The sequence below is a fragment of the Camellia sinensis genome, chromosome 14 (genome assembly GCF_055761805.1).
Source record: "Camellia sinensis isolate YWXY chromosome 14, ASM5576180v1, whole genome shotgun sequence".
In the NCBI taxonomy this organism is placed as follows: domain Eukaryota; kingdom Viridiplantae; phylum Streptophyta; class Magnoliopsida; order Ericales; family Theaceae; genus Camellia; species Camellia sinensis.
In genome coordinates this window covers 135,487,029-135,559,117 of record NC_138974.1, presented here as the reverse complement: position 1 = coordinate 135,559,117, position 72,089 = coordinate 135,487,029, and the positions used below count along the sequence as shown (strand labels likewise).

General features: G+C 35.1%; 4 protein-coding genes and 3 long non-coding RNA genes across 10 annotated transcripts; 3 read left to right on the top strand and 4 right to left on the bottom strand.

The window, feature by feature from the left end:
* Positions 1–4,561: 4,561 nt before the first annotated feature.
* On the bottom strand, positions 4,562–5,130 carry LOC145806698 (uncharacterized). The gene is made up of 3 exons (XR_014350143.1): positions 4,994–5,130; positions 4,854–4,913; positions 4,562–4,761 (listed from the first exon to the last, which is right to left on the bottom strand). It is a non-coding gene; the product is annotated as an uncharacterized LOC145806698 (long non-coding RNA).
* A 9,353-nt stretch (positions 5,131–14,483) lies between these two features.
* On the bottom strand, positions 14,484–24,041 carry BXL2 (beta-xylosidase 2). Of its 2 annotated transcripts, XM_028235563.2 has the most exons (6): positions 23,511–24,041; positions 20,152–20,433; positions 18,728–18,897; positions 17,500–17,954; positions 16,641–17,054; positions 14,484–15,374 (listed from the first exon to the last, which is right to left on the bottom strand). In XM_028235563.2, exons 1-6 carry the CDS (start codon positions 23,907–23,909, stop codon positions 14,764–14,766), a joined length of 2,331 nt encoding a protein of 776 aa, XP_028091364.2. In that variant the 5' UTR covers positions 23,910–24,041; the 3' UTR covers positions 14,484–14,763. The 2 variants fall into 2 exon arrangements, with proteins under 2 accessions (XP_028091364.2, XP_028091365.2); XM_028235564.2 differs by lacking the exon at positions 16,641–17,054 and having other exon boundaries at positions 23,511–23,973.
* A 6,743-nt stretch (positions 24,042–30,784) lies between these two features.
* LOC114291720 (3-oxoacyl-[acyl-carrier-protein] reductase, chloroplastic-like) lies at positions 30,785–32,876 on the bottom strand. Of its 3 annotated transcripts, none has more exons than XM_082906754.1 (8): positions 32,351–32,873; positions 32,205–32,246; positions 32,070–32,122; positions 31,912–31,944; positions 31,421–31,555; positions 31,190–31,242; positions 31,070–31,093; positions 30,785–30,990 (listed from the first exon to the last, which is right to left on the bottom strand). In XM_082906754.1, the coding sequence occupies exons 3-8, from the start codon at positions 32,097–32,099 to the stop codon at positions 30,975–30,977; spliced, it is 291 nt and encodes a 96-aa protein (XP_082762880.1). In that variant the 5' UTR covers positions 32,100–32,122; positions 32,205–32,246; positions 32,351–32,873; the 3' UTR covers positions 30,785–30,974. The 3 variants fall into 3 exon arrangements, with proteins under 3 accessions (XP_082762880.1, XP_082762882.1, XP_082762881.1); XM_082906756.1 differs by having other exon boundaries at positions 31,439–31,555; XM_082906755.1 differs by lacking the exon at positions 31,190–31,242 and having other exon boundaries at positions 31,439–31,555; positions 32,351–32,876.
* Positions 32,877–32,911: 35 nt separating this feature from the next.
* Positions 32,912–36,886, bottom strand: LOC145807892 (uncharacterized). Its single transcript, XR_014351286.1, has 4 exons — positions 36,803–36,886; positions 36,606–36,659; positions 33,437–33,971; positions 32,912–33,284 (listed from the first exon to the last, which is right to left on the bottom strand). It is a non-coding gene; the product is annotated as an uncharacterized LOC145807892 (long non-coding RNA).
* A 1,689-nt stretch (positions 36,887–38,575) lies between these two features.
* Positions 38,576–39,447, top strand: LOC114313430 (uncharacterized). Its single transcript, XM_028259816.2, has 2 exons — positions 38,576–38,800; positions 38,932–39,447. The coding sequence occupies exons 1-2, from the start codon at positions 38,576–38,578 to the stop codon at positions 39,445–39,447; spliced, it is 741 nt and encodes a 246-aa protein (XP_028115617.2).
* Positions 39,448–40,980: 1,533 nt separating this feature from the next.
* On the top strand, positions 40,981–42,936 carry LOC145807806 (uncharacterized). The gene is made up of 2 exons (XR_014351220.1): positions 40,981–41,184; positions 42,701–42,936. It is a non-coding gene; the product is annotated as an uncharacterized LOC145807806 (long non-coding RNA).
* A 21,046-nt stretch (positions 42,937–63,982) lies between these two features.
* On the top strand, positions 63,983–64,570 carry LOC145807318 (uncharacterized). The gene has a single exon (XM_082905297.1). It carries the CDS (start codon positions 63,983–63,985, stop codon positions 64,568–64,570), a length of 588 nt encoding a protein of 195 aa, XP_082761423.1.
* Positions 64,571–72,089: the final 7,519 nt, after the last annotated feature.

Genomic DNA, 72,089 nt, shown 5'->3' with positions numbered 1-72,089 from the left:
GTCCGCTCGTCATCACGCATCCGTCCAAAATGCGGTGAATCGGTTCGGTTCGATCGGTTTTGACGGATCGGTGTATCCGCTGCTCACCCCTACATATAATAATGTTGGGTGTGGAAGGAGAAGAATATGGAGGAGAAAATGGTAAATTAAAAGTGAAAAGAAAAAGGAGGATGAGGTAATGTGTTGTGCAAGCGCATTTATTGGGGGTGAGAAAGTGACTCAGTTTTTTTTTTCTCTCTCTCGTAAGCCACAAGAATCATGCTTTTTTTCTTTTCTTTTCTTTTCTGCGGGGTTCGCTTTGCTTTTGATTTCACCCAAACAATGCATTGATTAATGGCACATGAATACGGATAGATCGCCAGTTGGGTTTCTCTTAAAGGAACTGCCAACCGAGTTATTATTCGGTAATTTTGAAACATTGTTTCATATCGTTATCACTTAATATTTATCAAATTATCTCTTAAAAAATAGTAAAAAATATTAAAATGAAATATTTTAACCAATGAATGTCAAATTCAAAAAATACGTTTATTTGCCTCAAGTGCACCAAATTAATTTTGCTGCCAACCTCCCTTTCCCGTCCCCACCCACCCTTTCTGTTTGGAGATTGGCAGTTCCTACAATCTCGTGCTTGGCTTCACATCTCGTGCCACATCACTAAATGCGCCTAGCCTGCCCTCCACGTGTCATTTTTCTATTCCACATTACTAGGACTCCTTCAAGCGTCCACGTCAGCCAATTTTTTTTTCTTCATAATACTACTACAATTATCATTTTTTTTTATATCATATTTATTTTATAATGTTTTGTATAATTGTAGCAGTAACATATAAGATGCCAAAATAAAGACAAATACTAACGAATGTGTTGTAGGATATTGTTTAATATTAGAATTAAGGTGAAAATATGTTGAAAATAAGCAAAAAAAAGTTTTAAAGTTTATTAATTTCAATAAAGGCCTATTTTGTTAATTGGGTTAAAAGTTTTTTTTTTTTTTGACTTTTTTAGATTGTATCATCTCCTATTTTTTGTGTATATATTTTTTAAAAAAAAATGCTAAAAAAATCAAAAAAATAACTTTTAACCTATTTTTTAAAATAGGTCAAAATATATATTGAATTGGTAAAAAGTGTAGAGGGTTATTGAAAAAATATTAAGTATGACAGTGACACTATCAACTAATAAAAAATCACAAATGGAATTAAAGTGGACACATCTTAATTTCCATTAATCCAACATAACTGACTCTCCTCTAAAGCAAAAGATTGGAAATTAGATGATGATATTGTTGCGTGATTTTACATCCAATATATATGTATTTATGTTTATTTCTTATTTTGTTTTATTTTTAAAAACACTTATTAATAAGATTTTAAAATAAATCTGCTATAAAAAGATAGATTATTAATTATTTTTATCACGATCGCAATTAACTCAGTACACGATTATTGGATTTTAGTATTTCACCTTGACAAAAAACAAAATAAAAAAAGGTTAAATTCACACCCTTTATTACATCTTTACAATTTTAAGATTACAAAAAATACAGTGATTTAAGAGCTCCATGCGCAGTTTTCAACTCCTTTTAGGCCTCGTTTGAGAACATGCTAATTTAGTAACTTTTTGGCTATTTAGCTAAAAAGGTAGCTAAAAAAAACTTATATGTTTGAGATGACTTTTTGGCTAATTACGAAAAGATGTGCAAAAAGTAGAGAGAAAAGAGAATCTTTGACTTTTTGGTATAGATTGTTGGTTTTTTGGCTAATTTAGTAATTTTTTGATTTTTTGGCTAAAAATGTAAGTTCCCAAACGGGGCCTTAGTGTAAGGTAAGAAAGGCAATAGCGACTAATTCAATTAAAGTGACACTCTTTTCAATTATTATTGTTTTTATATTCAAGAAATAAAAGAAGCATGTTCTCAATGACTAATGTTTTACCAATGGAAAGAAGAAATTCATCTAGTTCAAAGCTTTCATAACAATATGTTGCCAATACTTACAATTCAACAAGAGGTAGCTTGACATTATTATTATAAATTTTTTTTTTTTTTCAAAAGCTGAGACTATTCCTGGTCTTATAACTCACCAACTTATTTAACAGAAACATTTTTTTTAAATTTTTTTTGGCTGATAGCAATGTCGTGGCAATAGTTGATTGTCGTCGAGCTAGGTGAAACTTATCAATGATTTCAATACATAGGTTAGTTGGTTAGCAAAGAATGCGCTCACCAGTTTGACTTTGTTTAACTTATCATTGATTAAAGAAAAAAAAGTAAGAGCGAGTAATCCAATTAAAAGTTTACTTTTTACAATTTCTTTTTCCTTTTTTTTTTTCAAAAAATTAAAAAAAAAAAATTTGAAGAAGGTTCTAACGTTGTAGGGGTCCTACAGATTGGTAAGACATGTTTAAGTATCCATTGTTCCTAATTCAGGGAATAGACACTCCTTGAGAGGTAGGTTTTGTTCCAGCCTTATTGCAGCTCCAACCATATGTAGTCACAGCTAAGCTCTCCAGGTTGGAGAAATTAGGTCCATATCTGATGCAAAGGTGGCCCCTATATCAAGGTTGTTATTTTTGGAGGGTTGTGATCAAACAATATATTGAAGCAATTGTGAACAACCTCTTACACAAATGCATGTAACACCCCCCCCCCCCTGTATGCCATCCAATCATTTAGAATGATTATTCCAGAATTTATTTAGACGGTATTTGAATTTTAAATTCAAATAGAAATTTATAAAATGAAAAAAAAAAACTAGTTTCAATTTTTGTCACTTTTTTTTAATATATTTTTTCGTTCAATTTCAAAACAACATTAATGCTTCATAAATAACATGAGATTATGTGCCACACAACTAATCACATAATTTCATGCTATTAAACAAAACATAATCATACTGTTCTCGACAAACCTAATAATTTTTTGTCTGCCAAGGGTTGTTTTGATTCAAATTTTTTGTGGAACCCCTATATTCAAGGGTTGGTGTCCTATACCAACTCCTACTTAGTGCATTTTCACATTGAAGTGGCCTGAATACGCCAAGGACCAATATGTTGCTGCTGTCCCATGAAACTTAGAAACAGTACTGGTTAAAGACACATTTTAAAACCGGAAGAAAAAAAAAAAAAATTTATGAACCTGTCTATGCATATAAAGAACGCATGCAGTGTCTCGGCATTTATAAACTGATTTGACCAATTTTTCATTAGGCATCAGAAGTTTTGAAAATCAAAGTACTTTACCTGCAAGCATGATACATAGGCCATTATAGGCAAATATTTGATAGATCTATAATTGGTACTGTTTTCTCATACATTCTTTTGGATCTATCAACATTTGTTATCATTCTATCTTATTATTGACAATTAAGTATTCATATATTTAAGGTTGATAGATACACATTCATGAAACAGTTGTAACAACCAGTTTATAAAAAATATATATATATATTTTTGCATTAAACAATTACGGAGCTAATACTTGTGATAAGGTTGACTTTCAATACAGTGAACCTAAAGGCTAAATTTGATAATGGACCGCATTGCCTATTCAATTTAGGTCTCTTAACAAACTACATAGAAAATTGTAGCACAAGTGTTGATAAGAAAGGCAAGCTGAATTGGGTCGAGTTTTAGAGTATTTGAGTTTAGTTTACTTAAAAATTAGTCTAACTTGAACTAAGCTCATGAACTTGAATAATTGAGCTCTTGCTCCGTTCATTCCTTATTTGAGAAATTTGATTCAGCTTGAATCAATTTGATTGCATAAATCGACTAAGTTCGAATTCAAGCCGACAAAAAAATATTATAAAAATCCAAATAATTAACATGCATATTAAGAAAAAAATATATAAAAAATATTTATTTATGAATTTTATCAATCAAACATAAACAAAGAAACAAAATAAGTAATCACTACAAGAATTAACACTTTTGCCGACCAAAAAATTGGCCGCTAAAAACTCATTTTTGGTCGGTAAAAGTTATCCGCGACCAATTTTTTTGGTCGCTACTTTGGTCGCCAATTGAGGGTCGGCAAAAGTAATTCGCGACCAAAATTTTAGTTGGTCGGGAAAAGTGGGATTTGCCGACTAAATTTTTGGTCGCGAAATATATCATTACCGCGACTAATTCATTTAGTCGTTAAAACACTTTGGTCGCGAAAAGTGATATTTTTCCGACCAAATATCTTAGTCGCCAATTGACACATTTCGCGACCAAAACGTTTGGTCGTCAATTTTCACATTCAACGACCAAAAAATTTGGTCGCAAATCGTGACATTCCGCGACCAAAAAATTTTGGTCGCCAATCGTGACATTCCGCGACTAAAAATATTGGTTGCCATTTGTTACTTTTCGCGACCAAAAATTTTGGTTGCCATTTGTTACTTTTCGCGACCAAAACTTTTGGTCGGCAAAAGTGAGATTCCACGACCAAGAGCTGTTTTGGTCGACAATGCATGTATTTTTTGCGACCAAAACTCTTGGTCAGCAATTGTCATTTTTTGCGAAAAAAAATTACTGATTCAATACAATGGTAAACCCAACAACTACTGATTCAATTCTTCAGGAGAGTCAAATGAGATTAAAACAATTAGCCACAGTTCTTGCTTGCTATGCAACCACCAATGTTTCTTTCCCTAAAACACAAACAAAACTAAAAGCTAAAAATAAACTAAGCAAGAAAAAAATTAAGAGATCTCGAGAGAGTGAATTGTCAGCAGAAAACCACAACGGTGCTCTCCCTCCCTACAACTCATCCTGCAAATACAAAGCAACAAACAAGATATATCAAAGTGGATCCTTTGTGGAATTGATATTTTTAAACAACTAAAAGTAGAAAGAAATCCTACATGTGCACTCTCTTCTGTAATATCAGCATCTTTGTCAATTTCATCATCATCACCTTCAGCCTGTAAAAACCAGTTTATCAAGATTATGACACGGTTAAAATAAACAAATTATATTGTTTAGATGAATTCGTGGCACTTACATCAGAATCTACAGGATCATCCTTTGATTCCTGGCAGAAAATCAAATTGAGAAGTTGGCAACAAGACATGGAATAGCACAATCAATATTGTATTCAACCAAATAAATGCACTGATGACTCAGAGAAGCTAGTTAAACATGTTCAAATTTGACAAATGTTAATACATGTTCTGATATCCATTCTGTCTGCATTGATGCATTTCTGGCAAAATAAATACTAATGTATTGCTTGGTTCATGGATTAGGGTACAACAATTTGAAAAAGAAAATGAAAATAGAGAAAAAAATTTAGCTTATATTTCATTCTCATTTGCCTCATCTTTCCCTTTTCTGTTGCCCTTTTTAAATCCTTACCTAAATCCATGATCCAAACACATCCTAAGAGGATACTATTTCTCTATTATTTATAGTTGCCAATCTAGATTTCACAGCGGAGATATTAATAGTAGAAAAAATGTAAAAGATTTATCAAATGAGATATTAAATAACAGCAATTATGAACAAAAAATAATACTTTCTCTCTCTTCTTCTCTGCCTCATCAAATGCTGCCTTCTCAGCCTGCAAAAATCAAATATAATTGTACAGACTTGCTATTGAAACATGCTTGCAAAACACATTAAGAAAAATCAAAAGAAACACAAAAACAGCTTAAACTGTGTAAAAACAATGCTCTAAGTTGTATTTCAAAGAGCATGGAACAGCTTTTTCTATTCAAAGAGAAGATAATTGTATAAACTTATTCCCGCTTTATTTGTGTTCCCCTTCTTGTTCATTATCATCAACATCAACTACATTTTGCTCTATTTATGTATCTGCTTTTTTTTTTTACTAGTTATATATTTCTGAGACAAAAACAATAAATATATTTATGTGTTACAAATACCATATATAGAGACAAAGGAGATTGTCCTATTCTTTACTAGTTTACAAATACCTAAAATGAGTGAAACCAATTATTTATTCATTCTTTCTACTTAACTAGAACCATATCCAGTTTACCTTTCAGTTTTAAAGATAATAAAAACGGAAGAAATTAAATTGTTTCGCACACTAGCCACTGAACCTCATTCATGTGATTGATATCACTGACAGAAGACAATTGGCAACCAATGACAATGATCCAAAAGACCTGTTTTGTTATGTTGAGTTATAACATAATGCATGATTCTCCAGGGTTCCTGAGCTTAACAAAAGCTCTTAATTTAATCAATCTATTAACATCATTCAGTTTTCAAATGCTCAACTGATCCTCATCGTGAAATGCCCATGTATAGTTGACAATATTTACCAATTGGACCACCGATATACAAAGTTATTCAATAGCTTTCACTGTGAGAGTTTAAAACATACCTGCAACAACCAAAATAATAAATTCTATCCTAGATGATACACTACGCCAAAACAGGGCATTAACAGCGATTTTTTTAATGGCGGTAACGAAAACCGTCGTTAAAGGTATCATTAACGGCGGTTTTGTTACTGCCGTTAAAAAAACCGCCGTTAATGCCCACTTTTAACGGCGGTAACAAAACCGCCGCTAATGCCCAATCATTACCGACGTTAATGACGGCGGTCTTTGCCGGCGAAACTCTGGTGTGCTCCGACGAAACTCCGGTGAGCTCCGGCGAAACCATCTACAATAAAGTAAAAGTAATGTTTAAATATTTATTTAGGGAATATATTTCATGAAGAGTGGCTATGGTAGAGTGGTTAGTGTGGGTGGATGAGAGGTTGAGGGTTCAAGACTTGGGGAGTGCAAGAAGAAAGAATTATTTTTTGAAAAATTTGAACCTATTTACGACGGTAAAAAACCGCCGTTTTTGGTCATATGTTACCGCCGTTTTTGGTCGACTTTTAACGACGGTAATTTACTTTTTTACGACGGTTGTACTTTTTCCGACACGCGCATAAACGGCGGTAACAAAACCGCCGTTAAAGGCTTTAACGGCGGTTTTACAGCCTTTAACGGCGGTAAAAAACCGCCGCTAAAGCCCAATTTTGGCGTAGTGATATTATATTACCTAAACTGAGAAAGAAAGATTGTCAGCTTAATATTATTCTCACAGTAACTAATAGACCACTTGCATTCTGATTATTCCATACCCTCACCATGGGCTCCACATATCAATGTGATGAAATCATTTTTTTTTTAAAATTTGTTTTCAAGATCTTAACTAAGAAAAGAGTGTATATTCTTTTCTTTTCAACTCAATTTGGAATTTCTAAAGAATGGGATCACCTTTAAATGATATTAAAAAATGCTCTAAAATTTGAAAAATCAAAACAAGCTATCCAACCTCCAATAGAATAATAAAGATCAAAGAGAAAGACGAAGAAACATTACTACTTTAAGCTTAAACTTGTTGACTAGGCACAAATACTCTATCACTCAACTCTGAGAGTTAAAACTACACGAGTACACCTAAAAAAATAACAATCAGCTCATTGTTAGACTGGAAACATATTGAAGATCACAAGCCAGAAGGACATATAGAATGATAAATTTTCATCTAAAACCAACAGAAATAACCAAAATGGGCATTCTATATGCATCTTTATGCACACCTGTCGCTCTAACCATATGAATGAAGAATCTAGACAATTGCGCCACCCATGTTCAAATTTACAAAATACCCTACTGAAAAGAAAAACAAAACATATTGCATAAAACATGAAATCCCACCCTCATAAAACAATTCATTATAGAAGAAACCATAAAATAATTAGTATATACTTGGTTCCTGCTGATCTGACTGTCGGTCAGTTTGTGTATGTGGTGCGAAAGAGGATTAAGCTCAGTCCTGAAGAGGCTATCTTCATTTTGTTGAAGAATATTTTGCTTCCCACTGGTGAGATTTAACATCTATCTTTTAGAAATATTATTCTTCCCATCCCTGTTTTTCTTGAGTTTTCTCAACGAAAAAAAATGAAATCTGAAGTAATGTTTGAGTTGTTGCAGCGGCTATGATGTCAGCCATTTATTGTTTCTAATAAGGAAAACAACGGAATCACCAAAACCAAATTAACTCAACCTGGAAGTCCTCTATTTGATTCAAGAAAATCAAACACAAAGATATAAATTTTCTAAATCTTTTGTTTGCTATTTATTTGATTTTCCCCCAAAATCAAACTAAACTAACCCAAAATACCAAAGACAGGCTCAGTTTAGCTGAACCCATATAATGAAACACCAATATTCAAAATTTCTATAGTTTGATTGATTATTCCTGCATTTTCTTGGCACCCAAATAGAAATAACTACCAATATAAAATGAGGAAATCTTCTTACCTTCATCTTGTGGCAACTTTGACTCGGAAAATCTCAATGACCTTAAGCAACTCAGTCCAATAATCAAAAGCACAACAGTGTTTCTATGAAGAATAAGAAGAGATGAGAAGAAGAGAAGAGAAGAGAAAAATATTACCCAACAATATGGCAATGTTTCACACAGGTATTTTATCAAACACAAGAAGGGCTTTTACACCGTCTCCCTCGCCCAACCCTCTTATAGCTCCCCAACCTCTTCATTCCCTTAGGAACCCCTATCCCACCTGGTTACACTTCCCCTTCCGCCCCTTGCCACAGCCCCTCCAACCCTCTACTACCATAGATCCATTGCCTCTTTCCCTCTTATCCACAACCACAGAAATAATCCAGAATCATGACCAGCCCTTTGATTACAGCACCACATTTCCATTTCTCAAAAAGGGGAAGGAAAGAAAAAATTAAAGGTAAAGAAAAAAAAATGAAATGAATTACATTACAAAATGGACACTAATTTACACAAAACAGGATGGTTGGGAGTAACGGTATGACCTAAAACAAAAATGTTAGTGCATGGGACATATGTACCATGCTCTCTCTATTTCATAATCTGAGTTGGGCATATCAGAAATTTACAAGTAGAAGGGTAGGCAACATCCCAAGGAGCCTTGTTACAGAGAATATAGAGGTTTATTCAGTCAACCTCGTTTGCGCTCTTAGCCCACCTGTCTATCCTCTAGAGAATAAGAGAGGCCTGTCAGGTAAAGCCTGAAGGTTCGTGTTTCTATATTTTGTCAAACCCATATTATATTAACATGACAACAAAAACTGTGAAAAATTCAATTAGTAAATATTTTGATTTCTTTTCTCTGCAACCAAACAGGGGGAAATGGAAATGCTTCGAAAAACGGAAAACCTAACCTTCGTTTCTTGCTTCTATGTCCATCACTTTCTTCTTTTTCTTCAGACTCAGACTTGTTGCCTTCAAGTTTTAGAGTCTCTGAACCTTCGTCGTGAATCGCTTCTTCATCTTCTTTTTCTTCGACAGTGACAGCGTTGTTGTGGGTTCTCTAAACACGGGTCTCGAGGAAAGAATCGACTTGGTCTCAGATGAAGGCTTTGCGGTCAAGACAAGTCGACGCCGAACTCTGACTCCAGGGTGCGCCGGACAGATCGGGCGGTGGTGGTGTTGAGGTCGGAGGTTTGGAGCACATCCCAGAGCCGATTCACCAGCTTTGAATCCGAAACCATGTTTACTATTACTCGTATTCAGATACTCCGATCCGATTAAAGAACTCAACCAAGAAAAAGAAGAGAAGAAGAAAAGAGAGTGAAATTGGTGACATATGATTTAGGGTTTGAAATGGTTTGATTTAGGGTTTGAAATGGATGAGTGTGGTGGAGTAAAGAGTGACTTCTGCAAAGAGTATTTCATTTTATCATTGGGCGCAAGAGTATTTCATTTTGGCGCCTCAGCATTTCATTTTGCCCCAAATTTTTATGAGAGAGAATAATTTGATTGGTTTAAACAGAGAACAGGCGGGGGAATCTGCACCTTTGGTGACAAAATTAGTTTTTGGTCGACAAATGTAATTATTTGCGACCAAAATATTTTAGTCGGCAAACTCAATATATGGCGACTAAAATAGTTTAGTCGCTAAAAATAAGTTTTTGGCGACCAAAATTTTGGTCGTCAAAGATAAAAAATAATTTTTTATTTTTCATTTAGCGACTAAATAGTTTTAGTAGCCAAAACTTAATAGACGGCGACTAAAATATTTTTAGTCGCTAAAAATAAGTTTTTAAAGATAAAAAATAGTTTTTTATTTTCCATTTGGCGACTACATTGTTTTAGTAGCCAAAACTCAATATACGGCGACTAAAATATTTGTTGTCGCTAAAAATAAGTTTTTGGCAACCAAACTTTTGGTCGCCAATTCCACAACCCACTTATTTTTAATCTTTCACGACCAACTTATTTTTTGGTTGTCAAAATGTGACCTTCCGCGACCAAATTTGTAGTTGGTCAGCAAAAGCATATCACTTTCTGCGACTAATAATATTTGGTCGCCAAAAATAATGATTATTCGCGACTAATTAATATTTGATCGCCAAATGTCATTTTTTTGCGATCAAAATTTTTTTGGTCAGCAAAAGTGGTCGGCAATTGTGTAAATTCTTGTAGTGAATGAAATATAATTGATATATTATTTAATAAATATTTTTTTGAAGTCAAACTGATAAAATGAAAAATTATAATTATCGAATTGACTAAAATTTTTCATAGACAATATATGACTTTATAAAATGAACTGTTCAAATTATTTTAACGAGACATATAATAAGTTCACAAACCTGAACAATCCCCTCCAATTCACATAAAAGTATTGGTGGGAAGCCCAATCCTATTGTTATACCTAATATTTACTTGCCTTATGCCAAGAACCTTAGAAAAAGAAAGAAGAAAAAAAAGGACAAATGCATCAGATAAGAGTGTCTTCGCAGTTTTACGGGCAGGCTTGGAAGGTCCAGTCCATCAATTTTGAAACTACAACAAGATCCTTATTTAAAGGGAATCAGGATGATGAGATATCTTGTGACAATCTTAATGTATATGTAAAATATACCTATATTATATAAAAGAAAGATACATGCATAGTGCATGGACAGTAAGTAATGTTTAACTAATGGTAATGGGGGATTAAACATTTGACGCTCCCAATCTCTGAACATGTTGGCATCCAAGGAGGCATAAGTATAACGTGAACTTCTAAAGATTCTCTTATCAAACATAAACTAAAAGATAAAGGATCTTATCAGTATATGGGCACTATAGATTAATAATTTATTTACCAAATTTGTTTAGTTCGAATTTATTCGAATGAATCTTTTTTTAAGAAGAGACTCGTCCATGGAAAACCCTTCTCGAAAAAAGACTCATTCGAATTAAATAAATTCGGTAAATGTAACGTTGTTAGAATACTATATATAAAATCATATTTTATTTATATCTGTTATTTAGAAAGTTAAAATGTCCATCATCATGATTATAAAAATAATAAGTCAAAGTAAATAGAGACCATGTATTCATAGCATTGCTGTCGTAAAAATGTAATAATCACACCATTTTTTATTTTAAATCCTATATGCATATTATTTTTCATAGCTACATATATAATATAATTTTTATAAAATGTTGTAAATTTTTTTTTTATAAAAATGAATGTGTGTGATCTTTAACAATACTCTTATAAGCTTTATTATTAAAATTAAAAGATTGTATATACTTATGCCATACATTTTATATATAGCTTTATTTTGACGGCACAGCGATACACATGATTATTATTGTAATGTAGTTTTAACGAATCATTTGCGTTCAATTCATCTAATGTGGTAGTGGTGTGTGTGTTTTTTTTTAAAGGAGTTTTCTTAAGTGTGCAAGTGCACACCATGTGCCACTTACATAAAAAGTGTAAGTGTAAGGTGTAAGTATAAGTATAAGGTGTAAGTGTAAGGTGTAAGTGTAAGGTGTAAGGTGTAAGTGGGTTGCACATGGTGTGCAACCTCAAAAAAGGTGTAAGTGTAAGGTTTAATTTTTTACAAAAAGTGTAAGTGTAAGGTGTAAGTGTAAGGTATAAGGTGTAAGGTGTAAGTTGCACACCATAACCAAACCCTTTTTTAAATTATCATTTAGGTTTGAATGTGGTAGTGGTGCTGTAATGTTGTTGTTGCAGTGGGACTGTGATTTTTAATTTTAAACCATCTCTTGAAATTTGAAGCAATAGAGCAGGGCACGTGCCTAGTGGATGAGATTTCACGTGGGACAGTGGAGCTGAGCGACGTGCTCATCACTAAACTGCTTGCTTAGCTGGACGATGCTCTCCCTTTGGCAAGGAAGTTTGGAATTATTTTAGTCATAAAAGATAAAATAAGTTATTTTAATCACAATAAATAAAATATTACTTTTAATCTATAATCATTACACTATTCTCTCACAAAAAAAGTTAAAAAGTCAAAAAATTCTTTTCAAATTAAACTTTTTAATCCAGACTAAAATAATCAAAAAAGTCAAAAGCCAACCCTCTTCGCAAACGGAGGCTAAAATGTCCTACTCCAGCCAGCTTAATGTTGGTGGTCTTACAAAAAAAACACAACTAACTAATCAGATTGTTTGGTTTTAAATCTTTTTTATTTATTTATAAAAATTAAAAATTAATTTGCATCTTAAGTGTAAATCACAGATTTGAGTAGGGAGATTTGTGAAAAAAAACAAAAAACAAAAATAGAATTAAAAAATTAGCTTCTTTCTTATACAATTTTCTCTTCTATTTAAAAAATTGTCACTGAATCAGAACACAGCTTAAAATATGAAAATTCATCAAATTTCCTACACTCATAAATCAAATGGTTCAACCATCCTGAAAAAATCAATATTGGGTGCCATAAAATAGCTTTTTCTATGCAAATAAAATGAAAACATTGCAAAAGGTTTAGGACCTTCATACCGTTATCAGCTTTAGGACCATCAGACCAGTCAGTCCAATAAGAGAGCAGATAGATCTACGCCATCTGCTATCAAAGCTGTTTCCCATTTCTTCACTATACAAGTTGTATTTCTTTATCAAAAAAAACAATGAAGGGAATTTTTGGCAAGGATGCTTTTGATATGGATTCCAAAACATCCGAAGTGTTGCCAAATTTGTGTAAAGTGTTGTTAGTCCACCCTGTTAGAAAGAACTAACAAATTAATTAATGAAAAGTGTTAGATACAAATAATTAAAGTTTCATAATTCAGTCACAGTAATATGATAATTAATTTGGGTATTACCTGATTGAGTAGTGATAAATCAAAAGTTAACAAATAATTTATTATGTCATTGTGAATAAAATTGTAAGATTTAAATTGTGGATCTCATTCTTTCTTCTATTTGTCCAATTAGATTATTTATTTATTTATTTATTTTTTGCAAATGATTAGAGTCCGCCTATTTATCAAAAAAATTATTAGACGGTCTGAAGGCACCACATGTTCATACCCCCACCAATCACAAATATCGTGCCTCTTACTGTTCTCCAATGCCTCAACACAAAAACATAAAATCTTTTCTTCTACCAATCACAATACTATGAAGCACAACCGGATCATGCCAAATTACTTCTCCATTTAAATAACATCTCCATTTATCAACCCATAGGAAGAACATCACTTATGTGTACTGGACGATAACAAAGAGGTGTTGAATAATTAAACAAACGTTTGGTTGACAATTGGGGTTCACTGCATTTGAACATACATCAGATTTATTTATTTATTATTATTACTAATTAATCCAGTTTATCAACCACGTTAAAAAGTATTTCCTCTAGTAAAGCTTTAACTAATCATGAAAAAGGTTAACTAGAAAATGTAAATTAAAGGGCTCTTCAGAAGGGTCAGAGTTGGTGGGTGGTTCAGAGATAAGAGAGAGTGTTTTGGAGTATTTTTCGAGGGGTTAGGAATACAAAATTTTTTATTAAATAAATAATTAAATATCTTATATAAATGTGAGATTCATATCTATATAAGACATTTGATCATTTATTTAATAAAAAATTTAAAGATATAACATTTTCGTTTCTTGAGCCCATCCCAGCGAAGGCAGCCTTTGCATTAAAGTTGGTTCATTATTCATTAACAACTACTCTCTGCACCATGCTCCTGTTTGTTTAGGGGTATGGGTTTAATATTTTCTTTTTAATCAATTTTTTTTTTTTTTAAAAAAAAGAAATCCTATCTAAAACACTTATTATCACGGGGTCAGTGGTAAAAAACAAAACTATTTATTGTGTTCTAATTAATTCCCCAGTTTGTGATGAAATTCAAGCATCTCATCTTCTTCGCCAAAAAAAATTCAAGCTTCTCATGATGTGCCAAATCTTGTAGTCTTACAAGCACATAATCTGTATGTGAACGAGTTGTATCTGGTTATATGATTGAATTTGGTGTATTTCAATTTTTTTTCTAAAATGTAAGTAGATTCATTTCATGAAAACTAAACTGGAGTATATCATTATATTTGCTAGAGAGAGAGTCCCAATTTATAATTTGTCACAACACGAGATCCATTCTTGGCATCACTCTTCAACTCTTTCTTCCTTATTTCAATATATGCAATTTATAAGCAGCATACCTAAATATAAACCAAAAATAATAAGAATGGAAGTAAACAATTTTCCCCACTCTTTCCGAGAAAGTTAAATATGTATTTTTAAAAAAATTCTCTATCTTTTTATGTTTTTCAACAAAGCTATCAATTGAATAATACAAATAATATTGAGAATAAGACCGATACATAGGTGCCATTACTTGAGCAATCACTCTAAGAACATAAAAATCAATACACATAAAATACGCGAGTGAAAGGATTCTACAAAATTTGTTCATAGAAGTCCCTTTCTAAAAAATTGTCCATTGATATATTTTTTGTGTCCTGTTTTCTACTTACAGTGTTCTTAAATTAAATTATGATTTGATGACCCCTAGAGTGGCTGCTTGAAGGGAGATAGAATGTTTGACATCACCAATATGAAGACTATGTTGTCCCATTGGAATTCTTCGAATTCCAGACCTATCCACAACACTCAAACACTTACACACATGAATGTTGATATGAACTCTCTGTTGTGTCCTAGCAGCCACATTCACCTTCTCAAATGCAACCAATTGCTTGTGTGGTGCCCAATGCCCACCTCCCGGTGGTGTGGAAAAGACGAGCAGCGTGTGAGAACCGTCCTTCGATCCTGCATTCCTCACATCGACATGTACGCCGATTGAGAGCCTGTTACATTTGGCATGTGTTACTCTAATTCCCTTGCCCTCTGACATGGTTGTTGTGTTTTGGGATCTGTGGCGGCCATCTAGGGGGATTGAGATAACAGTCGGAGCGTTGGCGATGGTGTGGATGAAGTTTGAGTAGCTTAGTCCATACCCAAATGGGTAAACTACAGGACCATTGTAGAAGCGGTAAGTCCTGCCTGGATAGGATTTTGATGGGATTGATCGCATGTCCATTGTTGTCATTGGCAGCTTGGAAAGGTAGTCTTGTGGGTACCATGTCATAGGCAGCCTCCCTCCTGAAATTACCACACATGTTGGTTGTCATTATTGAAAAAATAAAATACACAAAATTCAGGTACTGAAAAATACAAAATAGGTACACAGAATGCAACCATGTAAAGTGATGAACTTGGTGAGCGACCAAGGGGGCCATGCTGATGCTGCTTAGGTTTTTCAAAATTGTTTTGTTGACGGTAAAAATTTCTACAATGTATATGGTATGATAGCAAATTATTTTACATATTAGCACCAATTCTATTTTAAAGATCATAGAGGTAAAAATATTTTTTTATATAAATTATATTTACGAATAAAACTAACTTAAAATGACAATATAATAAATTCTATACTAATTATCTAGTTCAAAAATTTTATGAAATAATTAAAATAATTCTTAAGAAATGACATATATAGATTTAATGATATTTCATATTAGTATTTTAAAATTTACTTGCATAAGAAATTATGATTTTTTAAAAAATAACTTTGATTTTCTTAAGAATTATGGGATGCACAGTCATGGGCTTTCAAACAACCAAGCAACTTCAATGAATCTCAGAAATGGACTCAATGTTCGCCGGCCCAATAGGACTCTAGAACACCTGACTTGGGTTTGTTTGGCTTCAAAAAAGCATAAAATAAAAATAAACTAACTTAATTAATAAGACAAAATATCACATTTAAAATATAATTATTTCACTTTTTTTTTTCACAAAAGTCAAAAAAGTCAAAAAAATCAAACCAAACAAACTTTAGTCCCAAGCTAAAAAAAAGTCAAAAAATCAACTAAAAAAAGTCTATTGCCAAACGACACTTAAAATTACTCACACTTAGTTTTTGCCTCCACTTGTTATGCTTTTAAATGAGGCTCCTTCCCTATATATAGCCATATGAATCCTTAATGGACTGCTAGGATCAATTTGACCCAATGGCCATTATTAAGCTTATCAAACATTTTATGATGCTCTCATTTGATCCCTATATTTTAGAATTCTCTAAAATATTCTTTCTAGTACATAATGGAGTTTTATATACTTTCTCTAGAATATTCTAAAATTTTCTGGAACATTTTATATTTTCCTATATTTCTTCAAGCTTTTCCAATGTTTCGGATTCTTCTAGGATGTTTTAGAATTTTTTAATTTTCTCTAGAACTTTTCCAAATTTTATGGATTCATGCGAAAAACTCTAGTCTCTGTTGAATCTCAACGCTCCCCTCCATATTGTCTCTTGTTGTTAACACTCTCAGAGTGCATTTACGAAATAATAAAGTAAGATATTACCTGGGTTATGGGTTCCGAACAGAACATCAGCAATGGCGGCTCCACCAGCTTGCCCCGGGTAACCAGCCCAAATGATGCCCGCAATGCGTGGGTCATTCTTGGCGAATGACACGTCAATTGGGCCCCCACTCATCAAGATCAATATGGTTGGGCCCTTGGAGGCCAATGCAACCTTGGAGACAAGCTCCTGTTGATGTCCGGGGAGTAGAAGCCCAGCTCTGTCTCTGAACTCAGCCTCAATAGACTGGTCCAGGCCCATCACTAGAACGGTGGCATCGGCTTCACGAGCAGCATCAATGGCTGCACCAAATAGGTGGTCAGTAGTACAGGCCACGTCCTTGCACCCTAGGTGGTGAATGGCATTTGCGTATTTCCTTATTCCCTGTAGAGGAGTTGTGTATCCACATGCAACACCTGGTTGATCCACCCAAAAATTGAGAATTTTTTTTTTTTTTTTTTTTCATTTCAAACTAGAATACCACAGTTATGACTTTTAATTTAAAAAATGTGACCTTCCAGTTCATTTTATATATAAAAATTTGAGGACTACCACTACATATCATGGGATGAATTTCATTGTTATTTGTTGCGTCGTACATGAATCCACATAACAAATGGTACGTATATATATAACTCTTTTCGGTGTTGATAGATCCGGGTGATGATTTGGTCCCAAGGCCTATGCCCATCAGACCAAGTTTGTATCCTGACATGACCGGACCCAAATAATATTTGGGTTGGGCCTGTGGTTTGAAGCCCATAATGCCCATCAGTCCACTCCTTATTCCTGACTAGTATGAATATCATAATCTTAAAAATTCAATACTCCATCGAAAGACAAAAGAAATGCAAGGTTTACCAGCGTAGTTGCCAACCATTGTAACAGTAACATCCGAATTAGGGCCGATAACAGCAACATTGCGGTGGCGACGAGGAGACAGAGGCAAAGCAGAAAGACCACCCCGATTTTTAAGAAGAACAATAGCTTGCCTAGCTGCCTCAAGTGCGAGCTCTTGGTGAGCAGGGGTGCACACATCCTTGGGACCTAATTTCCCATACCGGTGACCTGATGGCTCTCCATCAAACATACCCAGTCTCATTTGGATGCTAATCGTATTAACCAATGCACCATTAACATCAGACTCACTCAAAATCCCTCTCTTAATGGCATCCTCTGTGTGTGTCCCCAGGAATGGACCACAATCCAAATCCAAGCCTGCTTTTATTGCATCTGCGGCTGCTTCTTCCGGGGTTGATGTGTAGTGTTGATTGTTGTAGAAAACTCCAACGGAATCACAGTCTGACACGATGTAGCTTTGGGTCCCCACAACACCAACAGAAACAGATTATTAGCAAGAGAAATGCTATTTATCACTGCATTTACCTCATCTCTCATGTCTAGTTATACAATAAATGCCATAGGCATAGGCATAGCCCATCACATTTGGAAAATAATCATGCATGAGAAATCACATAAAATATTTGGATAATTTTTTAGGCGATATATAGCAGTCTCAATTGGTAAAGAGCATATTGAGTCTAAAATTACTTGACACTTATCAACGGCTAAGTGGCGTGTATGCCATGCCAAAATATAGCAAATAACATCTCTCATAATCAACTATTAACTCATAATTAGTGTGAATCATTTGGACACACAATTTCTGCTCCTTACAGTGTGTTGGGATATTAAATTTAAGGAAGATTCTCGTACAGAGAATAGAAAAAAGAACGAAACTTTTCTAGAGTTATTACTTCTCTTCACAAATGATTCAAAATTGTACTCACAGATTCTCATTATATGGTTGCAATTAAGAATGCAGTTGGGATGAAAGACAACCGAAAGAAGATAGTGACCATTTTTTTTTTTGATATGTTAACAGGGTGGATGTAATTATTGTAAGGTTTATGGAAACGATTAATGCATAATAGTGGGTTTTAAAGAAAAAATTAAAAAAAAAAAAAATGGTGGAAGTTGGAAACATAGCTTACTTCACAAAGCAAAGGCAATCCAATTGTGTTGGTTAATCAGATCAGACGGCTGTTGTCAATTATACAAACACAGAACAGAAATGTGAAGAGCTTACCCATTGAGGCGCCAGTTGCCACGAATGGTGTGGCGAAGGAGTTTAGGGTCGGCACAGGTGGGGATGCCATTCACCTGATTGTATGAACACATTACACTCGCTACTTTCCCTTCTAACACGCACTCTCTAAAGGGTACATCAAATGTATCTTCCATATCCTGTTTGCTTACCTGAAAAATACTATATAATTTAAAACCAAATATTGATTATACTTTTAAATTATATAAAATAACATATAGTCATAACATATCATTTAGCAAATAAAAATTTGATACTCAAAGCATTTTTGTTTTTTTGGTTTTGGGTACTTGATCCTAATAGTCATCTGGCGACAAAGCCTGTAGTGAATTTGGTGCCGACATGGCTTGCTGCGACTCACGGAATCGGAATTGCATAGATAATACTGCAAATGCAGAAGAATCTGTCTGCTCTCTCTTCCCACAATCTTCACGAGATATGCATTTGGATTGTGAATTTGTTTGAGAAAATCAAAAACTAGAAACAGCATATTCATGGCCCGTGCATAATAGCCCATTAGAGGGTGTATGCTCACCCGTGGCTGTACTGTTAAATTTATAAAATATAAATTTTGATTTTAAATTAAAAGTATATATATTGTGTGTTACTTAAATATTAAAAGTATTGTTTATTAAATTTAGGATTTAGGTTCAAGTATTGTCTATTTCATTACATAATTTTTTTTATAGAGAAAAAATTCACTTGACAAAAAGAAAGATTAGACTTTAAGACACCATTAAATTGTTCTTTAGGACCATGTCCATACAGGGCAAGTGGTGGAATTAGTCCTCTAGAATTAATCGAAGCGTGTAAATTAAGCTACACATCCGATTATAAAAAAAAAAAAAAAAAATTGTTCACTTAGGCCAAGTTTGACAAGTTGAAAAAAAGTTAAAAAGTCAAAAAGTTACTCAAAAAGTTAAAAAATTATTACTATTCACCAAAAATCAAAAACTACGGCTGCACAAACTTCCAATCTTAATTTTCCTTTACACACTAATTTATATAATTTTTTAATACACATTTTTTTATAAAAAGTCAAAAAGTTAACCCAAACATCAATATTTTTCCCTCAACTTTTTAGTCTAAAAAAAATAAAAAGTGCACTTATTTAGAACATTCCAAATAACTCCAAACAATCCCTAATGAAAAAAGTTATTTAGTAACTTTTTTTTTGTTTTTTTTAACAAAAAAAAAAAAAGAAAAAAAAGAAAAGAATGTTATGAGATATTACCATGACATTTATAGATTTTTTTATCTGATTTATAAGAGATAACCTGACAAATATTATATGTTGAATAATGTGAACATTGCCCATAGATTATCAAATAATCACACTCCAAGTTGGGACCACTAAAATCAGATGAATGGTCAGAAACTAAAGATATGAGATAGAGAGTTGTTACCCGTGCATTAAAATGGAATCGATCGATTCCGCTCCAGTTATCGAGATCGTAGGCGGTGTAGTGCTTGCAACAAGCTGCTACCTTCAACCGGTCACCGTCGTCGTTTCCCTGGAGACCCTTGACGTAGCTGGCCGCGTATTTACCGGCTAAGACAGGATCTTCACCGGGAGTTTCCTGTCCACGGCCCCACCTCGGGTCTCGAAATATGTTGACGTTTGGGCTCCAGTACGTCAAACCCGCCATCCCTCCATTGTACATTGCTCTTGCCTCATCCGACACCACCTGCGCACCACCACCCTACTTACTCACTCAACCTACTAAATTGCGCTGTTTTGCGCAAATTACAAAAAATGTATGGTTTATTTATTTTTTTATAAAAAATATAAATAAAAAAAACAAAGAAAAATTCAATTTTTGTAATTAATTTTTAACTATTTTAGCCTGTTATCAAAATGATCCATAGATTTGATTATTCACATTTTTTCTGTTTTTTTTTGTTTTGTTTTTTTATAGGAGATGATTCTCATATTAGTGAAGAAAGAAAGATGATTATATTATAGTGAGGCACTATTTGGCATAATCTATAAAAGTGTATTTTTTTTATAATCTTTTTTAGATCATATTTTTTATCTTTTTTTTTTTTTTACACATCTTTTTATAAAAATTCAAAAACTATACTTATTTAAATTATTTCAAACACTCTCTGAATGCCATATTTAAATTAGAAAGAAAAAGGTTAGGCTTCTCTGGTCCGAAATTGAACTAGAGCATTAAAGTGCTCTACAAACTCTATATATTGAATGGTTCGAGTTATCGAAATAAAACCCGTGAGTCCTATGGACCCAACAACATGTAGTACCTAAAATAGAAAAATGAGAGATTTTTATTTTATATTTTAATGGATGATCTGTAATTATGAACATACACAATTAATTTATTTTAAAAAAAATCAAAATCCGCAATTAATTTTTTTTTTTAACAAACATACACAACTGGTTATTTTTATTTCTAACCAAATCTTATCAATTTAAATAAAACATGAAATTGATAAATAAAACAGTTTTCTTTCATATTATTTCTTATAATTCATTATTTAATTTATTAAACAAATACGAGATAAATTATCCCCTATCAAATTGCTCAAATCGACCAATTGTTAGAGATATTAATATTTTTATTTATATATATTCACAAATTTTGAGCCCACCATCACTTTGTGAGTCCCCTATAAAATTTGTAAATATATTAATAAAATTAATTAGCCTCCGTTTGGAAAGTGGAGTGACTTTTTAACTTTTTTGACTTTTTAGCCTGGATTAAAAAGCTTGATTTGAGAAGAGTTTTTTGACTTTTTGACTTTTTAAACTTTTTTTGTGAAAGAAAAGTGTAATGATTATGGATTGGATGTGATATTTTGTTTATTGTGACTAAAATAACCTATTTTGTCTTTTGCGACTATTTTAACCACAAACCAACTTGCCAAACAATACCTTAGTGTACTAAATAATATTCCCCATAATATTATGTCACTTGGATTAGTAAAAGATATATAGATAGAATTTATGAAGTGAAACATACTCACAAATATAATGTGAATAATATTTAATATTGTAATTTGTATATAAAAAAACTAATTTCTTAAAAAAGTTAGAATTACATATTAAATATTTTTAAAAAAACTATATATAATTAAGAATTAGAAAAAAAAAAATACCAATATAATGAGATGCAAGTGTCACTTTGCACCTCAAGATCTTTCATTTGCCCCCACACTATAAACACATTTGTAGACCATGTGCTTATAATTTTTTCAACAATGCTAGAGACCTCTAAAAAGGCATCTCTAAACCCACCTCTAATGAGGTGGAAAAGCAAAAAAAAAAAATAAAAAAAAAATCAAGACACATGATTGGCTGTGGCAGTGGGGGACCCACTGCCACATCACTAGTGCTACCTCTAAATTAGAGGTCTAAAGCATTTTTGTAATTTTTTTTCTCAATTTCAACCTATATATAATTTTTTTATTTTAAATTATTATTATTTTTTGAGTATAGAATGTAGATAGCAATCAATGCTCTATCTGTCCCCATCAGATCTAATTTGATAAGCCTAACTGACAAAAAAATAACAACTGATTAGCTGGAAAGAAAAAGTGCAATTACAGTTCCTTTTTTTTAACCAATTAGTGACGAATAATACTAGCTACAATAAATAAATAAATGAATAAATGAAATTAAAAAAAACAATAAGAGAAAAAAAATATGTTTTTTTAATTTCAAAATATTAATCATTTATTTTGCCTCGGTTTGGAAAGTAAGTTGACTTTTTGGCTATTTTAACCTGAACTAAAAAACTTAGTTTGGAAATAATTTTTTAGCTTTTTGACTTTTTTTTTAATTTTTTTTTGTAAGAGAAGAGTGTTATGATTATGAGTTGGATGCGATGTTTTGTTTATTATGACTAAAATAGTCTATTTTGTTTTTTATGACTGAAATAGTTAAAAAAGCTTGGAAACCTTCTTCTCAAACGGTGCCTTTATTTTTTATTATCTCAAAATATTAATTTTTTTTAAGAATCAAGGATTAAAATAATATAAATTTTTTATTTTGTTATTTTTTTAAATTCATTAATAATACAAAAAATACGATTATAACAAATAATATTTCTAAAAAAATATATTATTAAATTATAATTTTAAAAAATTAACATTTTTAAAATATAATAATTATACTATAAAAAAAATTATTTGAAACGAAAAGAATACAAAATTAGTATGGTGAGGTGGGGCCACATTTATAGTAAATTCAACTCACTTTAATTTCTCTGCGCAACAATTATCTAGACAACATTATCAATGTTAGTTGCAAAATATTTCATCCACTTAATTTTTTCTCTATAAATTTTTTCACATCACGTGATAATAAAAAAATAAATTAATAATTCATACTCTTACATTTATCTCTTTTTAAATAAAAAAAATTATATGCATGTATTATACTGTACATATTCACCTACCCAATGTCGTCAGTTCAACCGATAGTAATAAAATTAATTGGAAAATATTATTATACACATTTTTTATTATATGCATTTTAAATTATGTTATTTTTTTTTTTAATTATCACTAATTTTCTTCTATTTATTATGATCTCATTTTAATTATAACTTATGAAATCTTTAATTTTATCTCATCTATTATTTAGTTATAATTTTTCTTATTTTAATTATAACTCAAAAAATATAAATTTATGAAACCAATACACACACCTTTGAGTGAGTGGTCTACCATAGTCTTTCCCAAGTTAATTTTGATATGTCCAAATTGTCCAAACTGATTCAGTGAGGTTGAGAAATCTTACCCGTCCAATTTGTTCCCACAAGGATGCATTGAAAGAAGCAGCGGTGGAGATGACTTGAGGGAAGCTAGTGGACCCAGGGAAGTCCCCACCGAACTTAGTCCCTGGACCCACATCGGAAACTCCATGAAGTGCCTCCGACCACCACTCATACCCTTTTATCCCCAGCCGCGGCACCGCCGCCGCACTGTTCACCAGCAGCTTCACCTTCTCCTGCAATGTCAGCCTCCCAATGACGTCACTCACTCTCTCCGGCACCGGCAGAGATCTCCGGCAAAACCCGTACTCCTTCGTCTTCGCGTCTCGCGGGTCGCAGGCGAAGGACTCTTGAGCGGCCTCGCCGGCCGGAGAAGAGACTCCGGTGAGGAGGATAAGAGAGAGAAGAACGCAGTTGTAATTCATGTTTTGAGAAACAATGAAAATATTTCTCCTCTTTCCGTATGGGTATGGTGAATGAGATAAGAGTGCTATATATATATATAGTGGAGAGAGAGAGGGTAGTGTTTGTGTTTGTGGTGTGTTTTCGAAGTAATTATTTCGTCTTTTAAGAATTTTATGTGATGTGCCTAATTAATAGTATTGGAACTTAATAATTATATATATATTAAAATAAAAATTACTGTAGAAATGTTGATATAAGAGAACAGCTTTGACGATTTGATTCTTTATCTCAGAGCATTTTCAATTCATCCTTCAAAATTTTAAGTAGGAAGGATCTTTTTTTAATTTTGAGCTCTAACCCATCCTTCATTTCTTCTTCTTAAATGAAGGAAGATGGATTGATCCTTCAAATATGAAGGGAGGATGACCAAAATGAAAGAAATTCTAAAATACTATTCACGCTATATTTTTTTATTATATTCAAAATAACTTTTAATGTGTAAATTTAATTTTTATAAAATTGACATCAATAAAAAGTATGAAATCATATCTTTAAAATGAGTATAATATTAAATATATTACTTTCTGATTAGAGTTTAAATGAAAGAAATGAAGATTTGTGATTGAAATTTGAATAAATAATGACCTTCTCTATATTTATTTTTTGAATAAAAAATATTATTTTTATCCTCTTAAAAAGAGGATCCCTTTAAAAGAGGATGTAGTTGAAGATGCTCTCAATGTTTGGCTGTTTTTTAACTGTTCCAAGTAATGTCTCTGGCCCATATTTAGGAGTGGACAGATGCAAGTTGAGTGGTAACAAATCGTAAAGTCATTTTTTTTTTTATTTCTTACAGTGCGAGGTCAGGACTTACATTGTTTTAAAAAGTTATTGACAATGTGATTGTTTTACATTTAAATCGAATGTTGTTAGACTTGTTGATATGATTTATTTAAAAAAAAAAAAAATTGGCCATTTGCACATTTTTACCTTTTATTTATGTCCTAGTAAAAGACAAATTAACATCTTTTCACCTGCCTAAGCGTAAATTGTAGGACACATCAGAGTAGTTGTGATCCTTTAAGAAAAATGATTTGCACCCCCAATTTTGAAGACCCCCAGTGACCCTCAGTTGATGTGGCAGCACGTGATTGGTTGAATTTTTTTTTTTTTTTTTTTGATTTTTACTTGGTCCACAGCCTCCCACGTGGAGTGGGGGTGCTGGGGGTCACCCCCAACTGGGGGTCCCCAGCACGGCTGTCAAATTGGTTTGGAATGATTTAAATGTACGAAAAAAATAAAAAGATAATATAATTTAAAAAAATAAACAGATAAAAAATATGTACTTGCTAATTTATGTCAAACCACCGGCAAGTAGTAAAGCAGCGGCGGAGGGAAGGAGGGCTGGGAGTGGTCATGTGCCCCTCTGAGTTTTGGATTTTCTTTTTTTTTCACAAATATAAAGAAAATATTTTATATAAAAATATTATTTAGAGTGAAATATCAATGATATTTTTTAAATTATAAGAACAATAATGATTATAAGAGACTATAATATTATTATTTATGAAAATTTTAATATGATGGTGATCTTTATTATTATTGATATGCAAATATAATTAATCTCAATGAAAATATAAAATTTATTGAATTGTTAGTTACATTTAGTATGCAGGGTTTATCCTCCATGTGTTTCTTTATTATTGGTTAGAAATATCACATGTTAATGATTGCGTGGTATGACTATTATATTGAATTTTTATGCATATTTTGTGTAAAAAATTACTTTATCATTATATAATTTATTTTAAAACTTTATATCTATGACTTTTTTTAATGTTGTCCATGACACACTAATTACAAATAATATATTCACTTTGTTTGGTTTGAGTTTTCTAAAAACACTTTTCAAAAAATTCTACGTTTTGTTTTTCGTATTTTTTTGTTTTTATTAAATTTTTTTAATATTTTAAGTAATTTTTTTAATTTTTAGACACACCTAACATAAATATACTTAAAAAGTATAATTTTTGAGAAAAAAACTTTAAAAAATTCACTAAATACCAAAAACATAAAAAAATACAAAAAATAAGTACATTTTTCATATTTTTATGTATTTATTAATTTTTTAAAATATTTTTTCACAAATATATATATTTTTTAGATACGTCATGCATCTAAAAAAGTTTTTAAAAAAAATGCTTGAAATTTTAAAAATATTCACTAAAAACAAAAAAAATAAAATAAAATAAAAAATAAAAAACTTAATTTAAAAAACTCAAACCAAACACACTGATTTTATTTATTTATTTATTTTATCTTTGTTGAAGTCGATCATAAAAATTTTTGTGAAATATTTTTGTAAATATTTTCAGTATTGTAATTAAGAAGTGTCCCCTTTGATTTATTTTTTTGGCTCCGCCACTGTAGTTAAGCATATCCTTTTATAAAATCACTCCAAAAAAAATTAAAAAATAATATAAAAAAAATCATATTTTGAGATTCTCTTTTTTTTTTTTTTTTTTTTTTTTTAATCATAACTACATTTATGAGAAAATTGCAATAGTAACCTTCAAAGCGAAAATCATTGAATGCTGCTTGCAGTGCAATTTGTGCGACACTGACAGAAATGAATAGTAGGATAGTGAAAACTCATTTGTGACATGCAATGAAAATTTATCCCTTCGATGAATATCATTACATGTATGTTAGCCTATGGTCCGTCTGTGTGATATGATATCTCAAGTCGTACCATGTTTCGTAATGGTTCAAACATTATCAAGTGAAAAAAAAAAAAAAACCCCACAAACACACATGCATCGTTTCCTAGGAGAATTGTTTTGTTCATAAATTTTCCAAGCTATTGTACCCTATATAGTTGTCCATTTGTGTTTTGTTATGTGATAAATGCGGAAGTAAGACCTTAGAAATGAGGCCTAATTTATTAAGTATTCAATCATATTAAATTTTAGTCCCACTTATTTTTATATAATAAATAATAAATAGAAGAATAGATAACGTGAATTGGGCTCCATCAAATCCTGTCACATAAAAATATTTTATCTCCGGTTTTCAGTAAACTAGATTGGAGGTCCATCATTTCTGTTAAAATTACAAAATCGGCCATTTCATAAGAAGGGAAGGAAAGAGCCGAAGGGAGAACGACAAGAAATCACGGGTGGCATGGCAATAACTTCTGATAGAAGAAAATAAAAGAATGACCCTAGTTCACATTCAATTTACAGAAAGAACTTTACCGGAGTAGCTTGGCTTGGAAGAGAGGTCCGTAGAGATAGATGCTCATGGGTTGGAGACTTTCACTTTAGTACATCATGCTTTTGGACGGAGAAATCATATTCCATTATACTTTTTACAAAGTCCAGCAAACACACCATTTGATTTACGCCAAAGCAAAATGTTTTTCAAACATCTGATTGAACTTCTCGGTTATTATTTTTACTTGTAGATATGTCATATTAATTTATTAAAAAAAATGGATAAAATGTCATGAGTGGGGTCATGATGATTGAAGAAGAGACCTACAAATCTCTACTTCGGTTACGAATCTGAGGGGACTGACTGACTTACCAGAACTCGTGGTTCAGAGTGTTCCATAAAGCTGTGTTTGGCTAGAGATTTGAGAAAGGATTTAGAAAGAAAAAGTGAACAGGTAAGTAGAATAAAAATAAAATATACTTATATGTTATATAGTTTCACATACCTTTTTCTTTTCTTTTTTATTTTCAAATTTTTTCATAAATCTCTTAACCAAATACAGCATAAAAATATCAATTTCTTTCTTATTTAGGTGGTGTTTGGTAAACATGTTGGGCTAAATAATCACAAAAAGACAAAAAAAAAGTCAAAAAATCACAAGAAGCCAAAAATCATAAAAAGACAAAAAAAAATTCACTATTCCAAAACTAAAAAGCTAAAAAAGCCAATAAAAAATACCAAACAAATAAAAAAATCTCAAGCTAAAAAAATTTAAAAAGTTAAAAACTAACTAAAAAAATTATTGCTAAACGAATGCTTAGCATATCACGCAAGGCTGCTGTCCGTGTAATTGATTATTGAATTAGCTAAATCATCCCCTTCTCGAATGGTTCCATTAAAAAAAAATTATGTAACAAGATAATTAAAAACTGTGTATTGTTTAGAGTGGGAAAAATAAAAACTAAATAAAATAAATTTAAAATTGGGTACGTGAAACATTTGTTACATGGAGCAAAGATAATAAAGTCCCAATAACATTACCCATTTTTTGTAGTTTGTACCTTTAATGCATGAGTAATTATTCTGTTTTTTAAAAAAATTATATTGATTATATGTCTAAGGCTTCATTTGGGAAGTAGATTGATTTTTTGGTTTTTTTGACTATTTTAACTTGGGCTAAAAAATTTAGTTTGGGAAACATTTTTCGGCTTTTTTAGTTTTTTTTGTGAGAAAATAGTGTAATAATTATGAGTTAAATGTGATATTTTGTTTTTTGTGACTAAAATAGCCTATTTTATTTTTTGTGATTAAAATAGCCAAAAAAAGTCCCAAATAATTTTTCCCAAACGGAGCGTAATAATTCTTGAGTTTGCAACTCTATTTATTTATGTATTTTTTGGTCTTAAGTTACGTACTTTTGAACGAATCTGACATGTTTTGTGATGTAACTTAAATGAATTTGTGAATTTGAGTTAAATTATGTGATTTTGTAAGATGACTTATATATATTTGTAAGAACTTACACTAAATTATATTTTTTAAAATTTTTATGAGTTAACTTATGTGAATTTATGTTTAAATTATGCAATTTTTGTGAGGTGACATGCGTATTTTTGTAAAAACTTATGTTAAGTTTTTATTTTTTAAATTTTTATGAGTTAATTTACATGAATTTGTGTGTTTAAATTATACAATTTTCAGAGATAGCTTACATATATTTTTAAGAATTTACACAATGTTAAATACTTAAAAGTCTTATTTACAAATGTTATGGTAGCTCCGATTTTATTTAAGATTTTTTAAACCAACAAGTCTTATTTAGTAAAATTGAGAATATTATCAGTTTTTTTCAATTTTTAAAACTAAGAACATTATCAATTTTGCATAATAATGTTCCAGATAATTGTTTCACTAACTGATGAAAAAAAAAAAAATAGAGCATGAGATTAAATGTTTTGCCTTTCACCTTATGAAAAATGATTTGGACATCTAAAAAAACACCTCTAATGCACCTCTAATTTGTCTTTTTCTTTTCTTATTTTTGTCTTTTACTTCACTGTTTTTTTTTTCTTTTTTTTTTTCCTGGACAGCTCATTAGAGCTATACGGAATGACCTCTAATTAGAGGTCTGTAGCAAGATTGTTCACCTTATAGGTTTGATTCAACTATCCAATAAAATCGAGAATATTGATTCAGCTTGCTTGTTTTTATTTTTTAGAAACACTTTTCAAAAAATTTTACTTTCTAATTTTCCGTGTTTTTTTGTTTTTAGTGAATTTTTTTAATATTTTAAGTAATTTTTTTACTTTTTAGACACACTTAACATAAATACACCTAAAAAGTAAAAAAATTGTAAAAAAAATCTTTTCAAAATTCACTAAATACCAAAAATACATAAAAATGCAAGAATTCAGTACTTTTTTGTATTTTTATGTATTTATTAATTTTTAAAAATATTTTTTTACAAATTTTTTACTTTTTAGATGTATCTAACTAAGGTGCATCTAAAAAAGTAAAAAAAAATATTAAAAATTTAAAAAATATTCACTAAAAATAAAAGAATACGAAAACAAAATAACTCAGTTTTCAAAAAACTTAATCCAGAAAACTCAAACCAAACACACTTAATAGTTTTTTTTTTTCAGTTTTAAAACTGAGAACATTATCAATTTTTTCATTTTTAAAGTTTTTTTTTAATTTTTTTAATTTTGTACATCAATATTCTATCATCATGTTCCTTTATAAACACAAGATTTTCAGTTTTGCACAAAAAAATAATTCAATTTTTTCAATTTAAAAACAAAACCTTTTTTTTTTTTACACATTTTTTTATAAGTTTTTTTAATTTGAAAGTTGATGTTTTAAAATTTTGAAAATCAAAATAAATGTTAAATCATCGTGTTTCTTTATAAATAATCTTAAATGATGAACAATTATTTGAAGTGCAATTCTGATTATTAAAAATTCAATGAGACTTAAATATCTAAAAAGTTTTAATTAGAATTTAACACGTGTAAATGCCCTTAAACAAATTATAACATATCATTGGCTGGGCATATACGCTGATACAATAATATCACTACAGGAAATTCAGCTTTTAGCGGCGTTTAAAAAACGCCACGATAAGTGTCAAAAACGCCACTATTTCTTTTTGTGACGCTTAGCACCAAACGTCGAGGACGCGGCCGTCGCTATAGCATTGTGGCGCCTTAAAAACGTCGTTAATTTGTTATAGGCGGCGTTTATCAAAACGCCGCTAAATGTGATACATAAACCAAAGTGACGTCATGACAATTTTTAGCGGCACTTAAGAAACGTCGTTAATTTGTTATAGGCGACGTTTTTTAAAAAACGCCTCTGAATGTTATACATAATTAGAAAATGACGTCTGACAACTTTTAGCGACGTTTCAAAAACGTCGTCATAGCCTTTTTTTAATTTTAAAAAACTAACCGTTAAGTGTGGGGTTTTGAAAAATGCCATCTTTATGTTTTTGATTGTTTTTTTTTTTTAAATTATGCTAATTTTATGTGGTTAAACTAAAAAAATACATGTAATAAAATTAAAAAGTAACACTAACATAAAACAATAACTCCTATTTCCATTCAAATGAACATTTGTCAAAAAGAGCCGATTATACGAAAAGCTGTCAATTAGCAAATATATCATTAATTCACTTTCCCATTCAATTTAATATCCAATCACCATTAACTAAAAAATAACATATCCACAAACCATGTTTTAACATTTGTCAAAAAATAATAGCAAAAACATCAAGACAAACCCCATGAGTTATGATTTAATTTAATGTCTTGTCTTTATTACTAAATTCACTGAACTCAACTGATATAGCATAGAATCTGTAGTCTTCACTGGTTTAGATACCTGCATCAGAACATGGAAGCCAAATCAATAAATTAATAACTGTAGAAGTGTTAAACATAAGATCTACATTACAACTCACCATCTGTTGAAGAATGTTTTGTACCTGGAAAACAATTTAAACAAATCAGTCATTTCTGAGGCTTTGAAATAGCAGAAAAATAATTTATTTCTAGGCATTAACTAGAAATAAGCTATCAACCAATTCATTTTATTCTTCAGCATATACTTCTGAAGCCATGAACTCTGGTGTCCCTAATTAATCCCAAAAAATAGATAAAAACTAACTCAATGATTTCTCTTAATTGTGTCAATCAACCAATCACTCATACAGAAAGTTACATATCATCACAAAAAGTCATTTTACAACAGATAAAAAGTCATTCTTGTGTCTAATTACAAGAATGAAATGAAACATATCTGGAAAACTCACATTAATATTCCTACTCACATATTCCCTTGCCATGGTTTTTGTGAGGCCAAGTACCCCTGCCTTTGCAGCATTATAATTGGCGTGCCCAACGTTACCAACAAGACCAACAATTGATGCTATGTTGATTATCCTTCCCTGCCACATCAGCAATTAAGATAAATGGGAGATTGAAAAGCAAAAAGATAATAAATAGCTACCAAATAATTGAAAATTTTTTTCTCAATTGTTTCTCAAAATATCAAATTTCTTTCTCAATTGTAAGCAACTTGTGATGCATTATGAAAGAGCATGAAATGAGGAGAGAATTGAAATATTTTTCCAAAAACTATTTCTGCTGCAAATTTGAGAAACAAACTTTCAAGTGGAAATGCATCAAAAATAGGTTGAAACTAAAATCCCTACCCACCCCCCTGCAGGTGGGAAAAAAAGTGTAGTTGTCTGGAAAATACATTTTTAATATAAATAAAATTGAGCCTCTGAGAAAGGAATACCTTTTTCTTTTTCATCATAATTTTGGCTGCAGCCTGCAAAGAGTAGTAAAAAAGCTGCTTAGATCCAACTAAGAGGAAAGCTATGACTGCCAAAACTGAGCTTAAAATCTACATGCCTGTGTGCATAGGTATACACCAATGAGATTTAGATCAATAACCTTCTTCCATTGAGCAGTCTTCATTCTCATCAATAAACCATCTCTAGTAATACCTGAAACCATTGTTGATCAGTTAGTGGACTATATCTGAATCTGTTAATGATGGAAGAGGAGGTGGAACATTCAAGAACCTACATTGTTTATCAATATATCAACTGTTCCCCATGCATCAACCGCCTGTAGATGCGACAATTATGAAGCAAACTAAAAAATATCACTCTATTAAACTAAATATATATCATAATATTAATTTTATTATCAGCATTGCAAAGCAGATACACCTGCACATTTCCCAGTAGCTTCAAGCAAAGCAGCATTGCAAGTCTTCAGCTCTATGGAGGTGCCTGAGAACATTGAGGCTGCCTCCTCCCATCCTCTGTTATGTCCCATACACCTGCACATTTAACTTTCTGTCAAAATTCTTAATGAACTTTTTTATATATTCCTATATAAATTATGTGAGAAAAAAAAAACTAATAAGACAGAGATAAGAAAAAACAAAGGAAAAAACAAGTGAGAATAAGTATCTACACCTGTATAGTCCTACTTGCTTCTTGAAAAGACATCTATTGTCAAGACATGACAAGGGTCATCAGAGGTCCCATGGAGATGATAGTTGCTATTGAAAAAAATGAAACCATATATGGAAATGTCAATTTAAATAAAAATTTTAAATCACAGCTAAGTAGACTAATTACAAAAACTACACAAGTTTAGTGAATTCATTTGACATACTATGTAAAACACACCCAGAGTTTCTTTTCCATTTGCCATCAAGATGCACCCTTAATATACACAAATACCTCACCTATTAAATGGAACTCCAATGAACTACTCACTCATTGTACACAAGTCAATCTAGCCTTATGGGGTCATCTGTACTGTGCAAGTATTTCTAGAGAATCCTAACCTGGACAAAATAAGCTCAGGAATCCAACCCAACTGCTGGAGCTTGTGTGAAACTTCAATAAATGGACAAAAAGAATGAAATGAAAAACATTACAAATGTTAACAGTTAAGAGAATCTCCCTCATTTAGGATGGTATTTAGGTCAGCACCAGAAGCCATTGGTTAGACCATCTCTGCACTTGAAGTCTCCCAAACAAATTTGACAAATTTGAGGCAGGAGACAATGCCCGGTCGGGCTAGTAACACCATCAATGAATCCCTTCAGCTGTTTCAACCTTCGCAATCAATTAATTTCTGAAGAATTGCCTATCAATGAGTAAAATAATACACTAATCACCAACTTTTCATTAAATAAAGATCTGAGTTGTTGCTGAAAAATGGAATATCAAGAGAATTGCTTTCCTTAAAAAGGGATATGTTGTGATGATCGTTTATTTTAACTAACTTAGAACTCTCACCTAAAATCGTCCGAACAGCTTCTAGGTAGGAGGGATTTCTCTTGGGCCCTGGACCGGGTGATCTGTAATAGTGGCACAGAGAGAAGGCAGAAACAAAGGTTACTGATGCAAAGAGCAGCATAGCCAATGGGCCTGCAATCCAAATCTCAGTTGTTAATAGGGACTTTTCAACTAATATCACAAACTACAAAAGCATTTGATCAATTGAAACTATTAGTTTCAATAGTAGCTTAAGAATAGAATATTTATCCATCATAACAACTCCATTTAGTAACAATGGTTGGATCTTAAAAGAAACATTTAGTAAGTATCTATAAAAAATAAAAATAAAAAAGGAACCATTTGGTTTAGTAGGAAATAAGAAAACATGTTTCAGACCACCCATTTGATGGAACACAAACCATAAGCAGTTTCTTAACATGCGCCTCAAACATGACACAAAAAACTTATGCTATATCCCTTGCCATTAAACTGAACAAGCATCCAGCCCTGCACCTAAGCAAGTCCCGTCTCCAAGGTGGTTAGGTGCTCCTCACTGTATCAAGTGGAATACAAAGTGAAGACCATAGAAGATGAATGAGAATGGTGTGATAGTATTTTCCAGTGCTTAACATCATCAAAAATGGACGTATCAGCACAAAAAATTCAAGGATACTAGAGAATTCAAACTAACAAGCTAGATCCCCACCAGCCACCATTGGTTGAGGAAGTGGTGATCTTAAGAAAGCTATTCATAAAGGTAGTCTCCTTCTCGGTCAATGCACTGTGCACAATTTAATTTATTTGTCCCTCAATAACAGTGGCACGTGCATGATTGAGTGTCTAGTCCACTATTTGTGCTAAGACTTCAGAAGAAAGGGCATGAAATAAGAAGTTGAGTTTGAAACTCAAGAAAACCAGTACGATATTCTAAATTTACATAAATAATAAATTCATCTTTTGGTCATTTAAACTTCACTAATCTAATTTCATTTGATAGAGAACATGAGAAAGAAAAAAATAAGTTTACCCTTACTAGCACCCCACCCAGTCTTGATGCCAATGGTTTCTTGATAATTCCCGATGAACTGCAAGAAATGCACTTAAGTGAGCAAAATACCATATACAGCTCAATATAATTACAGCTATGTTGTTGAGAAATTAAACCATATATTCCTTATAATGTAGGACTTTGGCAAGCTAAGAGACCAAGACACATAAGCAGCTGATAATGCAAAGACAAACAACGAAGTATGTAATATGAAAAATCACTAAACTAACAAATTATAGTAATTAACAACTATTAGCTGCATGTATTACTTACTAGCATGAAATGTATTCAAGTGCATAATAAAATCTGAGAGGCTCTTAAATAATTTCTTACAAAAGGCCGAAGAAAATGAACTAAAGAAACAATGGATCTAATCAGTAATTGGAAAGAGGCCACAAACACAGCTACAATTTACTCAACTATTTAATTGCAGCAACTGACAACAAAGGGCGGCACATAGAGCTTCAATTCCTAATTCTTTCATAAAAATAATGATTATTACAGAGATTGGTTGTCATGCAAGAAGTCAAGTAAAATTTCCTTCACCACATGTAGTTGGAAATATATTATAAAGGGAATACCAATATTAAAAATGATCAAAACATATTGGCAAGTAAACCATGACATATTGACCAATTTCTTGTGAATTTAAGGCCACCACTATAATCACTGAAGCTACTACATTAGGTTTCAAAATGCATTTAACCGGACCCTAGTGCATAAATACAATATAAAATTGGACAAAATACCTGAATATCCCTGCCCCAATCAACAGGATCACTAATAACAAATGCTACTTTAACTCTATCTGAAAAGACATTGTATCTTGGGACCAAATCCATGGAGATGTTACAACGATATATCAAAACTTACCTCCAATGAGAAAGTTAGGGTTTCTTTTCTCACAGGAGTTGATTTTTTTCCGTCACTGCCAATCAACGATTGGATCATTCGAGAGCCTGAAAACAAAATAATGATGATTATTCAATCAATACATAGAGATACATATATAAATTCATATATATACTTGTATAGAGAAATTTTGAGAAAAAAAATTATCCAAAAAAAAGTACAACTAATGTGTAAGCAAAGAACGCGATTGTGCGAGAGACAGAGATCGAGAGAGAGATGCTAAAACTATCTGTTGCAACTTATAATTCTTGTAACGAAAAACTTTTGAACTGTCCCAAGTGGACTTCTGGATCCTCATCGGCTGATGAAAAATGTATAAATCGAACACATTCCACATCCAAATGGACAATTTAACCTATTTTTCAGTTAAGAGCACAAACCAGGTACATTAAAGAAATGTTCATGTGGTTTCCTTCGGCGCCACCATGCAAACCCAAATACTGGTGCAGCAAAAAGTAAGGTAGCACCAGCAGCTACACCTCCCGCAATTGCTCCAGTAGCACTATTTCCACCTGATATGGCAATGATTAAGCAAAAATTATAGCTCAACCATCTTTTGCAGATCAAGAAACACCAAAACTTGCACATTAAAGTTCCAATAAGAAACTATGCAATACTGGTTTGAGAACAATCTGATAACATGTTTTTTCTTTTCCCTCTTGATAAGCACAACGCAAAATATAACTCAATTTATAGCTCTTCCTAGACCAAACATTGGACCTCATACTTTAAATCCTATTAACTATTAGGTAGTTCAAATAAAGCTAGTAGGCATTAACTCACACAACTTTTGGGGTAACATTGGCAAACTAAATTCTTAATTATGGATTTGTGCAGTTAATAGACTGCTTCCAGAAAATAATAGTAGCATAGAAAAGTTTTATTTGTCCATGACGACCAAATGGGAAGAAAAACCAAAGTAAAATTCATCGAGCCAAACAATAAATAGCAGTATCAACCACAATAACAGCCATGAATTGAACAGCACTATGACAAAGGAGTATATATATCTATGTATGCATTATGCATTTGAACAAACAATATATGTTATGTATTATGTATGTATTATGCATTTGAACAAAGAAGTTGTCACAATAAGAGCAGAACAAATCCAAATGCCTGAAGTATACTTCATATCACCAGAAAAGTATCACCTCACCATGGCTAGATAAAAGCCACAGAGTTACAAAAATTCTAATAGGGAGGACCATATATCACGTGACTTACAAAAACTGTCATATCAGCAGTGCTTTGCTTTGGATCTTTAGAATCTTGTCCACCCTGTAAGAAAAATCAGTGAGATTACTGATTGATATCTGATATTGTAATAATATATTATATAAAAAGGATAAATAGAAAATTTCTTAAGGTAGTACATGGTATAATATTAATATAGATCTTAAAAACCCTTATTTTCATATTACTCTCTGATTGGATAGAACTCAGATATCTGAGATGCCCAGCTCTTTCCTCCTAGGACAGCAGCAGTGGTGCAAAATGCTTGTCCTTTGTTAACGGCAAAACATAATCAGTCCAACATAATAAAAATTAAATGTCGTTTTATTACCTTAACTGTATTTTCAATGAACAAAACATGGCATTCAAACTACAAATGCTAAAAAATTGATATCAATTCCCAAACAATGAACAAAAAGCTAACACAGAGTTGTTCAATTCAAATCACAAGATCAAAACCAGAACAAACATGTAAACGAATATATTAGAACTTACCTCCAATGAGAAAGGGTTTCTTTTCTCACAGGAGTTGATTTTTTCCATCACTACCGATCAATGATTGGATCATTCGAGAGCTTGAAAATAAAATAAGGATGATTATTCAATCAATACATATATAAATTCATATATATACTTGTATAAAGAGATTTTTAGGAGAAAAAAAAATTATCCGAAAAAAAGTACAGATAATGTGTACGCAGATAACGAGATTGTGCGAGAGAGATAGAGATCGAGAGAGAGGGAGACAGAGAGAGAGAGAGGGAGAGAGAAGAATCGATGAAACTGAGATTGGAAGACCAACCCTCAGACGGCGCTGATCTTGCACAACCTGTTTAGCACGGGCCCTAACCTCATATGGATCAATCTTGGATTGGGGGCGAACTAGAGCATATATAACTCATCAATCACTGAAACAGAGAGAGAGATGGGAAGGAAGGGCTTCAGAGAGAGAGAGAGAGAGACGGTGGAGCTGACCTTAGGAGACGATGGTGTAGATGATGATGGAGACGACGGTGCAGATGGTGGAGACCAATCTGAATCTCTGCGATGAAATCACTGAGATGAAATCGCTCTGAATCTTTGTGATGAAATCACTGAGATGAATCTCTGAATTGCTCTGATAAGGGTTTAGAGAGGGTTGAGAGAGAGATTTAGAGAAAGAAAGAGAGACAGTGGTGGAGCTTCGAAATCGCTCTGAGATTTAGAGAGAGAGAGAGAGATCGAAAATTTGGGTCTTAGGTGAGTCTGTCTGAGATTCAAAATTAGGCTTTGAAAAGAGGAGACCAAGCGCGTGAGGCACAACACATTTGGAGGCGTTTTAAACGCCTCCTATTATTAAACGGTGTCGTTTTGTTAAATAAATATGCGACGTTTTATAAAACGTCGTTAAATGTTACAAAAAAGTGACGTTTAAAAATGCGTCGTTAAAAAAACGCCGCCTAAACCTCTTTTTCCTGTAGTGTATGATTCTTATGTTTGGGTTGTGTTAGAGCATTTTCAATAAGGATAGTCAAAATAGTTATTCAAAATTTCACTTTGCTATTTTAGCTAGTTATTTTTTTAATATATACTTCAACAAGGATATCTATTTTAGCTATCTTTGATTAAAATATTCTTATACCTTAACTACCTTCTTTTCTATCTAAAAAAAAAAAAAAAAAACACTAACTTCTTTCAAATTATTATTTTTTCATTCTTTTAAATATAATTATATTTTTGTAAAAGTTACATTTTTCTACTATCGTATTTTTCAAAAGGTCATATTTTTGTAAGAGTCATATTTTTTCAATGGTCATTTTTTTACAACGGTAGTATTTTTCTAACGGTGATATTTTTGTCATGGTCATATTTTTACAACGGTCATATTTTTTTACTTTTCAATTATAAATAAAACATTCCCTCTCATTTAATCTTACCCACAACCCAATTTTGTACTTCATCCAAACTTCCATATCTCTCCTATGGCTTCCAATTTTCTTTATGATATGCTTGTAAATAACTCTGACTTCTTTGAATCTGATAATGATTTGGAGATGCTCAAAGTTGTTACTATGGATGAAGAACTACTACATAATGAGATAAGATCAAACTCACGTCGTGGTTCTGTTCGAGGTTGCAAAGTCATTTATCGTGACCATATTCAAGGTCATAAAAGGCTTTTTCTCAACTATTTTGCTGAACTACCTGTATATCTTCCTGAGTGTTCATGAAAGAGGTTTCGGGTGAAGCGTTCACTTTTTCTTCGAATTCAATCCGCAGTAGAAGCGCATGATCCATACTAAATTGTGCTAGAAAGCTTGGTTTGTCTTCTCTTCAGAAGATAACTATTGCACTTAAGATGCTTGCTTATAGAGTAGCCGCTGATTTTATGGACGAATATGTAAGAATTAGAGAAAGCATTGCAATAGAAAGCTTAAAATATTTTGCTAAAGCAATTGTTGATATTTTTTCTAATGAGTATTTGAGGTCACCAAACAACAATGACATCGCTAAACTACTAGCGGTTGGTGAAAGTCGTGGATTTCCTGGGATGTTGGGGAGCATTGATTTTATACATTGGAAATGGAAAAATTGTTCGATTACATTGAAAGGTATGTATATTGGTCACATTCATGAACTAACAATTATTTTGGAAGCTATTGTATCATATAATCTTTGGATTTGGCATGCATTTTTTGGATTACCTGTGTCTCATAATGATATCAACGTGTTAGAAAGGTCTTTTGTATTTACCGAACTAGCTCAAGGGCGTGCTCCTCCAGTCAATTACACCATCAATGGTAATGAATATAAACCGAGATACTATCTTGCCGATGGTATACATCCACTGTAACGACCCCAAAATCCGTATTAGAGATTACCTTTACGGCCTATTGGGTTAATGCATTTTGATTTATTGATATGTGTTCAAATTGAGGAATTATTTGTTGAGCCACGACTGTAAAATTGAAATTACCGACCTTTACGGGTTCAGAAATCACAATTGAGGACTTGGATGTGTTAATGAAAATTTTTAGAACTATTTGGGAAACCTAATTGGAAATCTAATTTGTTTGATTTGTTAATGTGCGTTTGGGTGGTTAACTTTGTACTGCAAATTGAAGGCCTTAGAGGCTTCAGAAACCAGAATAGGGGACATATTTATGATCATCATAATTTTTAGAGTCATCTGGAAAGTTTAATTGAAATTTAATTTTTCGCGATTCGTAAGGGCGTGTTTGGCCCTCCTTATTTGTGATAAAGCTTGTATAATTAATATATAGGTGTGTATGAGTTATATAAGTGGTGAACTCATACTTTTGGAGTCAAAAAACAAAATATCTAAAGAGAGAGAGAGGAAACCGTGAAAGGGAGAGAGGGAAGAGTGTCAATTTTCTCAACATCCATGGAGGCTTTGAAGATGAAGGAAGAGAATTGAAGGAAAGAAAGAAGATCACCCATGGGACTTGGAGGAATTGAAGAGAGCTAAGAGGTAGACAAAGATTGAGTTAGGTATGAAAATCTATCTTGAAATCTTGTGTTTAAAGTATCAATTTGGTAAAATCATAGAGATCTTGGAAGATTTAAACCCATTTGGGGTTAAGGTTTATCTATGTATTTACTTGAGCTAATTTGAGGAATTAGAAATTGAGTTCTTTAATTTTGTTTATGAGTGGAGCTCAAGCTCATGGATATCATGAAATAAACTTTAGATTATGCAAGAATCATGTGAATTTGTGGGTTGTGGGTTGTGTTTTTAAGAACCTTGAAGATCATGAAAGATTAAGCATTAATCTTGAACTTTGAGACAAAGATTGAATTGTTTGAAATGAAATTACACTTGGTTGATGTTAGTTTATCATGTTATAGGGCAATTCTACATGTTTTTGAGTGATTTATGTTAAGAACCAAGCTTAAAAATGGAAAAACCAAGTGTTGGAGCAAAAAGAGCCATTTTCGGACTACACACTGCCCAGAGCCGCACGTGCGGGAGACAGCTTTGTCCCGCCATCTTTGAATAAGCATATCTTTTGCCTCGGGACTCCGTTTTGAGTGATTCTTGAGCCTAAAATCAAGCCCCGGAAGTCTAGTTTCCAATGGAAGTGGTCTCACTCCCAAATTATAAATACAAAAATAGTTATGCCCAAATTAGTGACAACTGTTCACTTTCTGTCAACTAATTTTATACCATTTCTTCGCCTAAACCATTTTCCATTGATTTCTCCTGTTTCTGTGACATGGAGTATAACTTATTAAGAAATAATGAGCTTGGTACCTCCATGGCTAATTGATTGAATGATCAAAGAGAATAAGTAAATGAGCGAGTATAATCTCATATTATGTGTTGTGCACTGTACTTGTAGGTCGAGACGCGGATATCGTCCTATTACCACCGGGAACCAATCACTGTGAGTTGTAGTTCTGCAATCGTACGTTTACTTACCGTAAATAATTCTTATTGTTAACGCACTGTTCTTTGTAAGCATTTATGTTGTTTAGGGATCGGTGAGAACATTGAAAGATTATGTGCACTTCGGTATGACGCTGAAACTACTCTACATTCTGGTTATGGTTAATGGTTATCCTTAAGGTATAATAACCTGTAAATTACCTATAACTCCGCACAAGAATTATTAATATTATGCAACTGGTTGGTAAGAAGGGATTATGAATATAAACCCCGCTTAATGGGAACATGATATTTTGAACGTCCTATCCTGGACTCCTACAGCCTTATTTAGTTCGATACATGTTTTATGACATAGACATCTGCCTAAAATGGATTAACGAAATGAAAATCGAACAGAACCATGGGTTTCCTTATACGTCAAAGAATTGAATATCAATAACATTGTTATATGACTCACGTTATGGTGCGAATTGTTCTATTCCCATGAATAGTACTGTAACGACACATGTGTTTCTGTAAATAATTATTATTAATACTTTGTTATATGTAAGATGACTATGGCTACAGGTAATGAATCATAAAGGGAAATTTATGTGCACCATTGTGAACGGTATTCGTATGAACCTGGCATTATTATGTTATGTTTATTCACTTCGTTTATGCTATGACATAATATGAATTGTTCAGTCTTCAAGAACTATTGATTCCTAGTACAAAACTAAGTGCTGCAATGCGAACCACCTCTTGAGTCCATACATACAAGAACTGGGCTTAAAGCCAATTTGGTCCCTTTATGGGTCATCCGGTTATGTGAAATTATGAAAGATATAATTTGTGAAGATATGAAAGGAATAACTTGTGAACTTATGAAAGATATAATTTGTGAAGATATGAAAGGAATAACTTGTGAACTTATGAAAGATATAATTTGTGATGATATGAAAGGAATAACTTGTGAACTTATGAAAGATATAATTTGTGATGATATGAAAGGAATAACTTGTGAACTTATGAAAGATATAATCTGTGAAGATATGAAAGGAATAACTTGTGAACTTATGAAAGAAATAATTTGTGAAGATATGAAAGGTATAATTTGTGAACTTATGAGGCCGAGGGCCACTTTGTGAATTTGTGAACTTATGAGGCCGAGGGCCACTTTGTGAATTTGTGAACTTATGAGGCCAAGGGCCACTTTGTGAATTTGTGAACTTATGAGGCCAAGGGCCACTTTGTGAATTTGTGAACTTATGAGGCCGAGGGCCACTTTGTGAATTTGTGAACTTATGAGGCCGAGGGCCACTTTGTGAATTTGTGAACTTTTGAGGCCGAGGGCCAACTTGTGAATTCTGAAATTATGAGGCCGAGGGCCAACTTGTGAAGTATGAATCTGTAACTTGTGAAACTATGAATCTCAAAGGCCGAGGGCCAATTTGTGAAGTTATGCATCTAAGTTAAGCCAAGGGCTAATTTGTGAATGTGTGAACCCATCAGGCCAAGGGCCAACCTATGAAGTTATGAACCGACAAGACTGTTCTGAAATGTGTACAGAATCAAACTAACCACAGGATTTTTGCATTTACTTATCTAATTAGAAAAATGTGTACATTGTAAGTAAATTAAGTTAATCTTTAAATTGTTTATGTACTACTGTTCACTGAGCTTGACTCACTTTGTCTTATGTCTGTTTCTGTAGGCACTCCACCTGGAGGTCAGTTTTAACCCATGGCATCCGTGCCTCTTTTGTCAACCTCAGAGTATCCAGGCACTTAAGTGAAGGCAGCCTTTTTGCTAAACTTTTGATTTTACACTCTGATTGTTTGCTTAAGGTTGATGTATATATAATTCCTTTGCCTGTCCATGTTGTTTTATGCCCAATTCTAAGGGCTGGGTCTGTATATATATATGTACATAACTAACTCTCTGGTGCAAGTCACTGTATGTTTATTTGCCTTATGTTCTGTCTGTGATCCTGGCATGATAGTGGTCGCTCAATGGATGCAGTTCTTTTATTTATGTTAATTTATATTGGTAAATGCTTCCGTTCAGGCCCCATATGATATGTATACCAGGTTATGCGTCCGTTTCTGTGTAGGTCATGCCCAAACTTTTAGGGGCAAGTTTGGGGCGTGACATCCACAATGGTCAACATTTGTGAAAACAACTCCTTCTCCTTAAGGAAATAAGAAAAAGCTTTTTGCTGCAGCTCAAGAGGCGACAAAAAAGGATGTAGAGCGTGTATTTGGAGTGTTTCAAGCACGATTTGCAATTTTACATCAACCGGCACATTTTTGGAATACTAAAATGCTTAAATATATTATGAAGGCGTGCATAATTCTACAAATAAATACGTTGCAATTCTAAATTCTTACTTAATAAAGATAACGTGTAGAACTTCAAATAAGCAGCGGTGGGAGAAGAATTGGTACAAAGAGAATTACAAAATCACAAATCCTTCCTGGACATATGACTTTTTACCCCTTAAACTTGATCTAATTAACCTATTATCTCTTTACTACTGAAAATATAAACTTAAGACCAAAACAAAACTTTAGGTCCCAACTAACACTTTAAAGCCCTACCAAGGCTGGATTTGATTAACTGAATCCCTTAAGAGAAGAAACATCATGAAGAACACAGCAAGCAATTTCCCACCTATATAGTTTTACGTCTATTACTTATAGATTACATATTCAGAACAGAAACTTAAATTTTCCTTAAACTTCGACACCCAACACCCAATTAAGCAGGTAAAATAAAAGTTCAAGTGATAATGCAGATTACAAAGGACATTAGAGGTTGCACATGCACCAAACATAGAGAGTTTTTCATGTCATCATTCAATAGAAAGCATAACAAATGCACAAGGCTCATGTTTCAACTAGCAGAACTAAAAGCAATACCATATATCAAGTTTCTAGCCTACTAGACAAAAGCCAAAATACCATACATCAAGTTTCTAGGTAACAACAAGCATTACGAAAAACAGAGCTTATAGCTAGCTGTAACAATTTGAATAGTACTGGAAATCCTACAACAACTTCCTATTGCTACTGTTATTACTAGGCATTTTGTTGCTGCTATTAGCAGCTTGCTGCTACTACTACTTTTGGACCATAGTTTGAAAGAATCAATGGAATTCATTCAATAGAGCAGAAATTTAAAGTGTTCTGTTTATATGCATCTCATCTGATAGGATAAAATAATTGGGTATAATTTACAATCTCTATTCTAACAGAAATTACAACAAACATATGGTGTGCAATACAAATACATAGTATTTCCTTTTTTACAAGTAGTAAATTCATGACTTATTGATTAAGAACATGGAGCCATAACTTGTTGCAACCATTTGTGAAATGAGATTACAAATAAGGGAAGTCACAAAGCGAAGGAGAAAATATACATTCACATGGATTTCCTTCTATAATCACAAATGACAAAGTAATGTGTAATATTTTTGCCAAAATCAACAAATAATGAAACAAGAATGCAACAATCTGAACATTTGCTTTCATATTCTCCAATTTCTTATCCACTATTCATGGTGAAATGACAACTTATTACCTCCCTTGAGCAGAAAATTTGAGAAAAAGAAGATGAGAGGGTTTATGAGTTTTGGAATACCTTCTCTATGGATTTGTTGGGGAAGTACTGACAGAACTTTTAGCACCAAAATGAGGAAAAAACTTTACCGTCAAAAACAAAACTCAGGAGACAAAAACAAATAAAAAATTGAAAGGCCCATGAACAGTGTCACGACCCAAACCCGGCCCTATGGGTTTAGCACCGTAACCGGCCAGTAATCCGAGATTACCGAAGGCCTGCTTAACAGTAATACAGTAAAACAGAGTACAGGGCCTGGCGGAAGCCAATACAGTAATTAAACAATGTCCAATGAGCTGTGACAGTCTGTATGCCAAAAAGATTTTTCATGCATTCATACATACACAAACAGTACAGTCTATACAGAATTTACAGTCACACAGTACAGGGACCTAATCCCTTGATAACAGTACAGTTAGCAACTGACAGTCTATACAGTAATCCAAACAGTATGGAGACAGACGGGGGAAACAAACAAAACACCCTAAAGCCATAGCATGGCAACTCGGAACCTCGCAGTGAGGCACAAAGGCTGGCTTGACAAAACTGGAGTCTAACCCGCGCTCCTAGCTCCGGTCTGGTGCCTGTACACCTACATATATATATATGAGCAGTGAGCTAAAGCCCAGTGAATAACATAATGCGTAAAGAGGTTTAGAATGAATGTCCTTACAGTAATGAAAACAGTTCAATTCAATCAGTATTTCGGTTGTTCAGTACAGTAAACAGTCATATGTGGTATATCCACTAGCATAACAGTAACAGTAGGTCTTAAAAGACCGAGCAGTAATGATGGCCATCAGTCAGTAAACAGTGGTGGCTCCACGAGGGAACCGACAGAGAATTCTGTCGCAGTAACAGTAACAGTAAACAGTAAGTACTAAGGATGCCACAGTACAGTTCAGAAATAAAGGACATACATTCATTCAGTAAATAATACCAGTTCAGTAAACAGTTCAGTTCAGTATTCAAAAGATAATCAGTTGAACATATCTTTACACAATTGTTACTCACAGAGTTCTGGGCTACAGTATGCTAGAGCGTGTCTCCCCAGTTGCCAACCCTACACAGTTCACAGATTGAACACACACTAAGCTACACAGTTGGGAAATATCATAACTTAATCCCTAATTTGCCTTGGTGTGTTCTACAACGATATCCTCATCTAAATGTCTTAAACTAGGCCTAAAAATGCCTAGGATGGGATGAGGATGCAAAAATACACTTAGAAAATATTTCGCAAACTTTGCTGAAAATAGGAGCCTCGCTCGAGCGAGACTTTCTCCGCTCGAGCGTAAATCCAAAATCAAAGGCTTCGCTCGAGCGAGGAATCCTTCGCTCGAGCGGTCTGCAAAACAGTAAAAATACTGGATGCTGAGATTTTACGCGCGATGGTCGCTCGATGGTCGCTCGAGCGGAGCCCTGGACAAAGGTGCTCGCTCGAGCGGGGAACCCTTCGCTCGAGCGAGGAAGCCAAATCTGGAATTTCCAGATCTGCCTCCCAAGCTCAAACCAAGCATTTTACCACTCCAAACTCGACCTCTTGGGCCCAAATTCTGGAAAACATAACTAAATTCAATGTATAACAAGTTTCAAAGCTCAATTTATGAATTCAAGCCCCAAAGGTGAGTCAATTAAAACCACATTCAAACCCATTTTCAAAAATATGAAAAACATGCAAACATGCATGGATTCAAACCAAATTCAATCCTCAAAGCTTGTTCAAATGGGCTCATTTCTTCAAGAACATGATGAATTCATGGAGTATGACCAAAAAATGGACATGCATGTAACATTTTGCCATGAAAACAACTCAAACATCTACATTACAAACATGCATGCATGAAATGAGTTCCAAATCAACAACAATGAACCAATTCTAGACTTGAATCACTAGAGGCTCAAGAATCTTACATGAATGAGCTTAAACACAACAAAGAGGGGTTGAATTCCTTACCTAGAGCTTTAGTTACAAGGTGAGGAAGCTAAATTTGCAACCTATGTTCCAATTCCTTCAATTTCCAAGCAATTCACAAGGTAGAACTCAATTCCTCTCCCTTTCCCTCTCTTGGTCGGTTAAGCTCAAGAAATGAGCTGATGAAATGCTCTGATTGAAGTGTATACAAGGCTCAAGTGTGTGCATTTGAGTGGACCACTAAGGGTGGCAATTCGGTAATTAAGTCCAACTCTTTAATTAGCTTATTTAATCTAATTTAATCATACCTAATCAAATTTCAGATAATTGTACTATAAAATCACATAAATTATGAGGGTCATAGAACACAAATCGGTTTCAGATTCGGCCGCCGATAAGGCCTTCCATTAGCAGTTTAAACATATGAACATGAACAGATAATCATACTGTCAACAGATAAAATGCAATTTAACTAACATATACTCAATCAATTCGGTTTCCAATTTCAGTCAGTCAGTTCAGTATTTTTAATCAGTTCAATTATCAGTCAGTTATCAGTCATTATCTGTTTCGTTTAATAGTAATCGGTGATTATCGGTAATCAAGCAGTCATTAATCAGTAAATAGTATGGGGGTTGTTACAGTCTCCCCTCCTTATAAAGAGTTTAGTCCTCTAAACTCGAGTTACCTTCATTCTGGAAGAAAACAGGATTCAGTGGAAACAGTTCAGGATATCTTTTGGCCATGTCATCTTCCCTTTCCCAAGTGGCATACACGCCACCATGGTTCTGCCAGTCAACTTTTACTAGCGGGATCTCTTTGTTCCTCAGTTTCTTGATCTGTCGGTTTACAATCTGTATAGGCCGTTCCTCGTAAGTGTAGTCATCACTCAACACTATCCGAGTAGGCTCAATCACATGGAAGGGATCCCGGAGGTAGTCTCTCAACATGGAAATGTGGAAGACGTTATGCATATGCTCCATTTCAGGAGGAAGCGCAACTTGATACGCCACCGGATTGATTTTCTCAATGATCTCATATGGTCCGACGTATCTCGGTGCTAACTTGCCTTTGACTCCAAAACGAGTCTGGCCTTTCATTGGTGTCACTTTCACAAAAACGTGATCACCCACTTCATACTCTCTGTCCCGTCTTCTGACATCTGCATAACTTTTCTGTCTACTCTGTGCAGTTTTCAGTCTTTGCTGTATCAGTTTCACTTTTTCAGTTGTTTCATACACAATCTTGGGCCCAAGCAAAGGCCCATCTCCAACTTCTACCCAGCAAATTGAAGATCTACATTTTCTGCCATACAATGCCTCAAAAGGCGCCATACCAATACTCGAATGGTAGCTGTTGTTGTAGGCGAATTCAGCTAAGGGCAAGTGACTTTCCCAGTTTCCCTGAAAATCAAGGACACACATTCTCAATAAATCCTCCAGAGTTTGGATGGTCCTTTCTGATTGGCCATCTGTCTGAGGATGATAGGCACTACTCAGTCTCAGTTCAGTACCCAGTGCAGTTTGTAGGCTTTGCCAAAACCTCGATGTAAACTTCGAATCCCTGTCAGAAACAATAGACACAGGCACTCCATGCAGTCTTACAATCTCATCAATATAGATAACGGCCAATTTGTCCGCATTATAGATTGTCTTGACAGGTAAGAAGTGAGCAGATTTGGTTAGTCTATCAACAATAACCCAAATTGAATCCATACCTTTTCTGGAGCGAGGCAATCCAACGATAAAATCCATCGTGATATGCTCCCATTTCCACTCTGGTATGGGTAGGGGTTGCAATAGCCCGGCAGGTCGTTGATGTTCAGCTTTGACCTGTTGGCAATGAAGACATTTGGATACAAAATCAGCAATTTCTTTCTTCATTCCCGGCCACCAGAAATTCTGTTTCAGATCTTGGTACATTTTCGTATTCCCCGGGTGGATAGAAAATCTTGAGTTGTGGCCCTCTTGCAGAACTCTTCTTTTCAGTTCAGTATCATTTGGTACACACAGTCTTTCTTGAAATTTCAGTACATTATTCTCGAATTTGAATCCCGGTCTCTGTTTGGATTCTCTTTCCTCGATGATCTTCTTCAAGAAATCATCCAGTTGCTGTTTTTCTTTAACCTCTTCAATCAGTGCCGGTTGAGCAGAAATAGCAGCTAAGATTCCACCTTGTTCTCGTAAAACAATTTCGATTTCAGATTTTTCAAGGTCACAAAGCAACTCTTTCTGTCCTGTAAGCAGACAGGCTAAGTTTCCAATCGACTTCCGGCTCAATGCATCGGCAACGGTATTGGCTTTTCCCGGATGGTACAATATCTGTAGGTCATAGTCTTTAATCAGTTCCAGCCACCTCCGCTGTCTCATATTCAGTTCTTTCTGTGTGAAGAAATACTTTAAACTCTTGTGGTTGGTGTATACTTCACATGTCACCCCGTACAGATAGTGACGCCAGATTTTCAGTGCAAATACTACTGCAGCAAGTTCCAGATCATGGGTTGGGTAGTTCTTTTCATGTGGTCTCAGTTGTCGGGAAGCATAAGCAATAACTCTCCCATTCTGCATTAAAACACACCCCAGACCCTTATGAGAAGCATCACTAAATACAGTATAACCATCCGTACCTGAAGGTAAGGTAAGAACTGGTGCAGTCACTAATCGAGTTTTCAACTCCTGGAAGGCAGATTCCCTTTGGTCAGTCCAGTCAAATGATGTCCCTTTTTGTGTTAACTGTGTCAGTGGTAGGGCAATTTTGGAGAAATCTTTGACAAATCTTCTGTAATATCCAGCCAATCCCAAAAAGCTTCGGACTTCAGTCACATTTGTTGGTCTAGGCCAGTTCACTACAGCTTCAATTTTCTGCGGATCAACAGAAATTCCATTTTTGCTAACAACATGCCCCAAAAACATAACATGGTCAAGCCAAAATTCACATTTAGACAGTTTAGCATACAGTTTCTGTTCTCTTAAGGTTTGCAGGGCAAGTCTCAGATGATGTTCATGTTCTTCTATACTCTTGGAGTAAATCAATATGTCATCAATAAATACAACAATAAAGTCATCAAGGTATGGTTTAAAAATTCTGTTCATAAGGTCCATAAAGGCAGCAGGGGCATTCGTGACTCCAAAAGGCATAACCAAAAATTCGTAGTGTCCATACCTTGTTCTAAAAGCAGTTTTATCAATGTCTTCCGGTTTAACCTTCAGTTGATGGTATCCTGATCTGAGATCAATCTTGGAAAACACTTGTGCACCCTGTAACTGATCAAATAAGTCATCAATACGTGGCAAAGGGTATTTATTTTTCACAGTTACCTTGTTCAGTTCACGGTAGTCTATACACAACCTCAACGAGCCATCTTTCTTCTTTACAAACAAAACTGGTGCACCCCATGGTGAGGTACTGGGTCTGATGAACTTTTTGTCTAACAGTTCTTGCAGTTGCACTTTCAGTTCTTTCAGTTCAGTTGGAGCCATTCGGTAAGGGGCTTTAGAAACTGGTTGTGTTCCGGGAATCACATCAACAGTAAATTCAATCTCCCTGTCAGTCAAATCTCCTGGAAGATTATCTGGAAAAACATCTGGAAATTCTCTGACTATAGGAATACAATTCACATCAGTTTTAACACTATCATCAGTAGACACAGTCAGTACAGAACACAGATATCCTTTACACCCCTTTCTAATTAATTTAACAGCTTTCACTGACGAAATCAAATACGGAGGAGGTACTACTCCACTCCCATTAAACACAAATTCAGGCAGACCAGGTGGACGAAAAACAACTTGCTTGGTCACACAGTCAATAGTGGCATGATATTTTTGTAACCAATCCATCCCCAATATTACGTCAAAATGATCAATGTTCAATGGCAGTAAATCAATAAACAGATGCATATCCCCAACCATAATTTCACATGCGGGATACATATATGCACAGGTCATAGATCCTCCTACGGGTGATGTTACGGCTAGCAGATAGTTCATGGGTTCTAAGGGTCTATTCAATTTCCGTGAGAAAGCATGCGATACATAAGAATGTGTAGACCCCGAATCAATCAGTACATATGCATTTTGAGTACAGATAGAGAGAATACCTGACACAACGGTCTCGGTATTCTGCACATCTCCCGGTACTAGTGCGAACACTCGGCCTTGCCTCATAGGCTCTTTTCCGGTAGCTTTAGGGTTCGGTTTTGGTGGAGCGTTCGATGCTGCGCCGCTGGCTGCAGCTTTGCTATTGCCCTAAGGAGCAGAAGGACAATCTTTAACCATGTGGCCCACCTTGCCACACCTGTAACAGGCTCCAGATAATTTGTGACAAATTCCTTTATGCTTGTTACCACATACAGAGCAGGGTGGAATGAACCCACTCCCCTGGCTGCGGCTAGTCATTGATCCCGTGTTCTGTTTCTTATTGGCTGGGTTGTGCTTGCCTTTCTTGAATTTGAAACCCTGCCTTTTTCCATGCCATTCAGTTGTCGGTATTTCAGATTGTTTCACTGCTGCAATGTTCGACTCGGCCATCAATGCCCGGTCGAGAACACCCACAAAAGTCGGTAGTTTCAAAACATTTATCCGGTCAAGTATTGCCACATTAAGGCCACCTTCAAATTTTCTGGCCTTCTTATATTCAGTATCCACCATATGCGGTGCATATCTAGCAAGCTCGGTGAATTTCGTCTCGTATTCCGCAACCGTCATTGTGCCCTGCTTCAGCTGTTCAAATTCAGTCACTTTTCTATCCCTAACACACTGAGGGAAATACTTTTCAAAGAAGGACTCCTTGAACTGAGCCCAAGTCATAACAGTATTTGTGTCGCGGATCAACATCCACCACCTTCTAGCTTCTTCTTGAAGAGTGAAGGTAGCTAACAATACTTTATTCGCTTCTGAGCACGGAAACACTTTAAATAGTTTTTCTGTCTCAAGCACCGAAGCTTCAGCCTTTAGCGGTTCCAATCCTCCCTAAAAGGATGGCGGTTTCATCTTGCTGAATTTATGGGTGAGAGCAATAATATCCCCATCATTCACATTCACATTAGGCTCCGGCTGTACCAGAGGAGGAGGAGGAGGTGGGGGCGGTTGGTTCTGTTGTTGTTCAAGTCTAGCAGTTATCAGTTCCATCATTCTTTCCATTCTTTCCATTCTTGCCTCAGTAGATGAGGACTCAGGTTCATTTGCATTGTCCATTTCACTATAAGCAGTTATAACAATTTTAAACATAAGCAGTCATTTGTTTAATAGTTTAACACCTTAGCAGATATTCAGTCATAACGTAACCACACACTTTTCAAGCTCATGAAATGCCCTAATCACTTTTCTAGGACACCCTATAGCTCATTTGAACACGTGTGTGCGGTATAACTCGTGGTAAGTATCGCTCTGATACCACTCTGTCACGACCCAAACCCGGCCCTATGGGTTTAGCACCGTAACCGGCCAGTAATCCGAGATTACCGAAGGCCTGCTTAACAGTAATACAGTAAAACAGAGTACAGGGCCTGGCGGAAGCCAATACAGTAATTAAACAATGTCCAACGAGCTGTGACAGTCTGTATGCCAAAAAGATTTTTCATGTATTCATACATACACAAACAGTACAGTCTATACAGAATTTACAGTCACACAGTACAGGGACCAAATCCCTTGATAACAGTACAGTTAGCAACTGACAGTCTATACAGTAATCCAAACAGTATGGAGATAGACGGGGGAAACAAACAAAACACCCTAAAGCCATAGCATGGCAACTCGGAACCTCGCAGTGAGGCACAAAGGCTGGCTTGACAAAACTGGAGTCTAACCCGCGCTCCTAGCTCCGGTCTGGTGCCTGTACACCTACATATATATATATATATGAGCAGTGAGCTAAAGCCCAGTGAATAACATAATGCGTAAAGAGGTTCAGAATGAATGTCCTTACAGTAATGAAAACAGTTCAATTCAATCAGTATTTCGGTTGTTCAGTACAGTAAACAGTCATATGTGGTACATCCATTAGCATAACAGTAACAGTAGGTCTTAAAAGACCGAGCAGTAATGATGGCCATCAGTCAGTAAACAGTGGTGGCTCCACGAGGGAACCGACAGAGAATTCTGTCGCAGTAACAGTAACAGTAAACAGTAAGTACTAAGGATGCCACAGTACAGTTCAGAAATAAAGGACATACATTCATTCAGTAAATAATACCAGTTCAGTAAACAGTTCAGTTCAGTATTCAAAAGATAATCAGTTGAACATATCTTTACACAATTGTTACTCACAGAGTTCTGGGCTACAGTATGCTAGAGCGTGTCTCCCCAGTTGCCAACCCTACACAGTTCACAGATTGAACACACACTAAGCTACACAGTTGGGAAATATCATAACTTAATCCCTAATTTGCCTTGGTGTGTTCTACAACGATATCCTCATCTAAATGTCTTAAACTAGGCCTAAAAATGCCTAGGATGGGATGAGGATGCAAAAATACACTTAGAAAACATTTCGCAAACTTTGCTGAAAATAGGAGCCTCGCTCGAGCGAGACTTTCTCCGCTCGAGCGTAAATCCAAAATCAAAGGCTTCGCTCGAGCGAGGAATCCTTCGCTCGAGCGGTCTGCAAAACAGTAAAAATACTGGATGCTGAGATTTTACGCGCGATGGTCGCTCGATGGTCGCTCGAGCGGAGCCCTGGACAAAGGTGCTCGCTCGAGCGGGGAACCCTTCGCTCGAGCGAGGAAGCCAAATCTGGAATTTCCAGATCTGCCTCCCAAGCTCAAACCAAGCATTTTACCACTCCAAACTCGACCTCTTGGGCCCAAATTCTAGAAAACATAACTAAATTCAATGTATAACAAGTTTCAAAGCTCAATTTATGAATTCAAGCCCCAAAGGTGAGTCAATTAAAACCACATTCAAACCCATTTTCAAAAATATGAAAAACATGCAAACATGCATGGATTCAAACCAAATTCAATCCTCAAAGCTTGTTCAAATGGGCTCATTTCTTCAAGAACATGATGAATTCATGGAGTATGACCAAAAAATGGACATGCATGTAACCTTTTGCCATGAAAACAACTCAAACATCTACATTACAAACATGCATGCATGAAATGAGTTCCAAATCAACAACAATGAACCAATTCTAGACTTGAATCACTAGAGGCTCAAGAATCTTACATGAATGAGCTTAAACACAACAAAGAGGGGTTGAATTCCTTACCTAGAGCTTTAGTTACAAGGTGAGGAAGCTAAATTTGCAACCTATGTTCCAATTCCTTCAATTTCCAAGCAATTCACAAGGTAGAACTCAATTCCTCTCCCTTTCCCTCTCTTGGTCGGTTAAGCTCAAGAAATGAGCTGATGAAATGCTCTGATTGAAGTGTATACAAGGCTCAAGTGTGTGCATTTGAGTGGACCACTAAGGGTGGCAATTCGGTAATTAAGTCCAACTCTTTAATTAGCTTATTTAATCTAATTTAATCATACCTAATCAAATTTCAGATAATTGTACTATAAAATCACATAAATTATGAGGGTCATAGAACACTAATCGGTTTCGGATTCGGCCGCCGATAAGGCCTTCCATTAGCAGTTTAAACATATGAACATGAACAGATAATCATACTGTCAACAGATAAAATGCAATTTAACTAACATATACTCAATCAATTCAGTTTCCAATTTCAGTCAGTCAGTTCAGTACTTTTAATCAGTTCAATTATCAGTCAGTTATCAGTCATTATCCGTTTCGTTTAATAGTAATCGGTGATTATCGGTAATCAAGCAGTCATTAATCAGTAAACAGTATGGGGGTTGTTACAAACAGTACCTCGCTTGTCCTAGCGAGGTACTGTAGCTCACAACCATCTTAGCGATGCTTGAGCGAGTTTGCTGGAGCAGTCTTTCACCGTTCCAAGTTTGCTTCTATGGCTGAAAAGAGAGAATGACTATATTGCTGGAGATGCTCTTCACACTGACAATGGAATGTTTTAGGAAGAAAGTTAAAAATTAATTTTTTGTTTTTAACTTTTTTAATTCTTTTATGTAAAATATAATGTGATTTAAAATAGATTAAAAACTGTGGGTGTTGATTTCCGATCACACTGCCAAACTAGTATTCAGTTAGAGAGCACCGACAGAATAGATTAAGCCCAAACGACCTGTCACAGAAAGATAAGAATCTCGCGGTGGTTCGTCTACTCGGGGGCACTCCGACGATCAAGTCAGTAAAATATCTCTCAAAGATAACTAATAGTGTTTAACTCACTATCCAGAGCATAAAAGACAAACCACCCATGGGGGTGTCTCCCTTTTATAGCCAACACAATCCTAGTCCCAATAGAAGCCTAGCTCTAATGGACTTAGTGTGAAGCCCCTGAAATATGTATTTACTTTAAAAACCCTAATGTTTGAATTATTTTCTTAAAGTCCCTCGTTTACTTGAATTAATTCGAATCTCGTCAGTTAGCATTACTATTTTTATTTTTATCGAAATAGAAATTTTCCTAACCGGATTAGATTCCCTAACCTAATTTAATTCTACCTAAGTTACATGTATTTAACTCCAAGCCCTCACTCTTTATTTAAATTCAAAACTTGCCCCAAAAACTAGTACTTGTACCTTGTACCTTGAAGTACCATCAATCTTATTATATATGTATATATACACCTAGAGGAGTGTGCCTAGAACCTAAAATGATTTAAATAATAACCCCATCACACTTCCCCAGGGAAGAGCCAATTTTCAAGAACCACCATCATGAACTTCTAGGAAAACACAACCTAGTGACCTAGACCTAGGATGCAAAATCCAAGAACTAGTCTCATTACAACTAGGAGTTGCCTAAACCAATGAACAAACCTCCCAAAATCCCTTCCATTCCTTTAGAATTCAAACAAATCCTAACATTTCCATCCATATCCAACTAAGGGACTTTTAGGACTTTTTGCCTCAAAGGTTTGTCTATAAATACCAACACACCCCCTAGCTTGCAAACACACACAACACACTCACTCACACACACATTTTGGTTAGAGAGAGAGAGAGAGGAGAGAAAGAAAGAGAAGTCTAGAGGAGAAGAAGGAGGAAGAAGAGAGCTTCTTGTGCAAAGCTTAGTAGGTAAGCCATAAACACAACCTTCTCTTTCATTTTCCTTTTTTCAATACATATTTCTAAGGGTTCTAAATAATGTTTTCAGATCTGTTATTAATGAGTTCTTATGTTAAAAATGCTAAGGGTTGAGTATTGATTCCATCTCTCTTGTATTTTCTCCATTTTGGCACAAAACCATCTTTTTTTTATATACCAATCTCTCAACTTTCCAAGGGCACTCTTTCAAGAAAATTTTCTGAGTTAAATATATGTTATTTATCATGTTTTCTTCACAAAAGAAATGAAAACTTTCCCTTAGTGGAACCCTTTCCTCATAAAACTTCTTGTTTTGGGCATAGTACCTTAAAATCTATTTTTGCAGCCCACTTCCAGAAATTCTAGAAAAATGTACAAATTTTTTGTGGACCTCTATTTTATGTCAAAACATTCCTTAAGATGTTAGATTTTAACTAAAATTGGTTTCATCGAAAAACATCAAGCGGTTTACAAGAAAATCAAATTTTCGTAACGGTCGACGGATCTGGACAGATTCTGGACAGCGCTGGAATATTTTCTAAATAACTTAAAATCTGGAAAACCAATCCCATTTCCGAAAAGTGTTCTAGAAACTAGATCAAATTCTCTACAAACCATAAGGAGACCGAGTCCGGTGGAAGATTTAAAATAGTCCTTTTATCTCAATCTTCATGTGACATTAAATCTGGAAACTGTGTTTTGTATGGATGTTTTATGCCCTTGAATTCATGAAATTGCCTACTTACATATGAGCATATCTTGGCATGTTATTATATGTATTATGGTTATGTTATTTATCTTCCTCACTTTATGGATGCATGTTCGTGTGGATATTATTGTCTTGTAAGTTGGATTAACTTGATTTAAAACATTTAATTTAACGGAAACCTAATGGGGAGGGTATTGGGTCTTTGAGCTCTTGAATAATGTAAAGATGAGAAATGTGATATATGGATTGTTGGGATGCGTTCCCTATTTGAAAAGTTAAAGTCTTGCGTAAGTGATTTTTTCGGAACCCTTGAACGGAGCGGTTGTATTCGGACCCTAGGTGGTTTGGTGTAAGGAGGGATTTCGGGCAAGGCCCTATTTTACCGTCTCTGTAACAATCCTCATTTTAACTTAGTCATACTTGTATACATTTATGGATGATCTTGTTTTAATATGTGCATTTGCAAATCTTGTCTTGTTTTGCTTGAATGATTGCTTGCATGCTTTGTTCTTGTCTGGCGTGTTGCCGAGGTCATCTTAAGCCTAGACGCCTTCGAGACCTTTATCACTTAGAACTATCTTGGAACCCCTTTCGTTGACCTCCATCTTCACCTTGGCATATTGGCCGAGATGTCACCATCTAGGCCGAGGTGCGCGTCGCCTAGGCCGAGATGTGCATCATCTGGGCCGAGATGTTAATATCTAGGCGTCCTAGATCCTTGATCCTTGCATTAGTGATTTTGTTCCTGGAATGGTATGACCTAGACCGAGGTGTGGCACATCTAGGCCAAGGTGTGGCACAGCTTAGTCAAGTGTTGTCCTTCCAAGCCGATGTCATTGTTATCTTGCTTGCCGAAGCTTTGCCCTTAGCCGAGATCATCACTTGCCAGAGTACTCTTGCTGTTTAGCTTGTTGAATACACCTTGCCTTGGCCTTGTCTAATCAGTCAGTCACCTTTTTGAGTAGAGCCAATCAGCCGATGCCACGTGTCCCGACAGAGGGATTAAGTCAGTGATTGTCGTGAGAAACATATCATTTTTTCTATCAAATCTTTCCTTTTAGAGAGAGAAACTCTAGGAAGAAGAAGGAGAAGTTTGAGCAAGAGAGAGTGAACTTTCAAGCTTGATCGTTGGAGCTTGAACCGTTAGATTCGAGTTTTGAGGTTAGAATCTTAACCTACTCTTGTTGTTCTTATTGATCATCTAGCTGCATTGCACGATCAAACCTGTTCGGCACGTCATGCATTGATTTAAAGTTGGTTTTAGAAAGAGAAAATGGGTTTCATGTGTTCTTGAAGAAAAGCCTTGTTTGATCCGAAAGTTTGTACTGAGGCTCATGTTTTTGTATTTGTTTTGATAAGATCCTTGTGTATGGGTACCCAGGTCCACGTTTTTAAATTCATAGCATGAAATCTTAGCTTTCGCTATAGCAAGTTTTGATCTTTGCATTCATTTTCCTCGTGTTCATTTTGTTCATGCTCTTCATGCTCATATTCTTCATGTTGTCAAGAGGGAAATCCAGTTTTTCCCGACTTCGCTTTTGAATGTGGCCATCGAGGCCACACCTCGGCAAGGAGGTGTGGGACCTCGGCCTAGTCCTGGTAGCTGCCCAGCGTGTTTTCCAAAAATAAGAAACTGTGTTTTGATTTGATTTGACTTAGTTTTGAAGAATGCCGAGATCATTTGCATGTATGCTAAACCTGTTTTGAGTAGTGCATTCAATGGACTTTGCTATGTGTTTGTAGGACTTGGACTTGCTTTGACCCCGACATTTGAAGAACTATGTGAGTAGTATTTTTAATAAAGCTATGTTATACGTTTTGATAAAGACTTTGTTTTGCTTTGTTTTAAAAGTGTTTGTTAAGCATGAATAATTGTCCCTGCTTTGTATATCAAGTATGATCTTGTCTTGATGACCTTCTCGGAAAGTCCCTTGTGCTGGAGGACTCTAAACTTTCGCAGCACATCTCGTTTGAAAGTCCCTTGTGCTGGAGGACTCTAAACTTTTGCAGCACATCTTGTTTGAAAGTCCCTTGTGCTGGAGGACTTTGAACTTTCGCAGCACATCTCGTTTTGGAAGTCCCTTGTGCTGGACGACTCTAAACTTTCGCCGCTCATCTTGTCTTGAAAGTCCCTTGTGCCGGAGGACTCTAAACTTTCGCAGCACTCTCGTGTTAAAAGGCTACGGGCCTTTGTAACATAGGTCCCTTGTGCTAGAGGACTCTAAACTTTTGTAGCACCCTTGTTTGAGATGCCTTTCTTGCTTTGTCTTGTTTTGCCACTGACGGTTTACCGCGTGGATATGTTTGCCGGAATGTTATTATTTGTAATATGTGATGCTAGTAAGTATCCCTTGAAACTTTGAAGATTTGTTAGATGGACGAGGTCCATTCCTTGTTATATATAGAGTTTTGTCTTGTATTGTTTTGAAAGGATTTCGGCTATTATTCATGCAAACCCCTTTATTATTTATACAATTTATTGAGTATCGAAGCTCACCCTCTCTATATATATGTAGGTGATGAACAAGAAGGCAGTGACGCCTAGATGTGATTCTGGAGCTTATTTTGGGTTTTTGATTATGTCGGCTTAACCGTATTTACGTTGCAGTCTTGAAAATTATGCTTCTCGATTTGTAATCCTTGTATGTTGCATACGTCGGCTTAAGAAGCCTTTTGATCAAGACGTGTGTTCTGTATGATTGTTATGTCGGCAAAGTAGATGTCGGCAACCTGGCAGACTGTGTTCTTAGACCTGTAATTCGTACATTTTGTTTATGTCAGCTTGTGGAGCCCTTTGCTAATATGTAAGATATAATTTGTACTTTGCTTTGTTTGTAATTAAGTTATAACCCATATGTAGATGGTTGCTATTTCATTTTACTTATGCACAGCTCTTATGAACCAATCTAATTGTATGTATCGCTTCCGTACCTGTGAGCCCTATATATTTATACTCTGTTGTGTGTGAATTTTGAAAGTTGGCCTTCGGTAATCTCGGATTACTGGCCATCATGGCACCAAACTACTAAGGGCGGTTTGGGGTCATGACAGTCTCTTTTGAGGCCCTGCGGTTGGCACTACACGGTACATAACCGTTGGTAGGCATCCGAGGTTAGGTCTGCAACAAAGCAGCAAAAGAGGGGGTATACCGAATAATCCGCGTCCGATTCTTGTGGTTGGGAGGATGAAATCTCTTTGGGGGATTTCTAGTTGTTAACAATCTAACTCAACCCTTTATTTATTTATTTGAGTATCATGCTTTACTACTTGATGTTATAATTGTGATTGTGTGTTGGACTGGGAAAAAAGGATGGGGTGTGTGTGTGTTTACTGGGCATTCAAAGCTCACGGCGTATCATGCCAGGTGACGAAGTGGAACTTATAGCGAGACAACGAGCCGGAAACCTTCGAAGACTTTTGGCTATCTTAGGAAGGCTAGAAATTTCCTTTTGTTATTTTGTAAGACTCGTGTGAAGATTTAAGCTTCTTTTGAGATGTAATGTAATAGAACAAGCTTTTGAAATTAAGGATATTCGTGGTTGTTATGCACTTATACCTTAATATTTACATGTATGAACCTTATTGTTACTTATGAGACCTTGTGTCAATATCTTTTAAGATCTGTCAAAAGGGTAGTGCGCTGCCTAAGAAAGCTGGACTTAGAAGGGAGGCTAATCTGACTCCTCTGGCGATCTGGGATCTTACTGGTTATTAACCATAGGACTCATTAGTGACTCTCCCTTGACTGCAACCAATGGTGTAGAACCGGGGCGTCACAACTTGGTATCAAAGCATAGGTTCAACCCTTACCCACGTGTTTCGACCTGCGGTTAGAGACTACCTTGCCCTGACTATGTTAGAATCTTTCTTGACCTATCTTAGGGAATTTCTTCGAATTTCGGGCACACCAACATCAACTCATGAGGACCTACTTCAGAATCGTAAAATGGTTTTAACTTCGTGTAAGGCCTCACATCGCGCAGTAGGGGGTACTATTAGTTCTACGCGTCTTCTATCGATTGTCGTACCCTTATCTTGTATTCATAACCTTTATTCAATGTCATCCTTTTCCAAAATTAAGTCTTGTCCATCTGGTCCTGTTTTATATACTACTATTTGTAAATTCGACCTCCTTTGACCCTTGATTATTTTATTTAGCCCAAGACTTCTTGTAAATAATTTCATTTTCTTTACTCGGTGATAAATCTTGGATATTCAGTTTGAAATGTGGATGGCCAATGCAGTTTCAAGTTAAATATCTAGTTTAGTCACTACATCTATAACCTTGATCACATTGAAGTTCGAAACCATAACATCATACCATTCATCCATATTTCAGTTAATCCTAATATTATCACCATAACTGCTTCGTATTCTTCGTCTCCACTTCAATCCAATTTTAGGAATCTTGTAATTATTATTATGTGTATATGAAGTTGTGCTGTGTGAACACCCTAGGATAATTAAACTCTAACTTAAGATTAGTTGCTTACCCATAAGGAATTGCCTCTGTAGTTAGAATTTGACTTACGCCTCACCCCATTCAAAGAACAACAAATGGTGGACCATACTTCGAGACAAGTAATAACATGAACTTGTAAGCAACAATAGAAATGCGGTACCAGAAAATCGAAACCTTAAGAATGGACTAGTAACCGTGGCTAAAATCCCGAACCCTATCAAGAATCAAATTTTGGAGGAGTCTTACCATCTTTGTGGAAATAATCAGCACAACATTGACTTCAGAATGAAAGGAGGTAGAATCCAAGAGGATTTGGAGCTTGTGGAAAGAAAACCCAACTTCATGGGGGACCAGAAAGGAGCAACCAGAAGGCAACTGGCAGAGTCTTTGCCTTGCAAACCCATCTGTAATTGAGGGTAATTTAGTGCTATACAATTCTTGGGTGCATGTTTTATTGATATTGGTGCATCACATTCTTTTATATCCTCTGCTTGTACTAAATCATTAGAACTGGTAGGAGAACCCTTAGAAACTGTCTTAGATGTAATGTTACCTATGGAAGGATGCGTTCGGATAAGATTGATCTGTAAGGACTGTAAAATAGGAATGTCGAACCTACACTTAACTTGCAACCTTCGTGCCATGGAAATGTTGGACTTCGATATCATTTTGGGCATGGACTGGTTGTCTACCCACCGAGCGGTGATCGACTGCCATCAGAGGAAAGTGGTAGCTCACACGCATGACGGAACACGTTTTCAGTTTAAGGGCGATAGACAAGACCCCATGGCTTCAACAAAATGTAGGACGTAGTGGCGCGATCAACTTGTGGGTAGGATAGCAAGTCTGATTCTAAATGAGAAAGGCCAAGGAGAAATAGAACTTCCACGCGTAGTATGCGAATATGTAGATGTATTTCCAACGGAGTTACCAGGATTGCCACCAACCCAGGAGGTCGATTTTAATATTGAGCTACAACCTGGAACCACCCCAATATCCATGGCCCCGTATCGCATGGCACCAGCAGAACTACGAGAATTGAAGACACAACTACATGAATTGCTCAAGAGAGGATTCATTAGACCAAGTACTTCGCCATGGGGAGCACCTGTGTTGTTTGCTAAAAAGAAGGATGGGTCATTGAGGCTATGCATCGATTATCGTCAACTCAATCGAGTCATGATTAAAAACCGATACCCACTCCCAAGGATTGACGACCTTTTTGACCAACTTAGAGGCTCAAGGTGCTATTCAAAGATCGGTCTCAGGACAGGTTACCTTCAACTACGAATCAAGGAGGAGGATATACCAAAAGCTGCCTTTCGTACTAGATATGGCCACTATGAGTTTGTAGTAATGCCCTTCGGACTAACCAATGCACTGGCAGTATTCATGAGCCTAATGAATAAGATCTTTAGACCATGCCTTGACTAGTTTGTAGTAGTGTTCATTGATGACATCTTGGTATATTCAAGGTCTGAAGAAGAGCATGAGCAACATTTAAGGACTATCCTTCAAGTTCTTAGGAAAAATTGGTTATATGCCAAGGCGAGTAAATGTGAGTTCTGGTTGAATGAAGTGAAAATTCTTAGGGCACGTGGTATCAGAGAATGGGATTGTGGTGGATCCAACCAAGGTAGAGGCAGTATTAGATTGGGGACAACCAAAAACCGTGTCAGAAATTCGCAGCTTCTTAGGATTGGCTGGTTATTACCGGAGGTTCATCCAAGATTTCTCCAAACTAACTAAACCAATGACTCGCTTGACACAAAAAGGAGTAAAGTATGAGTGGGACGAAGCTTGCGAAAAATCCTTCCAAGAGCTAAAGAAGAGGTTAATTAGTGTGCCAATGTTGACCATCCCAGAACGAGAAGAATGGTACACTGTGTATTGCGATGCGTCTAAAGAAGGATTAGGTTGTGTACTTATGCAGAATGGAAATGTAGTCGCATATGGATCCAGACGGTTAAAACCTCACGAGCACAACTACCCCACGCATGACTTGGAGTTAGCAGCCGTAGTTTTTGCCCTAAAACAGTGGCGACATTACCTGTACGGGGAACAATTTGAGATTTTCACAGATCACAAGAGCCTGAAGTATCTATTCATGCAGAAGGACCTTAACTTGAGACAGAGACGATGGATGGAGTATCTTGAGGATTTCTAGTTCACTCTCTCATATCACCCCGGTAAAGCCAATATAATAGCAGATGCTCTAAGTCGCCAGACTAGGGGGATGATGGCTAAGATCTTCGTCAAGGAATGGGATATGGTTAAGACACTCAATGAGTTCAGGATCCAAGTAAAATCTCAAGATACAAGAGCATATCTTAGTGCGCAGAAGGCGATGCCTAAGTTGATGAATGAGGTCATGGAGGCCTAGAAACACGATCAAGAGGTAGCCTACATCAAGGGACGTCAGGAATCAGGAGAACCCATGCCTGATTGGGTAATTCACCCCGATGTGAGTTTAAGATACCAAGGTAAGTTGTTTGTATCAAGTAATGAGTTGCGTAGAGAAAAGGTACTGAAGAAATGTCATCATTCTACATTCGCGGTACATCCAGGAGGGACTAAAATGTACCAAGATTTGAAAAGACAGTATTGGTGGAATAGAATGAAGAAGGAAGTGGCTAAATTTGTAGCAAGATGTCTGACCTGCCAACAAGTGAAGGCGGAACATCAGAAACTAGGGGGAATGTTGCAACCTCTACCGATAGCCGAATGGAAGTGGGAGTACGTGACGATGGACTTTGTGACAGGGTTGCCTAAGTCACCTAGAGGACGCGATGCTATATGGGTAATAGTGGACCGCCTCACCAAGTCAGCGCATTTTTTACCCCATAAGATGACCGACACTTTAGAGTCTATGTGCAGATTCTACATTGGGGAGATCATTCGATTACATGGAATTCCGATATCTATTGTGTCAGATCGTGATCCACGATTCACCTTTCGATTTTGGGGAAGCCTGCAGGAAGCTCTTGGTACGGAGCTATCTTTTAGCACCGCCTTTCACCAACAGATAGATGGACAATCTGAGTGCACTATCCAGACACTCGAAGATATACTAAGAGCATGCGCGATGGATTTTCAAGGAAGTTGGGAATGACAATTACCCCTAGTTGAATTCGCCAACAACAACAGCTTTCAAGCTAGCATCGGTATGGCGCCTTTTGAAGCATTATATGGACGACCTTGCAGATCGCCGATTTGTTGGACGGAAGTGGGTGATGCAAATCTGATAGGACCCGAACTTGTTCTAAAAACTACTGAGAAAGTCAAATTGATCCAACAACGGTTAAAGACTGCCCAAGACTGCCAAAAGAATTATGCAGACAAGAGGAGAAGACCATTGATGTTTGAAGTAGGCAGCCACGGGTTTCTAAAGGTGCAACCCAGGCGTAGAGTCGTACGTTTTGGGAGAAAGGGGAAGCTGTTGCCACGATATATTGGACCTTTTGAGGTATTGGAAAGAGTGGGCGAAGTAGCATATGGATTAGCTCTACCCCCGCAGTTAGCAAGAATACACAACGTCTTCCATATATCTATGTTGAGAAAATACATCGCTGACCTGACACATGTCCTCAAGTTTGAAGAGATCAGTCTTGACAAAGATGTTACGTTTAAAGATGGACCGGTAGCAATACAAGATCGTCGAGAAAAGAACCTTAGAGGCAAGACGGTTCACTTGGTAAAAGTGATATGGCGTCATCGGGGAATTAAGGAATCTACTTGGGAACGCCAAGATTGAGTGAAGGCAAACTACCCTGAGATTTTTGAAGACAGTGTGTAGTTGAATTTCGGGGACGAAATTGTTTTAAGGGGGATAGGTTGTGAAGCCCCTGAAATATGTATTCACTTTAAAAACCCTAATGTTTGAATTATTTTCTTAAAGCCCCTCGTTTACTTGAATTAATTCGAATCTCGTCAGTTAGCATTACTATTTTTATTTTTATCGAAACAGAAATTTCCCTAACCGGATTAGATTCCCTAACCTAATTTAATTCTACCTAAGTTACATGTATTTAACTCCAAGCCCCCTCTTTATTTAAATTCAAAACTTGCCCCAAAAACTAGTACTTGTACCTTGTACCTTGAAGTACCATCAATCTTGTTATATATATATATATACACCTAGAGGAGTGTGCCTAGAACCTAAAATGATTTAAATAATAACCCCATCACACTTTCCCAAGGAGGAGCCAATTTTCAAGAACCACCATCATGAACTTCTAAGAAAACACAACCTAGTAACCTAGACCTAGGATGCAAAATCCAAGAACTAGTCTCATTACAACTAGGAGTGGCCTAAACCAATGAACAAACCTCCCAAAATCCCTTCCATTCCTTTAGAATTCAAACAAATCCCTACATTCCCATCTATATCCAACCAAGGGACTTTTAGGACTTTTTGCCTCAAAGGTTTGTCTATAAACACCAACACACCCCCTAGCTTGCAAACACACACAACACACTCACTCACACACACATTTCGGTTAGAGAGAGGGAGGAGAGAAAGAAAGAGAAGTCTAGAGGTGAAGAAGGAGGAAGAAGAGAGCTTCTTGTGCAAAGCTTAGTAGGTAAGCCACAAACACAACCTTCTCTTTCATTTTCCTTTTTTCAATACATATTTCTAAGGGTTCTAAATAATGTTTTCAAATCTTTTATTAATGAGTTCTTATGTTAAAAATACTAAGGGTTGAGTATTGATTCCATCTCTCTTGTATTTTCTCCATTTTGGCACAAAACCATCTTTTTTTTTATACCAATCTCTCAAATTTCCAAGGGCACTCTTTCAAGAAAATTTTCTGAGTTAAATATATGTTAGTTAGCATGTTTTATTCACAAAATAAATGAAAACTTTCCCTTGGTGGAACCCTTTCCTCATAAAACTTCTTGTTTTGGGCATAGTACCTTAAAATCTGTTTTTGCAGCCCACTTCCAGAAATTCTAGAAAAATGTACAAAATTATTCTGGACTTCTATTTTATGTCAAAACATTCCTTAAGATGTTAGATTTCAACTAAAATTGGTTTCATTGAAAAACATCAAGCGGTTTGCAAGAAAATCAAATTTTCGTAACGGTCGACGGATCTGGACAGATTCTGGACAACGCTGGAATATTTTCTAAATAACTTAAAATCTGGAAAACCAATCCCATTTCCGAAAAGTGTTCTAGAAACTAGATCAAATTCTCTACGAACCATAGGGAGACCGAGTCCGGTGGAAGATTTAAAATAGTCCTTTTATCTCAATCTTCATGTGACATTAAATCTAGAAACTGTGTTTTGTATAGATGTTTTATGCCATTGAATTCATGAAATTGCCTACTTACATATGAGCATATCTTGGCATGTTATTATGTGTATTCTGGTTATGTTATTTATCTTCCTCGCTTTATGGATGCATGTTTATGTGGATATTATTGTCTTGTAAGTTGGATTAACTTGATTTAAAACATTTAATTTAATGGGAAACCTAATGGGGAGGGTATTGGGTTTTCGAGCTCTTGAATAATGTAAAGATGACAAATGTGATATATGGATTGTTGGGATGCGTTCCCTATTTGAAAAGTTAAAGTCTTGCGCAAGTGATTTTTTCGGAACCCTTGAACGGAGTGGTTGTATTCGGACCCTAGGTGGTTTGGTGTAAGGAGGAATTTCAGGCAAGGCCCTATTTTACCGTCTCTTTTGAGGCCCTGCGGTTGGCGCTACACGGTACATAACTGTTGGTAGGCATCTGAGGTTAGGTCTGCAACAAAGCAGCAAAAGAGGGGGCATACAGAATAATCCGCGTCCGATTCTTGTGGTTGGGATGATGAAATCTCTTTGGAGATTTCTAGTTGCTAACAACCTAACTCAACCCTTTATTTATTTATTTGAGTATCATGCTTTACTACTTGATGTTATAATTGTGATTGTGTATTGGACTGGAAAAAAGGGGTGGGGTGTGTGTGTGTTTACTGGGCATTCAAAGCTCACGGCGTATCATGCCAAGTGACGAAGCGGAACTTATAGCAGGAGATGACGAGCCGGAAACCTTCGAAGACTTTTGGCTATCTTAGGAAGGCTAGAAATTTCCTTTTGTTATTTTGTAAGACTCGTGTGAAGATTTAAGCTTCTTTTGGGATGTAATGTAATAGAACAAGCTTTTGAAATTAAGGATATTCGTGGTTGTTATGCACTTATACCTTAATATTTACATGTATGAACCTTATCGTTACTTATGAGACCTTGTGTCAACACCTTTTAAGATCTGTCAAAAGGGTCGTGCCCTGCCTAAGAAAGCTGGACTTAGAAGGGAGGCTAATGTGACTCCTCCGGCGATCTGGGATCTTACTGGTTATTAACCATAGGACTCATTAGTGACTCTCCCTTGACTGCAACCAATGGTGTAGAACCGGGGCGTCACACTTAGGATTACTGCTAATCTTGAACTCTCAGTAAGATTAGGATAAACTCTCTAAGAGTCTTATCTTTACCCAAACTGAAGTCTTCTCCCATTCTAGAACTCTTGTCCCTTATCCGCTTATCCCGGATTCCGGTATTCTCGTAGATAACCTCGGCCTAGCCGAGATTACCTCGGCATCATGTCCAGGACACGTGGCACCTCGGTTGACACTTCAGTGCCACCTCGGCCACATGTTGTCACTTTCAAAAATTATGTCCCCACAACTGCCCTCTAGGTTCTATTACCTCGGCATCCTGAGGTGATGGAACCTATATCATTCATTCCTTTAATCATGACACCAGTTTAACTTCAACTTGTAAATTTTTCATAAATTTCAACAAGTGTTAAACATGTCCTCGGTTTAACTTCAACTTGTAAATTTTTAAAATTTCAACAAGTGTTAAACATGATTTCTGTTTAACTTCAACTTGTAAATTTTTAAAATTTCAACAAGTGTTAAACATAACATCGGTTAACTTCAACTTGTAAATTTTTAAAATTTCAACAAGTGTTAAACATGTCCTCGGTTTAACTTCAACTTGTAAATTTTTCTTAAAATTTCAACAAGTGTTAAACATGACCTCGGTTTAACTTCAACTTGTAAATTTTTAAAATTTCAACAAGTGTTAAACCAACCTTAGCTTGTAAATTCCAACTCCCAATCATCATTCTCCAGTCCTTTTTAAGTCTCCATGCCCAACCTTCCGTGAAGGCCGGTGAGAATGCCCCCTTGCCCTGTCGTGCTGAGGGACTGCAGGAACTGTGTTATGCCCTCCTTTCTGGGCACCTTTCTTGGCCGCTGGAATCGGCGTATCTTGTAATGAGAACGGTGGCTGTATGACGTTGTTCTGCATTATGAAATTGACGACCTTTTGCAGGTCCGCTAATTTGTTCGCCATTCCCTTCATCTCGTCGTCCCTCCGCAGGCATCTATCTTTCCATACCTGGAGGTCATCCTCGTTATAATACCCGCTTCGGTCTAATTTCTTTGGCAAGTCGCCCTCCTGGCCGACGTTCTTTTCTACATGATTCTTATCATGAGTCTCTTCATTACAGTTGTCTTCTTCGACGTCAATGTCAATATGTTTCCTACTCCCAATAGGAGTGTCGTCCCCAACCTTCTCTTTCTGTCCGTCGTTGGCCATCTATTCTCCTTAACACTTGTTCAAATTTTAAGAATTTCAACAAGTTGAAGTTAAACCGAGGACATATTTAATACTTGTTGAAATTTTAAAAATTTCCAAGTCGAAGTTAAACCGAGGTCATGTTTAACACTTGTTGAAATTTTAAAAATTTACAAGTTGAAGTTAGATCGAGGTCATGTTTAACACTTGTTGAAATTTTAAGAAAAATTTACAAGTTGAAGTTAAATTGAGGACATGTTTAACACTTGTTGAAATTTTAAAAATTTACAAGTTGAAGTTAAACCGATGAAATGTTTAACACTTGTTGAAATTTTATGAAAAATTTACAAACTGAAGTTAAACCGAGGTCATGATTAAAGGAATGAATGATATAGGTTCCATCACCTCAGGATGCCGAGGTAATAGAACCTAGGGGACAATTGTGGGGACATAATTTCTGAATGACAACACGTGGACGAGGTGGCACCAAAGTGTCAACAGAGGTGTCACATGTCTTAGTCATGACGTTGAGGCAATCTCGGCTAGGCCGAGGTTATCTGCGAAGATACCAGAATTCGGGATAAGCGGATAAGGGACAAGAGTCCTAGATTGTGAGAGGACTTCAGTTTGGGTAAAGATAAGACTCTTAGAGAGTTTATCTTAATCCTACTAGGAGTCCAAGATTAGCAGTAATCCTAAATCCATTAGAGCTAAGCTTCTATTAGGAGTAGGATTGTGTTGGCTATAAAAGGGAGGCATCCTCATGGGTCTAAGGTATGCTTTTTATGCTCTGTCTACTGAAGCACTATGGGTTATCTTTGACAGATATTTTACTGACTTGATCGTCGGAGTGCCCCGGGTGGACAAACTACCATGGGATTCTTATCTTTCTATGACAAGTTGTTCGGACTTAATTTATTTTGACAGTGTTCTTCAACTGAGTGCTTGATTGACAATGTCATCAGAAATTGACACACACAAAAACTAACTTTTAATTTTTTTGTCATGTTCTCAAATGGCCCAATGTATTCTGTCTGCGAGTGATGGTTGGAAGAGTAAAAGAAGCCGCCCACTTGTTGTACTGTTTGTAATATACACATATATATATATATATATATATATATATATATATATATATCTATATAATAAGGGAGAATGGTTTTTGAATTTTGATGTGATTGTTGTCCCTGTGTCAAAATGTGAATCGTTAGATTGAATCAATCCAACAGCTAAGAAATGTCCAGGAGACATTTATATTTCAATGGTGGATTTATAATGGTGATTCAATCCTATGGTTTCAAGAGAAGAGTTTCTTTATTTTGAGATCTCTTCTTCCCTTCCATCTCTCTCTCTCTCTCTCTCTCAAGAGCAAATCGGCGACTTCGGTAGCCTTGCTAGATCGGTAGGTCCAAATCGGCATCATCGCGGCAACAAATCAGTGAGGTTCACTATATTTGTTCATCATTATATTGAAGCCACAGATATCATCCCTTTGTGTATATATATTGAAGAGTTCATTCAAAAAGGTCAGTTGAATGGCATCATCAAACGATTCGAATTTGGCGACAATGACATCGAGAGATGAGGTGGAAGAGAGAGCACAGAGCAGCGACGATTTTGATTCGGACGAGTCCAAGGCTTCTATTTCATCAAGGGTGAGGATTTTTTTTCTCTATCTCTCATAGTTTGTGTTTTTTTGGTTAATTAGTGTGTTTGATTTGAAAGTTATATCTAATTTTGGATGATGAGAATGAAATCTACAGGAAATGAATTGGTTCCCACTATTGGTTCCTCGGTGGAGCTAGGAATTGCATCTCAGGTATTACTAATTGTTTTTACACTTGGACATCTCAGGTATTACTAATTGCTTTTACACTTGGACATTATTGTATTAAAAGTAGTTATGCCCTCCTTTTCATTTATCAAATCCTTTTTATAAAGTAGATTATTCATTACAGATTTTATTGAGTACTTCACAGATCCAAATGCCATTGAACCACCAGATATGCAGATTTTATTCCCATTTGTGGAGTCTGCTCTGCCCCTGGCATATGGTGTTCTGGGGTTCTGCTATTTCACGTAAGAAGAATTTCTATCTTTTTATTGATTTAGTTAATTGAATGCTTTTTCTGAAGGGGAAAAAAAAATGTTTCTTGAATTAGGAAATGTTTCTGCCAAGAGTTGGCTGGTTGGTTCAACTTCTAGAGAGAGAACCATCAATACTTTGTGTGTGTGTGTGTGTGTGTATGTGTGTGTGTGTGAGTGAAAGGTCTAGACCTTTTAGGACCTTTTGCGGCTCCAAATCAAGAAATTCAATCCGAAAACTTCAAACTTTGCGCTAATTTTTCTTGAGGTTGGCCACTGTTCATGGTTTAAATTTAAGCTTTTATTTGAAATAATATTCATGTCAACATGTGTATACTCACTCAACTCTCTATTGTTATGATATTGAGATTTCCTCGATTTTTGTCTTTTCTGAATTAGTTAAAATTTTCTGATTATGATTCGTATTTCCTTTCTATAATTTGGTGAATTCCACTACTAATTCATTGCTTAGTTAGTAACAGCGCATTTCATTGCGTAGTTGATAATTTGATTCAATCATCTACCTAATTCCATGCAAATTTGTGTTTTCATATGGTTATTAAACCATGTAAATTTGCTTTATCTCTCTGTTTGTTTCTTTGATGGTTTACTTACATGATTATGAAAGGTTATTCCTTTCAAAAAAATGCTTTTAAAAGTAAGGCAGTAGCAAACAGACTTAACCAACTATAAAAATGATATATATATATGCTTCCCTTAATTTTGTCCTTAAGTATGAGTATTGGAATTAATAATAAGGAAGAGTATCATTAGTGGAGTAGAGAAAAAACGATTCCCAAAATCAAACTGTGAGTATTGTTTTTCTTTAATTTTGGGTACACTTTTATGGGTTTTGTTGATTTTTCGTATACAGATAATATATATACACGAAACCATTCTATATTGTATTGATTTTTCTTTAGTAGGAATTTGTGCAACTATTGTATTGAGTTACTCTATTGAATGGTTGTTGTACCATTAACCATTCTATTGAGTTACCCATTAACCATTCTATATTCCTTACTTATTAAGTGTTTGATAAAATGTTTCAATGGAATTTACACACAACAAATCCAGTTGATGGTATCCTCTCTCATATTTTTGTTTTCGATTTGATTTTGTAGAGAAATGGGAATCATCCCAATAATTTTTTTTCTTCAAATGAGAAGAGCTTCACATTTCTTGACAGAGTCTCTGTATATATAAGGTAGCAAAAGCTGTGAACCAAGCTAGACAAAAAAAAAAACCTCTCTCTCTCTCTCTACCAAGAGTTGGTTGGTTGGTTCAACTTCTAGAGAGAGAAAACCATCAATACTCTATGTGTGTGTGTGTGTGTGTGTGTAAGTGAGTGAGTGAGTGAAAGGTCTAGACCTTTTGGGACCTTTTGCGGCTCCAAATCAAGAAATTCAATCCGAAAACTTCAAACTTTGCGCTAATTTTTCTTGAGGTTGGCCACTGTTCATGGTTTAAATTTAAGCTTTTATTTGAAATAATATTCATGTCAACATGTGTATACTCACTCAACTCTCTATTGTTATGATATCGAGATTTCCTCGATTTTTGTCTTTTCTGAATTAGTTAAAATTTTCTGATTACGATTCGTATTTCCTTT

Coding starts and splice junctions, on each gene's coding strand:
- BXL2 (XM_028235563.2), bottom strand. CDS start 23,909: ATGAATTACAACTGCGTTCTTCTCTCTCTTATCCTCCTCACCGGAGTC. Junction 18,898..20,151: donor GATTCCATTTTAATGCACGG/GTAACAACTCTC, acceptor AGTATTTTTCAG/GTAAGCAAACAGGATATGGA. Junction 15,375..16,640: donor GTTCGGAACCCATAACCCAG/GTAATATCTTAC, acceptor TGGTAATTTCAG/GAGGGAGGCTGCCTATGACA.
- LOC114291720 (XM_082906754.1), bottom strand. CDS start 32,099: ATGAGAATGAAGACTGCTCAATGGAAGAAG. Junction 31,945..32,069: donor AGACTGCTCAATGGAAGAAG/GTTATTGATCTA, acceptor TACTCTTTGCAG/GCTGCAGCCAAAATTATGAT. Junction 31,094..31,189: donor CTGAAGAATAAAATGAATTG/GTTGATAGCTTA, acceptor ATTGTTTTCCAG/GTACAAAACATTCTTCAACA.
- LOC114313430 (XM_028259816.2), top strand. CDS start 38,576: ATGGCTTCCAATTTTCTTTATGATATGCTTGTAAATAACTCTGACTTC. Junction 38,801..38,931: donor ACTATTTTGCTGAACTACCT/GTATATCTTCCT, acceptor TCTTCTCTTCAG/AAGATAACTATTGCACTTAA.
- LOC145807318 (XM_082905297.1), top strand. CDS start 63,983: ATGGCGCCTTTTGAAGCATTATATGGACGACCTTGCAGATCGCCGATT.